Source organism: Pinus tabuliformis, chromosome 3_2 (assembly GCF_031772625.1).
Source record: "Pinus tabuliformis cultivar Carrire ecotype Pingquan chromosome 3_2, CPIR1, whole genome shotgun sequence".
In the NCBI taxonomy this organism is placed as follows: domain Eukaryota; kingdom Viridiplantae; phylum Streptophyta; class Pinopsida; order Pinales; family Pinaceae; genus Pinus; species Pinus tabuliformis.
The window spans coordinates 1,129,845,509-1,129,917,597 of record NC_142302.1 but is presented as its reverse complement, the minus strand read 5'-3'; the positions used below and the strand labels follow the sequence as shown (position 1 = coordinate 1,129,917,597).

Genomic DNA, 72,089 nt, shown 5'->3' with positions numbered 1-72,089 from the left:
AATACATGTATACAATCTAAAAATGAATCACTGGATATATATCTAAATGAGAAATTACAAATCAAGTTGTTCTATCTCTCGGCCTGACTTTTCACATAAGTGGCCTCTAGTTCAACTCTGCCCGTAGGCTTACAATCGAAACCTCAGCTATCTGCCTAGCTTACCTCTCCCCTATCTAACCTATATAACCTCTCATTTATGCAAAAAGATCACATTTTATACAAGAATGGGTTCATGAACCAATTCTGGTTCAGAACCAGAAATCTCTCGCCCCCTCCTAAAAAGTCTCTTCAATTCCACTCTTTTCTAAAGAAACGCTAAATCAAGCTTTCAATTTCCTCATTTTCTATTCAAACCAAATAAATCTAACTATTTGGCCTAATCTCCACACGGGGAGGATCAGTCAGCCACTATGCCCTTTTCCCATATTTGACAATAAATAAACACTCACACATTTAAATAAATAAATTAACTAATCTCTTGCCTTCCAACCCCTTGCTAGTCACAACATGTGATCATGCTATCACATTGCTGACCAGGCCTGAATGCTCCTGCATCAGACTCCTAAAGTTGGAAGTTTCCATGACCTCCCAGTCATGTGTTCCTTTTGCTGTCCATCCAGTATCCCAAACTTTACTTTGTAACTGGTCATCACTCTCATCATGCTGTTGATTCAATTCTTTTGTCACTGTCACTTCTGTTCCTCCAGATTTCCAAATCTTATGTTGCTGTTGTCCTTTTTCCTTTCTGATACAATTTCCTCTTGTTAATTTCTCTTCCTTGTTGTCCCTCTTCTTCACTGACTTCATCTTCCACAACTTCTCAACTTCTTCTTTACAATTTGTTCTCAACTGATCTCCACTGACATCTGCCTGCTGTACATTTCTCCTCTCCATAGAAATTATGAAGTTTTTGTCTAATTCTTCTTCACCTCTGCCATTTACAAACTGTTGTTTGTACTCTAAAGCTTCTCTTTCATTATCATCAAAGATAATCCTTTCCTCTATGTTATCAGATTCATCTAACAACCTTCCCAGAAAAATACAAATTTCTCCATATTCAATAAGCATGTCATTTGCATATGACTCCTCCTTCTTGTATAAAACAAAATTTCCATCACAATTGTCAGATTCAAAATAACTATGGGTTTCAATCTTCATAGGTGATTTTGCCATCAACTCTTTATATTGTTCCTCTGCATAAGTTATGAAATTGTCATCAATTCTCATTCCAATACTTTCCTCTGCATTACATAGTGTTCCTTGTTCTAACACAAGATTATCATTCAACAATTCAATAGCTAAGATTTCTTGGAACATATCGTTATGAAGTATCTTTTTAGCCTCTATACTTAAACTATTGCAACAAAATGATGTTCTTTCTTCTTCTCTTACATCAGAAACAAAATTTTGGTTTTCTAAAGCTTCTTCATGGTTTACAGATTCATAAAAATAATCCTCTTTAAAATCACAAAATTCCTGAACTTATGTATCGGTCAACATCATCTTATATTTCATCATATTTTCCATAATACTTTCATTTTGATTCTCCATTGAAGATATTTCATTCTGGTTACCATCACTAGCTTTCATTTGCTTATCTTCAGCTTCATTAATTATGAAAATTTCCCTGTCAATACCATCATTCTCAAGATCATTAAATACATGCTCAAAATATCTTTCTGCTTCAGCCATTTCTTCCAATAATCTCACTTCTTCATCAACATGCATAAGCACATTGTCCAATTGTTGTTTATCACCCGTTAAACCTGAAAACATACACAACATGTCAGTTTCAAAAATGCAAGGCTCTTCATTTGAAGCCTCAGTGATCAGCTCCTCATGCTTCCTTGAACTATTATGATAGTTCACTAAGTTATTGAGAAATTCTTCCTCAACATTTATGACTTCTTCCTCATTGAAGAAAACTTTTGGGACTGCAACTTCTTGACTATGCTTGGCAACTTCATCATAAGTTTGTAGAATACCTTCCTGTTCTACACAATCTCTTCCAACACTCAGTTTGTCCAAATAAGATAACAATGCCTCCTCCTCTTCTCTGATAAGACTTTGATCTTTCAAATATTCCCTTGACTTAACTTCTTCAGCTAAGTTCTCTATGTCAGCTTTCCTTCTCTTCATTCCACAAATCTGCGATGCATTTGTTTCCTTCCCTGTTTCCATTTCCCATTGATCTTCTATCCATGCTAAAATTCCTTCAAATATGATCCAATAAGTTTTCACTAAGAAAAACACCCACCCACCCACCCACCCATGCACGGCAGCCAGTGTTTCCGCAAACCCACCCACCCATGCACAGCAGCCAGTGATTCCGCAAATCCACCCACCCACCCACATGAACTTTTGGGTGGTACAATGCGGAGGTGGCAAAGAAAGGAACGTAACCACTTTATTCACATCATCCATCTATTCACCAAACGTCTTATCTTCACTACTTTGTTGGTTACTTTTTCTTATTTATTTATTAGGATGATTATTATTGTCCACTCAAATGAGAGAGCACTTCAATTTTGAATTGGTGTCTTTTTTATGGTAATTGAATAAATATAGTAATAAAAAAAATGTGAATAGGAGATGTTGTGAAAGTAATTTCATTGACGTTAAAATTATCTTAATACGATTTTATTATTAATCTAAATTTTGTATCAAATTTGATGTTAATAGTGTTATTGTTTATGATTGATATTTTTTTAGAATATTATACATTTGTTGGATTGTTTAACAAATTTTATTGTTTTATTTGGTTAAAATATTGGAGGATTCTTCTTCTTGTGTAGATGTAATGAGTAGAGCAATATCAACTAGGGTCAATAACACTACAAATGATTGTAGCCAATAGAGTGGTGAAGGGCTTTGTAGTAACTATGTTGAACATAAAAAAGATTATCTTGACATGTACATGGATGGTTGAAAGTCGTACATTCTAAGGATATGCACAATCACCTTGTATACTACCTCTATTTATCCATCAATTTAAGATGGAAGACAATTGATTTGGTCATCTTGGTGTCCGTTATTGATCACAAACTAGACCAAAAAGTAATCAAAACCTGTTATCCCTATTTGAAATAATGGTTTGTGGTAGCTCAAAATGAACCTAAACATGCTTGAAGAAGAGCTTAACAATTGATTCACTTATAATGTGATACTCTTCTTATAGGGTATCAAATGGCCATAGTAGAAAATCAATCAACAACCACAAATGCATAGTTGTTCACATGCTTGGTTAATGATAGGTCTAACATATCATCCATGGAGATTAACTCCTAGGGTTTATTTGAGGTAGTAGAGGAGTGTACAACCTTGACTTCTTAATGGCAGGTTTGGCAATGCACTATCTAATATACTTGTTAACATCTTCTCAGAGCTTTGGATTATATAAGTACTTTTGTAGCACTAACACTGCCCTCTCCAAATTGAAGTGCCCTATCACTTAATTATAAGGTGCCTCCCAAATCAATGTCTGGCACTCACATGAAGGAACACAAACATGACTTAGATGGCATATAATTGCATCATCAAGGTGAAATTTTGAAACATGTTTAACTAGAACCACCATACAATAGGTAGCAACGAAGTCATGGTCATTATCATACAATTAGGACCACATATAAGTCTCATGTATATAAGAGTTAAAAACCATGATTAGCACCACAATGGAAGGTTGATTGAGACAACTTACAATGTGGATTGTGTTGTCCTTCAATGAACTTAACATTCAAGTGGCATTACTGCAAATATGTGGACCACTTATGATGACAATCATTATATAAGTTTCCTTATGTCTACATGAATTACAATAACTTGTGATTAATGTGGATGCTCCTTTCCTTTCCCAAAATGTAATACTTCCATTGTCAACGCGCTTGTATAATGGAGTACACCTCCTTATAAAAATTGGAGTAATGAAAATCCTTGTCAAAGAGTGTCCCATTGTAATAGGCCATTGAATGTACATGTGAATTAACACTACATTGATAGAATAATCTAAAGAACTTGAGTCTCAACCTAAAGGGTTATTGCAATTCTCATAAAATAAGGACCAATGTCATACATATGCAAAATTTTAGATCCTTAAATAATTTTTGTTGTGACTCATCCCACATAAACTTGGCTTTGGCTCCACCCTAGGTCACGTAACCTAAAGGCCAATCAATATGAGATAATTTTAGTAAGAAACTACAATAGAAGTTAGCGAGGCCCGAAAAACTATGGAGCTTTATTAGTGTCTTAGAGGCCAGTAAATCATGAATGATTTGAATCTTGGTTAGATCTACATGCACACCATGGTCATTCCTAATGTATCCTAGATACAAAATTCTCTGCATGTGGAATGAGTACTTCTCAAAATTGGTATATAACTAGTGTTTTCGTAGGGTGAGCCAAAACTTGTTGAATGTGGTGCAAATGTGATGTAGGGTTACCCCTGCCATAAGCATATAAATGTTTTCACTCAATAGTCCCAGGTGTTTAACTCTCTAAGGAGTCAAATCTTTAACTATCAATGGTTAAGGCCCCTTTATCAGTTCCTTTATATCGGAACACAATCACCTTGCTTTAAACCCTCTATCGGATTATTCCACCTTCCGTAACCTTCATATAAGATTTTATTGAAGGCTTCCTTCTAAATCCTTCTATCGGGACTTAAAGCCCTCTTCAATCCTTTATAAGACCATAAGCCACATATATATTAACCTTTCCCCCCTTATAACATTGGTTAATATATATAAAACACACAAAACCACATATCGGCGCTAAATCCCTTAAAATCCATTTACAAAGGAAAGCCTTGCATTTCATACCTTTTCTTCCTTTCATTCAGTCTTGGCATGCTTCTCAAGGCTATACTTTTATCGCTTATCGTAATCAGCTCTTCTGTGGGCCTTTAACACATATATATACACCTCATCACTCCTCTGACTCTGATTTCCGCATTTACACAGAATTACAAAGAAATCCGCCCACAAACGCATAGGCCGAATCTCAAATGTTATTCACCTGCATATATAAAAATGTCGAGTCCGCACTTAAGTCGCTCCACCCCTATGAAGAACCGAATTCCGATTGCCCCGATTGCCGATCTCCGATTATTGGTGATCGCTATATCGGCGTTCCGTTACACTGTCCATTGGCCCTCCTATCCTACGATATGCGATCGATTCTCCACCGTCGATCCCCTTTTCGATCCAACGGCCCTCATTTCATTGGCGATGTCGCACTCAGAGATTACAAAGGGTTAGGGCCGATCCATCCATAAAGACTTCCGCCGATGCGATAAATCTCGACCGTTGATCTTTTAGATCTAACGGTTGTTGTGCATGGACACTATACTCCTCCACTCTGTCTTTTTACTCGGTTTTGTGCTATTTTCAGTGTTGGCTATGCTCACGGGTTCCCTTTAAAGGTTCTGGCCCCTTGGCTTTTTCAATGCGTACTTCCTCTTGAGCTTTCTCTTTGGTCCCTTTAATGGATTCAGAGATCCATCACGCTCTTCTGTCTCTGCTCCTTCTCTGTGGATTTCACAGAACTCGACCTGCGCACATATGTATATGGAATGCTGGTTCACACAATAATTATCCTTTAACATTCGAATAATACATGTATACAATCTAAAAATGAATCACTAGATATATATCTAAATGAGAAATTACAAATCAAGTTGTTCTATCTCTCGGCCTGATTTTTCACATAAGTGGCCTCTATTTCAACTCTGCCCGTAGGCTTACAATCGAAACCTCAGCTATCTGCCTAGCTTATCTCTCCCCTGTCTAACCTATCTAACCTCTCATTTATGCAAAAAGATCACATTTTATACAAGAATGGGTTCATGAACCAATTCTGGTTCAGAACCAGAAATCTCTCACCCCCTCCTAAAAAGTCTCTTCAACTCCACTCTTTTCTAAAGAAACGCTAAATCAAGCTTTCAATTTCCTCATTTTCTATTCAAACCAAATAAATCTAACTATTTGGCCTGATCTCCACACAGGGAGGATCAATCAGCCATTATGCCCTTTTCCCATATTTGACAATAAATAAACACTCTCACACATTTAAATAAATAAATTAACTAATCTCTTGCCTTCCAACCCCTTGCTAGTCACAACATGTGATCATGCTATCACATTGCTGACGAGGCCTAAATGCTCCTACAACAGACTCCTAAAGTTGGAAGTTTCCATGACCTCCCGGTCATGTGTTCCTTTTGTTGTCCATCCAGTATCCCAAACTTTAATTTGTAACTTATCATCTTTCTCATCATGTTTTTGATTCAATTCTTTTGTCACTGTCACTTCTGCTCCTCCAAATTTCCAAATCTTATGTTGATGTTGTCCTTTTTCCTTTTTAATACAATTTCCTTTTGTTAATTTCTCTTCCTTGTTGTCCCTCTTCTTCACTGACTTCATCTTCCACAAATTCTCAACTTCTTCTTTACAATTTGTTCTCAACTGATCTCCACTGACATCTGCCTGCTGTACATTTCTCCTCTCCATAGAAATTATGAAACATTTGTCTAATTCTTCTTCACCTCATCCATTTACAAACTGTTGTTTGTACTCTAAATCTTCTCTTTAATTATCATCAAAGATAATCCTTTCCTCTATGTTATCAGATTCATCTAACAACCTTCCCAGAAAAATACAAATTTCTCCATACTCAATAAGCATGTCATTGGCATATGACTCCTCCTTCCTGTATAAAACAAAATTTCCATCACAATTGTCAGATTCAAAATAACTATGGGTTTCAATCTTCATAGGTGATTCTGCCATCAACTCTTTATACTGTTCCTCTGCATAAGTTATGAAATTGTCATCAATTCTCATTCCAATACTTTCCTCTGCATTACACAGTGTTCCTTGTTCTAACACAAGATTATCATTCAACAATTCAATAGCTAAGATTTCTTGGAACATATCATTATGAAGTATCTTTTCAGCCTCTATACTTAAACTATTGCAACAAAATGATGTTGTTTCTTCTTCTCTTACATCAGAAACAAAATTTTGGTTTTCTAAAGCTTCTTCATGGTTTACAGATTCATAAAAATAATCCTCTTTAAAATCACAAAATTCCTGAACTTCTGTATCGGTCAACATCATCTTATATTCCTTCATATTTTCCATAATACTTTCATTTTGATTCTCCACTGAAGATATTTCATTCTGGTTATCATCACTAGCTTTCATTTGCTTATCTTCAGCTTCTTTAATTATGACAATTTCCCTGTCAATACCATCATTCTCAAGATTATTAAATACATGCTCAAAATATCTTTCTGCTTCAGCCATTTCTTCCAATAATCTCACTTCTTCATCAACATGCATAAGCACATTGTCTAATTGTTGTTTATCACCCGTTAAACCTGAAAACATACACAACACGTCAGTTTCAAAAATGAAAGGCTCTTCATTTGAAGCCTCAGTGATAAGCTCCTCATGCTTCCCTGAACTATTATGATAGTTCACTAAGTTATTGAGAAATTCTTCCTCAACATTTATGACTTCTTCCTCATTGAAGAAAACTTTTGGGACTGCAACTTCTTGACTATGCTTGGCAACTTCATCATAAGTTTGTAGAATACCTTCCTGTTCTACACAATCTCTTCCAACACTCAGGTTGTCCAAATAAGATAACAAAGCCTCCTCCTCTTCTCTGATAAGAATTTGATCTTCTAAATATTCCCTTGACTTAATTTCTTCAGCTAAGTTCTCTGTGTCAACTTTCCTTCTCTTCATTCCACAAATCTGCGATGCATTTGTTTCCTTCCCTGTTTCCATTTCCCATTGATCTTCTATCCATGCTAAAATTCCTTCAAATATGATCCAATAAGTTTTCACTAAGAGAAGACACAACCATTTAGTTATACCTTTTAATTTCTTCCACCAGTTGAAGTCTTGAAAGTCCTTATGCATCTCCTTTTTTGTTTGTCTTTCCTCTGCCTCTTTCACCTTTTTATACACAGGTTCAAATTCATTAGGCTGCATACCTGCAATTTTACATTCACAGAAATGATTAATCCCAAAAATATGAGATCCTCTTGTCTGTGAGGATGCCACCAACACATTCCTCTCATTCTGATCTGCATAGATCAGTTCTTCTTTACTGTCATCACTATCTCCTTCCCCAAGGAGAGATCCTTTCTCTAGTTCACAGATGTATTCTATTCCTTCATTCTCAACTATTTGAAGTATTAATTTCTCAGCAAACAATTCTATGACAGGCCATTTAACTCTTCTTCCCACATAAAATCCTTGTTTCCATTTTTCTCTAATCCCTTTCAATACCAGCTTCTCCAAATGACTGAGTTTTGCCTTCATCTCAGCCAACTCTATGTCCCTTTCTTCTTTACTCATTCCTTTGAGTCCAACTGCTTCAGCACTCCTTTCCCTCTATCTGTGACTTTCCTTTGTACCCCTGTCATGACTATCAATAGTCAATTCCTTTCCTACCTCTGGTGAACTTTCCTTGTTCACTAGTGAGCTGCAACTAACCTTTTCCATTTCACCTGTAACAAGTCTCCTTCATGCCTCACCAAACTTTCCTGAGTTTAGCCTTTTGGCATCTATTGGTTCTTTCCTCGAACCTTTCACTGACTAACAATTCTACCCAACACTCCTCTTGCTGGAATTGTTATCTCCTCTTGAATACTCCTTGCTTTAGGCTCTGCATCTCCAATTGCTCACTTCCTTCTTTCCTTCAGTAAATTCATTTACTGTTGGGTACTGTCACCTTTACTCATCTGAGAGTTCTTCTTGCTCTATCTTCTTTACATAGCTCCTATGCTATGATGTTGGTACACTTCATTCCACCTTTCAGCAATTCCACTGCTTCTATTGACCTGCACAATCTTATCTCAAGATACATCAAAGTATCTTTCAAACCTGCAATATTTCCTTCAAAGATGTCTTAAAACTAATTCCCATTCCATCAGTCAAAGGATTCATCTGTTCACTATTTCATTTAGACTTTCCATTCAAAAGACTCCATACAGCCAACAACTATTTCCCATTCTACTTTTCATAATAGACTCTTCAGCTTTCAAGATCAATTAAGATTAGATCTGAGTTTCAATTATATTTGCCAATTTATGACAGACACTATCAATTCCTTCTGATAACCTGTTTGTAAGAAAATCTTGTTTTGCCTCTACAATTTCCAAAACTCATTTCTTGTAGTGGTTCTTCTTTCAGTCCTATTAAACCCAATCTCTGTTTTTTTCTCAATCATCAATATCATTGCCTTAAACAATACTTCAAGCAATCCTCAATCATTCTCAGTTTTCACAAAACTCTTCAAATCATTTAAATGACTTCAATACCATAGCAAACCACTCTTCTATTCCGCTTTAGCTTCTAAATATTTCATCTCAATCAAATCAAACATGCAATCAACTTACCCAGAAATTTCATTTTCCTGAAAGGAAAACATCTTCACCTTTGAAATTTCAATCCCTTGTCGTTCTTCAGACATTCAAACAGATCTTTGCAAATTTATCAAATTTAAACATTCTTACCAGGCCTTCTTCAGAAGTTCACTACTTCCCCATTCTGATCTCAGTGTTCTTTGTAGTCTGATCCCCATCTGTATCAAATTCTCTTCAGTGCAAATATACATATGCTGAGGCTACAATTCAATTTCCAACCCATTCTTTACAGAGCGTTGAGCTAGCTCTGATACCAAAATGATGCAGGGTTACCCCTGCCATACCCACTGTATGCATATAAATGCTTTCACTCAATAGTCCCAAGTGTTTAACTCCCTAAGGAGTCAAATCTTTAACTGTCAATGGTTAAGGCCCCTTTATCAGTTCCTTTATATCGGAACACAATCACCCTGCTTTAAACCCTCTATCGGACTATTCCACCTTTTGTAACCTTCATATAAGACTTTATTGAAGGCTTCCTTGTAAATCCTTCTATCGAGACTTAAAGCCCTCTTCAATCCTTTATAAGACCATAAGCCGCATATATATTAACCTTTCCACCCTTATAACATTGGTTAATATATATAAAACACACAAAACCACATATCGACGCTAAATCCATTAAAATCCATTTACAAAGGAAATCCCCGCATTTCATACCTTTTCCACCTTTCGTTCAGTCTTAGCACAGTTCTCAAGGCTGTAATTTTATTTCTGATCACAATCAACTCTTCCGCGGGTCTTTAACACATATATATACCTCATCACTCCTATGACTCTAATCTCCGCATTTACACAGAATTACAAAGAAATCTACCCACAAACGCATAGGCCGGATCTCAAATGTTATTCACCCACATATGTAAAAATGTCGAGTCTGCACTTAAGTCGCTCCACCCCTCCAATAGAACTGAACTCCGATTGCCCGGATTGCGAATCTCCGATTATCAGCGATCGCTATATCGACGTTCCATTACATTGTCCATTGGCCCTCCTATCCTGTGATATGCGATCGATTCTCCATCGTCAATCTCCTTTACAATCCAACGGCCCTTGTTTCATTGGCGATGTCGCACTCGAAGATTACAAAGGGTTAGGGCCGATCCATCCATAAAGACTTCCTCCGATGCGATAAATCTCGACCGTTGATCTTTTAGATCTAACGGTTGTTGTGCATGGACACTATACTCCTCCGCTCTATCTTTTTACTCGGTTTTGCGCTGTTTTCAGTGTTGGCTATGCTCGCAGGTTCCCTTTAAAGGTTCTGGCCCCTTGGCTTTTTCAATGCGTACTTCCTCTTGAGCTTTCTCTTTGCTCCCTTTAATGGATTCAGAGATCCATCACGCTCTTCTGTCTCTGCTCCTTCTCTGTGGATTTCACAAAACTCGACCTGCGCACATATGTATACGGAATGCTGGTTCACACAATAATTATCCTTTAACATTCGAATAATACATGTATACAATCTAAAAATGAATCATTGGATATATATCTAAATGAGAAATTACAAATCAAGTTGTTCTATCTCTTGGCCTGATTTTTCACATAAGTGGCCTCTATTTCAACTCTACCCATAGGCTTACAATCAAAACCTCAGCTATCTGCCTAGCTTATCTCTCCACTGTCTAACCTATCTAACCTCTCATTTATGCAAAAATATCACATTTTATACAAGAATGGGTTCATGAACCAATTCTGGTTCAGAACCAGAAATCTCTCACCCTCTCCTAAAAAGTCTCTTCAACTCCACTCTTTTCTAAACAAACGCTAAATCAAGCTTTCAGTTTCCTCATTTTCTATTCAAACCAAATAAATCTAACTGTTTGGCCTGATCTCCACACAGGGAGGATCAATCAGCCACTATGCCCTTTTCCCATATTTGACAATAAATAAACACTCTCACACATTTAAATAAATAAATTAACTAATCTCTTGCCTTCCAACCCCTTGCTAGTCACAACATGTGATCATGCTATCACATTGCTGACTAGGCCTAAATGCTCCTGCATCAAAATGCTTAATCTAAGTTTTAATGAAGATTATGATATCTTACATAGATGACCACTAAGGTATTTGTCAATGGCCAAAATAAATTAAAGTTTCTATCTTCACTGTGATTTTATTTGAACTTTTTGTATTATGCATTATGGAATGAAGAGCCAAGACACACACTCCATATCTTGTGTAGATTTTTCTTCCGCAATCATCGCATCCATAATTGTTTGAATAGACGTTTTGAGCCTTCCACCATGGCTCATCATCAGAAGCCTCTACATAGAATACAAATCGCGGAAGCCTCAAAACAATAACTCCATATCTTGTTTTTGGGTTTCAAAGAAAGAGTAATCACTGAAGATTAGAAATGAGAACTTCATTAGTTTTCATAGTGATGTGCCCATAGTTGACTTTTGCATTTGGTAATTATTCAATGATAAAACCATACACCTCTACTTGAAAATATATTAATATTCACTTGAGGCCAATTGATTAGGATATGAGGAAATCAATTAGGAATGGTTATCAAATCACTAGTTAAAGGTGGTGCCATCAACAAATAGTAGTTGTGATTCATGTGCTTTTGTTATTTGTTTCTTTCATCTATCCTTCTCAATACTTAGCTCATTAGTTTGTAGGTCTTTCCAAAGTGCCAATATAGATATGTTGGCACTTGCCAACTCCAACAATAGAGAACTATTTGGAACAAGGACTTGTCTATTTTCACCTTCTTTTAGTGTGCTCTTCAATCTAGTGATTATGTCATTGTTTCTCGCATTGTTATGGTACATTGACACTAGAGGGGTTGATGCATTGACTGAACATGGTGTTCATTTTCTTCCTAATTGTGTTTCTCTTGATAGTCCAATGACTGTATGTGGTGCAGAAGCAAAATTTTCTTGGAAAATCAACTTCTCAATGACTATATTCTTTTCATGCACTTTCAATCTCGTGATCGTGTTGTTGCCTGACCTGCGAATCAACACTAGAGGGCTTGATGGATTGGTTAAACATGGTGTTTATTTTATGCTTAATGGTTTTTCTTTTGATAGTCCACATGTCCACCTACTACTTGTGGTGGAGAAGCCTATGTTGCCTTTGCCTCACTAGGCGCCCCAAACTAGTTGTGGCCATTTTTTTGTTGTTTTTGAATTAACTAAAATTTTAAAAGAAAAATTGTTGATGGTTTTCTATGGGAACCATAGCCAACTGGAATTGTTTTGTTGAGACATTTATCACATGATCATCCATATGTTAGTTCCTTTGGAATCCCTCTATTCATCCCCTATCAATCCAACCTTTCATCTCGAATTGCAAGAATTTTGAGCAGACAAACTTCTATATTTTCACTACATCACATGAGCATTGCTTTAAGGAAATTCTAGGCATCTAAATTTTCTTGCTAGCGAGGGTACTAGGATGATGTTGTCACCTTTACCATTGCCACCATGTTTCGTTATTGATTACCTAGTTGTTAATTTTGTTGGAATGGATTGTATTTAACCTCAACTTAAAAATTGACAATCATCCTCAATTTTTCTCGTTGATGTTTACAACTAATCATTTATTAATACTATATCTTTAATGTGATGTTATAATTTTAACAAAATCATTAAATTTATAAATTTGACCAAAAAACATACTTGAAAAATGACCAAAATGTATAATACTAAAACTACATTATCTTACCCACTTTGGTTGAAATCCTAGCTAGTGACATGATGAGCTATAATGCCTTCTAGCATTGTGAACTCTCAAGTGATGAATATTGTTGTAATGACTTAGAGCCTTGTGAACTCTTAAATGAGTGGTACCAACAACCTAGCAATCTAGCCCTTGGCATTGAGGGAGGTGACTTTCTTTTATATATATATATATATGAAAGTTTTCTTTTACCAAATGTTTACGTGTAGTTTCGTTGATATAAATAAGACTAAGATTTGAATCAAACAAAATAATGACTCTACATTATTAGAAGTCTTTAATAACATTTTAGTGTGGTAGCCCATTATAGTATTAAAAAATATATATATATTCTTAAACATACTGCTTATTTTTTCGAGTCTTTCAAAGTAGAGGGACCGCTTTGTCTTTTTTTGAGAATTTGAAACCTTCTAATGGAAGCCCAACATTAATTAGTTTTATTTTAAGAATATATTAATATTAATTTTAAGAATATATTAATATATATATTTTTTATTGGGAAAATCTTTAAGTAATATTAATTTTGTGAATAATACACTTTCAAAAAAAATTCTTTTAATACTTTCCAAAAATTCTCATCTTGTATTTATATATGGATATTTTCACAATATTAATTTTAATTTTGAAATTTAACCATATACTCTTTAGTTGTTAGTTTAACATGGAAGAAGACTATTTTATCAAATTCAAATAGATTTTAGAGTCAATGTATACCATACTATTTTTGTTAATAATTATTTCATTATTTAAATTTTTTCGAAAAAAACATTATTATAATCAATTAGTTGGTCAAAATTGTTACTTTAATTAGGATGAAAACAATTTTATAAAATTCAAATAGATATTAAAGTAAATGTATACAATTTTTGTTAATAGTTATTTGATTATTTAAATTTTTTGGAAAAAACTATTTATCATAATCAATTTGTTTGTCAAAGTTTTTTCACTTTAAATTTTATGGTTAAACTTAATTAATTATGAACTATTTATTAAAAAAAATCTTAATAAAACATGCATTTTTAACCCATATTTAAAGGCATTAATAAAAGTCCCAATTTAGATAGAGATTGTTAAATGCCTTCTTAACATGCATTTTTATTAAAACATAGTGTTCTAGCTGCAACCCATATTTAAAGGCATTGATAAAAGTCTCAATTTGGATGGAGATTGTTAAATTTTTTCTTAAATATAAGGACATTAAATCTTTTATGACCATTGATAAAGATTTTAGTAAGTTTGTTGCTTCATATCCAAATATCTAAATAATGGGAAGGTGATGCAGGAGCATCTAGCTAAGGGAGGTCATGGCTGGAGTGTTTGTCTTTGCAAACAGAAGGAGTTTCAGTTAGTTTTTTTAATTTTCATTTAAATTTCTAGTTAACAGTATTTCGGACCTTATGTTAGGTTTGAGGCTGTCTCAGCCCACTATTTGTTTTTGTTTACATCCTTTTTATTTTTGTTTTTGTTTAAAAATTTACTTTTAGAATACAGTCAAGAAAGAACAGTTATCAAGGAATAACTAAATGTAACTACTGTCAGTTTAATAACTGTACAGTGATCTTTACAAAAGAAAAGAGGAAAAAAACTACTATAATTATCATCATAGTACTGAATAGAAACACGCATGAAATCATTCTGAAAACAAGAAAGTCTGAATCCATAAATTGCAGCCTGAGTATTTTCTTCCTAACTTAACAAAGATCATTTATCCATTTTATAACGAAGATAGAGAATGAATAACTAACACAAGAGCAAAAAAAGTACGCGGACAAGTTCAGCAAAACAACAGAGTGAGCTTGCAGAAGAATCAAGTAAATCACTGTCAAAGGAATATACAAATTCCTACAGGTACCAATAGAACTCATAACATTTCCTTTTACTATTTAATTATCAAAAAGAAATCACTGTGTATATATATCGATATCAAATACCTACAGTCCAAGATACAACTGCCCAAAAATACGGCTAAGTTACAGAACAGAGGTCCTGTACAACAGTGCCAAACAAAACTTCGAGTTTCCCACGGGACCAACATGAGCACAGTCTCCTAAAAACATAAATACAATCACATATACAACAACAGCCTGGAGGCATAAATTACAGGCTACGAACCAGGGAGGCCGAAGCCACTACCCTCGAAAATAGACCAAGCAAGAAGCATAACCCTTCAAACAAATCGACAAAGGAACAACAAGGTGCGACCCTACCCGATACTTGCGTAGGTGTTAGGGCACGCGACTAGCCAATAGTGAGCCCAACTCCATTTCCTGTCACAGCCACCAAAACGAAGCCGTCAGCAACCAAGAGACAGAGTCGTGAAACAAGAAAACCGAAGACAGAGCCAAGGGTTAGGGAAGGCTCACTTACCAGAGCCGAGTTTTGCTAACGGAGGAAGGAAGTTGCGGGCCAAGGCCACAGTCGCAGAGCACCCACTGCTCGCCAGGAGCAAGAACAGTCAATGATAGTCGAAAACGAGGTAGAATGTTAAAACATGGAGGGAGAGAGCTTACCTCTGTTTAGATCCTAGAATAACACTGAGAGTCGAGCTGCCCCACAACCATGACCTGCAGAAAAGAACCAAATTTACAGTCAAACAATGAGGCGGACATCTGAAAACTAGTAACATAATCGAAACCAGAGAACAACAAGGACCCAAGACCATAACCAGAGCCGAATAAACAGAAACCCACGACTGAGACCAGGGGTCCCGAAACTTCAGAACAGGGTGCAGAACAGAGGACATTGCCGAGTGTGTAAGTGAAACTCTGAGTAGCAGCGACCTCAGACAGAGCAGAAACACTCACCTCGACGGCGCAACAGAAGATTGGAGCAACAGTGGAATGAGCCTAGCTAGGGTTTCTTGGGTACAATAAGAGGCAGGAGGAGCGAGCCCCAAGACTAGGACACTTGTCCTCAAATCAATCAAACCATAGTACCGCGCCTTAAAACTGCACATCGAAACAAATCATCCCCAAAATCCAAATAAATGATATGACATAGGTAATTAGGGTTAGGGTCCCATTAGAAGGCTTTTAAACATATTCTTTTTCATTACTTGTTATGTTTTGAATATATATATAATAAAAGTTTGTCGTAACTACAATTTATATTAATAATGACACTTAGAGATGGTTGTCTTCATTACTGGTTTGACAATTAAATTATGATAAATTTTCTCAGTTGTAAAATAAATTACAATCTATATTTAAAAATAAATTACAATCTATATTTAAAAGCATTAACTAAAATCTCAATTTACATGAACTTCTTAAATATAAATACATTAAATCTTTTCTAAATATTAATAAAGATTTTGGTAAATAGAATCTACAAAGGATACCCTCTCATTTATTAATAATGTGGTACTCTAAGTTTGAATGCAATTATGATTTAGGAGACAAAACTTCCCATATTAATCTTTATGTGAGATATTTATTTGGAAAATAAAATTGATGTTGAAATTATTATCATTTTAATTTAGAAATGATGTTGAAATTATTAGTATTTTAATTTACAAAATAAGAATGATGTTGAAATATTATTATTTTAATTTAGAAATTATGTTGAAAATATTACTATTTTAATTTAGAAAATAAGAATGATGTTGAAATAATTACTATTTTAATTTAGAAGATAAGATAGATTTATAATTTATATTTTATATTTTTATATCTAAAAATATTTTTATTTTTAATATTATTTAAATCTTTATAATATATATTATATATATGTATGTATGTTTATGGAATTTTTATTTGATATACACATACAAACGGAAAGATTTAGGCATTGAAAACTGAATGGGGAAAGAAATTAGCTCAACACAATCTTTTCCTCGTCTCAACCCATTGCTTTTGAGGCATTATGGAAAAATATGTTTTATGCTTCATAAAGACTTAGTTACAACTACCGTTGGACAAATCCAACAACTAGACAAATCATGGCCAAGCTGGCATATGCAACGATCATAGTAGACATCATTCCTCCTGAGGTGAAATGATGGAGTCAAAAAATCTAGAATTGGGACATTCCTCCAAAACTTAAATGTTTCACTTGGTTGGCGCTAGAAAATAAAATCCTAACATGGGACAATTTGTCTTGTCATGGGTTCAAGGGTCTAAATGTATGTGTTCTCTACAAGTGGGGCCCCAAAACAATGAAGCACCTTTTCTTTCAATGTGAATTTGCATTCGCTCTGTGGCAGGAAGTCCTTTCGAATCTAAGCATTCGAGTTTTAGGTCCGCTTAGTTATCTAGAAAAATGCATCTTTTGGTGGGATCAAAACATGGGGAATCACAAATCCCTTCCAATTTATGTGGCTTGGGGAATCTGGAAAATCCGAAACAAACTGATCTTTGAAGATCTCCTTATAAGCATCCACTGAATTATGCCTCAAATTCTAGGTTTTTTCTATGATTATCTGAGACAAAGGAAATCTAGGAAACATCACATTATTTCTCCTCCTATGGCTTACTCTGTGGACAACTCTGGCTTCTTTGATGGAACTCAACAAAATGGAATCTACAACGAAGGTGTTGTTATAAATCTTTCAGGAAATGTTGTAGTGCATATTTGTCTGAACATGGGGATGGGTTCCAACGCAAAATTAGAGATTGTTGCCAGTTCGGCCGCTCTTCTTGTTGTTGCATCCATTAAGGTGGTTTCTTTGCAGGTTCATGGAGACTCTCAATGTGTAGTTGGGTGGCTAAAAGGAAACAATCATCTCAAGGCTATAGACCTTCATTGATGGAAGGAGAAAATTAAATCCTTGAAAGAAAACTTCCAACATCTCCCTTTCCAGCATGTTCCTACAGAGATGAATTGTTGGGTAGATGCATTGTCCAAAAGAGGTCTCCTAGAAGAGGAAGGTTCAATCATCGTGGAAAAATACTAAGGCAATCAACTTCTGTGGAGAGGGCACCTACATTTCCCTTCTGATCACCAGCTCTTGCCTCTCCAGTTTTCTTAGATATAATCATGCTCATATGCTCATAATACAATGATCTGGTTCCTTTTATGATCTAAATTTTGTCAATCCAAAATCATAGTTTTTATGTGTTGATGTTTTTGCTATGCACACAAGTTTTATCAGTTCATGGTATGCTCTGATTCTAAAGCTCTCGAAGCTTCTTGTGAAACTTCAATTTAATTTTTTTGGGTTCATTCTCTATCCTTTTCTAGGCTAGGTGACTATGTTTATGTTCCATATTTCAAAGCCCAAATAGGTCTTGCAAATTTCTGCTATGATTGTAAACAATAACTTTACTTCTTTTCTCTAATAGAAAGGATGATCTCTCTCTTTTCCTGAAAAAAGGACTACTGTTGTTAGTGTTTGAAAAAAATAACAAAAATAAATAAATAAACTAAGGACATTAAAATTTATTTAATTTCTATCTCAATAGTTGTGTAAGCCATAAAATTTTGAGTAAAAGTTGAAGAGTGCCAACAATTAAGTTTGATTAGAACTATATGAATGAAATCTTCAATTCCTTTGAAACTCATAACAATGTTTTTTCCCGTAAGAAAAAAGTCGTAATTTTATTCATGTTGATAAAATTACATTTTGTAGATGCTTGTAGCATATGCATATGGTTGTTCCTGTAATAACAGGCAGCATAACAGAAATAAGAACACAAAGTAGTAAAAGACTATTCCCATAATGACTGGAATACAACAGAAATTAAAAATATTGTGTCTATAGGCCTATATTTTCCTTCCTTTTTTCTTCTCCACTTTTCGCCAGACTCCAGTGTTGGCAGTGGGGATGATTATGGCAAGTTGATTTTCCTCTGTGTGCCCAAGTTGTTCTTTGTCCGAGTCTGATCCTTCGGTGCTATGTGCTCGTTTGGCACTGCTTATTTCTAGCTGTAATTCTTGCTGCCGTATCATGCTATTTGGCTCTAGTTTGGGCCCTTCAGTGTTCTCTTCCTGCATTTTTTCCTGTCTCCTGTATATGTCTGTGGGTTCTGTGTTTAGTGCCTCCTCCTCCAGTGGTTCGGTATGCTGCCAACCTTTTGGCTTTTTCTGTTGTTTCTTGTTCCCTTTAGGCTCCTTACAAGTCAGTGGACATGCATATTGAAGGTGTCCTGTCTGCAAGCAGCTGCGACATCTGAAAGCCGTGTTCTCGTAATCTAGTTGTTGCGTCCACAGTGAATTATTAAAATTCAATGTGATGTGATCTGGGAGTCCTTGACTTAGATCCACCTCTACACATATTCTGGCATATGTGAAAATTCCCCGGTTGGCTCTGTCCTCGTCTATTTTGAGATGTTTTCCTAAGGAATTCCCAATGGCTGTTAAAGCTTTTCGATGCCAGAAATGCAGTGGTAGGTTGTGTAGCCTTACCCAAACTAGCATTGTCGATACTACCATGGTATTGGCATCGAAATATGGGAACCAGGGTGTGAGAAAGAGACCAGGATTGCCCCAAAACCATGGCCCCTGATTAATGATGTTGTCTCGTTCCAGCTCTGTGCTAAATCTGACTATGAAGAATCCCTTAGGGCATAGATATATTTCACAATTGGATGTCCATGATGTATAAATCCATTGATGCAGTGCATCAGCTTTGGGCCAATAACCGTTAAATCTGCATATAACAGCATTGTGAATTAAGTCTGAGTATAGATCTGTTACCTCCGGCAATGATACTGTAAGCATAGGTGCTTCTGGCTTCTGTTCCACAATATAGGGTCCTGGAAGCTCTGGTGTGGATGCTGGTCTGTGTTGCATTGGTTCCTTTCCTTTGACTGCATCGCGGAAGGAGCCTGTATTTTTTGAGCTGGTTCCCTTGCATCCACCTCGGAGTCTCAGATTGAGGATGATGGTTGAATCTTTGACAACTCCATAATGCTGGAGAGTGTGTTGGTCCTGCATACAGTATCCTGAGAATAAGAGACTTTGGTATGCTGCCGGAGTTCCCAGTTTGATCTGGATCTGCTTTTTTAACTCCAGGACATCCATCCCCTCCTTGATTTGCACACAACAGTGTTTGCCTTCTACCGATCTGATAAATATTTGCTTCAGATCTGACGGATCGGCCTTAATCAAGCCTTGATTCCCATGATTGTTCTCCAGATCTGGCGATCTTCCACCTCCTATCATCCATTTTTTAGATTCAAACGCATTAGATTCTGAGCGTGCCTTGTTTGATTCAAGACCGGAGGTTCGTGGTCTTTTCTCCCCAGGGCTCTCTGATGTCAGATCTGAGCCGCCCCTCCTTCTTCCGCCTGGAAATGGGGGGGCAGTATTCTGTATGGCTCCTGCTCGCGCGGCCATCTCCGGCCAATCCGCTCCGTTCTTACCCTTAAACGCATTTAGAAGCTGCGGATCAAGGTAGGGTTGCGTTTTCGATTGCGGATCTGATCGTTGGCGATCTATATCATCCTGGCCGTAACCTGTTACAATAAGGGCAAAAGGTTTATCTTGAAAATAACCCTTAATCAGATAGTGAGAAAACGTCCATGACCTGTGAGCAGACCAATCATCATCCGGGGCTCGATTTGTTGCAGGGGGATTGTGGTCTCGTCCTCTGCAATACCAGATCCATAGCGACGCATACAGTTCGGTTGGTCCGGCGTTCGACCTCCAGGGGTTCTCTGTTGTCTCTGCCTCTTCGCAGCGCAATGTGACGGCGACACCTAAGAAAACCCTAGCCATCCTCGCTTCAGAGCTCCTTTCCTCGCTAAATCTGTGGTCGCTCTATTTGTCTCATAACAATGTTACCATAAGAAAGTTTTCATTATTTATGGGGACAAATATAAATTATTATGGATCACAAGTTGATGCAGAATTTTCATTTTGCATCCTCTACTTAAAGAAGTTTCTTGACTTAAATGTCATTTCACAGAGATCTCTCTTTGCCATATTTACAGGGAAAGGAACCATGATGCTGATCGCCTATCTAAAGAGGATGTTGAGCAAGATATGGGGTCATGGATAGCTATGGAGGAAAAAAATGGGGTGCTTCGACCACTCGAACAACCCATTTTTGTTTAAGATTTTGATTTTCAGATAACTGCTCTTGTTATTGTACATATTATGCAACTGATTCTTTTTGTTATTGCTACAATTTTTGAAAAAACTTCATCAAGGTACCAGGGTTGTTTTCCTTTAAAAAGGAGGTCCTGGCTCTCTGTTTAAAATCAATGTTTTTTCTTCATACAAGAATCTGTATAGTGTTTACTGTGGATTCTCAGAGGTTCTTGGTTGCCTCGTTGTTTTCTCAGACTCACAGTTTCTATTTTACTACACATCTCTATTTCGGACTGTTATCCTTTAAAGGATCCTGGGAGGTGTGCAACGATAGGACTAGTCTATTTGCTTGGTTTGATGGTGGGACTGTTGAGCAAATACTCTGTATACAAGTATTTTCAAACAGTTGAGACTGCTTTTTCCCTGTTAAAGGGCGAAAAAGGAGTCTTTCAGAAATACTCAGCATATGCTATGTAACTTTCTATATATAATAGATGGTTTGATTTTTTCCTGTGGAAAAAAATAAAAATAAAAATAAATAAATAAATAAATTTGATCAAGAATAAGTGGAGAATGAAATAAATATATAAATATAAATAAAATCACACAAATTTATTGTAAAAATCATAATAATATAGTGAAAACTAAATTCGACTAATGAATGAAGTGAAAAACACTACAATATACCAACCAATACAAAATCACCAAAGTGGTGGTAGCTTATATCTAAATAGAGATGTGTTGATTATGCTCGTTTGCAACAAAAACATTACAAGAGGCTAAAATTCCTTTTAACATAAAATATAAAAGTATAAGAGGAAAAAACCCTAAATATCCAAAGCCTTAACCGTAGAAGATGAGGTGGCGAAAGAAATGTAGACCCTAAGGATCCTAGTTGATATGTCAACTTCCAAGGGCTACAAATTTCACATACAAACGCCATTTGGAGTGTTTCTTGGACTATTACAAACCTTATCCCATGCCCCATGTATTTGACAAGCCTTGTAGTGAGCCATGTCAACTATAAAAAATGCACAGGAAGTGTTCAAAAAAATGCACCAGAAGTACAAGGCTTGTAAGACTATCGTAGAACTACCAAGATGTAGAACCATTCCAAGTTAATGGAAGAGGTTGGGGACCATCAATATGAAGTTGGATTAGTCATTTCCCCTTAGGAAGCAATGGTCACCATTGTATCAAGCTCCTCAATCACATGGGGAAATGTCTACTAAATCTTCCTCCCATTGAGCCACATGCCCTGATGAAGTCATTGCCTTACTTTGACAAACTAATAGAGTTATATGTTTTTCTAGTGGTTGCCCTTCATCTTGGTGTCTATGATCTGGTTGACTATATCCCACTCAATGTAGTTGGGGTTTATTTCCATAAAGGCCAAGTCCATGGGCATGTTTGAGGTGTCCAATAGAGGTGAAAATATGGTTAAAGGAACTCCACATTAAATGATCAGGTGCTCATGTCCTAAGTGTCGTAAAAATGCTCAAAATTTAAAGTGCTCAGAACTGGTTCAAAGTTGAACAACTGGAAAGTGCTCGTCCTCCCGATTCCGGCACCGCAAACGGTTCGAAAAACGGTCGCCGTATGAGGAAGATATGACAAAAAGAATAATTGGCTCAATAACATTAGAAATTTGAATTTTTAAAAAAAAAAAATTTTAAAAAGGAATATTCCGCAGAATATTCCTTGGAATATTCTATGGAATATTTCCTTTTCAACAGCCAATCAGAAGCTGCTACGTGGCAGGCCCGGAGGCCACCACGTGGCCCCCAGATGACGTCAACAGTATATGGGTTGCATGTTAAAATTTTGGTGGTCGAATTGTGAATCGATCCCACGACCTCTTGGAAACAAACTGCCAGACTTTCCGTTAGCCCACAAGACCATACGCTGTTCAAAGGGCGGAACATACAGGTTATAAAGTTTAAAATTGCATAGACGGGAAAGCAAAGGGGGCCAGCCCCGCCATACCATAGGACCAGCGCCCAGAACCAGGAGCTTAAGCACTAACCGCCAGCCCAAACGGTCAGCACGGAATCCGAGGCTAACATTTAAGATGACTGCAGTTAAGTTGGCGGCGGAATTGGCGGAGCGCCAAATTTGGCGGTCCCGCCATATTTGGCGGGCCTAACTGGCCGTAACTAAAGTTAACTGGGGTTTTGTTAGGCCAAACTGGCAGTTGGGAGTAAATGGCCATAACTTTGGCTAGGAAAGTCGGTTTTGGACGAATTTTTTTTTTATTTTGGGTAATTTCGACCTTCTGAAGCCATTGGTGCAGGTCTTACAGCCATCAGAGGTCATTTGCATATGTTTTGGAGCCGTGAAAGTTCTAGGAGCCACTAGGGGCCAGTATTGGGAAGACTGTACAGGGTTGCAGGTATCCATTGGAGGTGATCCAATAGTCAATCCTGAAGGATTCAAGTGTTCTGAATCCATTTCTACCATCTATTTCTCCTGTAGATGCTTCTATTCAGCTGTATTTTCAATTTGAGCATTTAATAAAAACAAGGACAAGCCCGGTTGGGAGCTTTGGACCCAGCAGACGTAGCCCTGGAGGGGGTGAACTGCTTTATCAACTTCTTTTGCATATGTGGTTGATTTATTTTGCAGAACAAATTCATTTTAATGTGTTAAATAGTAAAAGGAAATAACTCTGCTATGCTTAAATGGGTCATGAACAACTGAAAATTTCATGTGTTTTCTTTCTGCAAGACATGGAAATCTTTTAAACATGTTTAATTCTGAATTGAATACCTTGCAAACAAATTTCAAGTAGTTTCAAATTCAGATCAAGTTGGTATCAGAGCTCAGGGTTTTTGTGCAAAGATCTTCTAATTGTCTTGCAAGTATTGATGCTTACCAGGTTGAAACTTAAAAGAGGGGAAGGACAGTTGACTAGAGAACGAGAGAATCCTCAGTCAAGGAGGGCCAGAGAGCCATCACCTCCACCTTCAATTTCACCCTCAAGAGTCTCAACAGAAGCTTCAAGGATGTCTGAACATGAAGGAGAAATTCCTATAGAGACGGATCCAAGAGAAGAAGAAAGAGTCTTCAGAAAGGCTTTCTTGGACCTCACTGAAATGGTGAGGATATTGTACCAAGAAAGAAATGAGAAATTGGCTGGGGAAGGGTCCAAACATCCACATGAAGGAGAGGGCTCTTCAGGAGGTAAGAAGAATGATGATCATTCCAAGAAAGGACATGGAGGAAATGGTGATCCACCACCCCCATCTTCACCTTCTTCCTCTTCATCCTCATCTTCTTCTTCTGTTCATAAGCATAGATCCTCTGGAAAAAGTCCTTTTTTGAAGCTTGATGTAAAATTCGAATTACCTATGTTTAATGGTGAAGTGAATGCAGAAAAGCTTGACAACTGGATTAGGCAGTTGGAAGTTTACTTGAGGATCCAAAATATGCATGATGATGCCACAAAGATTCATTTGGCTTCTTTGAGAATGGATGGAGCAGCCTTGGTCTGGTGGGAGGCCAAGACTAAAGAGGAGATCAAGAAATTTGGTAAGGTTACCTTAACATGGCCTGAATTTCTGTTAGCCATTAAAAAGCAGTTTTATCCTCTTGCTCACATGCAGAAAGCCATTATGAATTGGAAAAATTTCAGACAACTTAAGGGTCAGAGTGTCCAAGACTACACCCAAGAATTCAGGAGAAGAGCTCTCTTGTTAGGGGTAGATTTATAGACCCAAGAAACCTTGCTGAAATACATTGGTGACTTGCATAGCAACCTTAGACACACCATCTTGATGTTTAACCCTACTAGCCTGGACGAGGTTTGTGTCCAAGCTACCCATTTAGAGGCAAGGGGAAAAAACACATTTGAAGAGGGTAGAAACAAGCCCCCCAAGGGGAAAAGCAAAGAGAAAACCTCCAAGGGAAAAGGAAAAAAGAATGCATCTGTCAAGCAGGAGAGTGAGAAAGTGATCTGTAAACACTGTTCTAAACTAGGCCATGAGGAGAAAAACTGTTGGAAATTACATCCTGAAAAAAGACCTCAATCTAACAAATCCAAAGGGAAACAGAAAACTGCTGCTGCTACATCTACACCACAAGATTTAGGGGAAGATTCAGGTGATGAAACCAAAATTGCAGCCATGGGTTTGAAAAACTTGAAGGGAAAAGAAATTGAAACTCAAGCCAGCACTAGTGCCTCAAACTGCCATGTACAAGCTCCTAATGAGGAAGAAAGAATTGAACTGTTTCATGTGAGGGTGATTTCAAAACATACTAAGATTGACACACTTTTTGATAGTGGGTCACAAGCAAACCTTATATCAGAGGACTTGGTCAAGCAGCTTAAACTTGAGACCGTTCCACATCCGAAGCCATATCCACTTGGATGGATTTGCAAGGATGCAAATTTACAAGTTTCAAGAAAGTGCACATTGCGCTTTGCAATTACTGCACATTTTATTGACACAGTTGAACTTGATGTGGTACCTTTTGATATAGCAGGAATTGTTTTGGGAAGTCCTTACTTGTTTGACAGGAAAGCTATCTTTCATCGCCATGAAAACAAATATCATCTTTTCAAAGATGGCAAGGATTTCATTGTTAGAGCTCATCGCAAGAAGACAAATATAGCGATGGTGAATGCAGGACAGGTAAAAAGGCTGGTCAATTCAAGTAAGAATTTTGTTCTTCTTATGATTAAGCCCAAGGTTGATGTGAATCATGAGTCATTTGACAATTGTGATCCAAAACTTAAATCAGATCTGTATGATGTAGTTGATGCATATCATGAGATGTTTCAGGAGCCAACTGGTTTGCCTCCTAAGAGGGAGATTCAGCATGAAATCCATTTGCATCCAGATTGTCCTCTTCCAAACATAGGCATGTACCGCATGTCTATTATGGAGAATGCTGAAATAAAGAAGCAAATCAAGGACTTGTTGGACAAAGGTTTCATAAGGCCAAGTACTTCGCCATGTGGGTCACCGATTGTATTGATTCCAAAGAAAGATGGCACTTGGCGTATGTGTGTTGATTTCAGGGCCTTGAACAAGATAACGGTAAAGAATCGTTACCCACTCCCAAGGATAGATGATTTGCTAGATCAGCTGAAAGATGCTCGATATTTCACTAAGCTAGACTTGTGCAGTGGATATCATCAAGTAAGAATTGAAGAAAGTGACATTTGGAAGACAGCCTTTAAAACCAAACAAGGACTCTTTGAGTGGCTTGTGATGTCGTTTGGTTTGTGCAATGCACCTGAAACTTTCATGCGGGTAATGGATGATGTCTTGCGTCCTTTTCTTGATGATTTCGTTATTGTCTACTTAGATGACATCTTAATTTTCAGCAAGTCTAGAGAAGATCATGTCATGCATGTTAAGAAAGTACTTGATGTTTTGAAGAAGAATCAGTTATTTCTTAAAATGTCAAAGTGTGAATTTGGAAAGACTTCTTTGGTTTATTTGGGACACATAGTAGGAGGAGGTGCTCTGAGAATTGATCCTGCTAAGATTGAGGCTATTGTGAAGTGGCCTACTCCCAAATCCATAACAGAGGTAAGAAGTTTTTTGGGTGCAGCTCAATATTGGAGGAAGTTTATCTCTAACTTCTCTTCTATAGCAGCTCCTATGCATGCAGTGACAAGTGTGAAGCATGCTTTCCAATGGAGAGGTAAGCAGCAAAAAGCTTTCGAATCTTTGAAAGAGAATATTAGTTCAGCTCCAGTCCTTGCATTACCGGATTTGAGACAGCCATTTGAGATACAAACTGATGCTAGTGATTATGCTATGGGTGCAGTTCTTCTACAGCATGGTAAGCCTATTGCTTTTCATTCTAAAACTTTTAATGGTGCTGTTGTAAATTATCCTACATATGATAAGGAGTTTTATGCGTTGGTACAAAGCGTCAAAAAGTGGAAACACTACTTGATGGGCAAAGAAACTGTTATACATACCGACCATCAACCCTTACAGTACTTGCAATCACAAAGCAAGTTACAACAGTCACGACACTTCAGATGGATGGGCTTCTTGCAACAGTTCCATTTGGTAATAAGGTATAAGAAAGGTACTTTGAATAAGGTTGCTGATACGCTTTCAAGGCCTATTATTGGTGCTGTTACTTTACTTAAGAATGCTTCCATTGTACATGATAGTTACATAGAACAATATGCATCTGATGATGACTTTAAAGATGTGTATACTAACTTGAGTAAAGGGAATCATGTAGAGGAAAATGATTATCACATGCATAACAATTTGCTGTTTCATTTGGGCAAGTTGTGTATACCACAGGGGGAGAGGATAAATGTCATAAGAGAAGCTCATTCTTCTCTTATTGCTGGCCATTTTGGTGTGAGCAAAATAGTTGCACATCTACAGAGGTATTGCTATTGGCCTCGCATGGTAGATTCTGTTTCAAGGTTCATAAGAGGTTGTTCATTATGTGCTACAAGCAAGCCTAGAAATAGGAAGCTTGGTTTGTATACTCCTTTGCCGGTACCTTCTAGACCATGGGAGAGCATCTCTATGGATTTTGTAGGAGGTTTGCCAAAATCTAGAAAGCAGCATGATTATTTATATGTAGTAGTTGATCGTTTCAGCAAAATGTGTATACTTATGCCTTGTAAGAAAACTATAACTGCTGAACAAACTACTGAATTATTTTTTCATCATGTATGGATTCACTTTGGTTTGCCTACTTCCATTATTAGTGACAGGGATTCCAGATTTGTGGGGAATTTTTGGTCCAACCTATGGGAGATGATGGACACAAAGTTGAAGAAAAGTATTGCTTTCCATCCACAAACAGATGGACAAACCGAAGTTGTGAACAGAACCATTGTACACCTCTTGAGAGGTTATTGCAGCAAGCATCCCAAGCTTTGGGATGAACATTTGCACTACATACAACATGCTTACAACCGTGCCAAGCACTCTTCCACAAACACCTCACCGTTTGAAGCTTGTTTTGGTTACTTGCCAAAATCACCTCTTGATTTCATTCTTGAGAAAGATGTTGCCATTGAAGGACATAGTGATATTGACAAAGCTCGGTCATTCATTGAAAGAATTCAGCAAATACATCAGCAAATTCAAGAACAACTTGAGAAGAGTCAAGGCAAGTACAAGGAAAGACACGACAAGCATAGAGTCGATCACAAGTTTCAAGAAGGGGATGAGGTATGGTTGTACATTAGTAAGGAAAGGATGCAAGGAGAAGGTAAAAAGCTGAAGCCTATTCGTTATGGTCCATTCAAAATCCTCAAGAAGGTTGGAAATAATGCTTTTCAATTAGATTTGCCTTCCTACATGCAAATGTATTCTGTTGTCAATGTGGAGAACTTACGTTTGTATGAACCTCCTTTGATTGCTGATCATGAAAGTGCTGTTCAGCTGCCATCTATAGAATATTTCTCGCCAGAATTCTTAGATGAGCTGAAAGACGATACAATCCTTGACAGAAGGACACGCACTTCAAGGAGGGGCAGTGTAGATTATGTCCGGGTTGGTTTCAAAGGCAGCAAACCGAACAAGGCAAAGTGGATGGAGGTGGACAGAGTGAGGGATCTGTACCCTCACCTCTTTAACAGGTAGTTGAAGGCTTTTGGGGTCCAAAATCTTCCCAATGGGGAGGCGTGATCAGGTGCTCATGTCCTAAGTGTCGTAAAAATGCTCAAAATTTAAAGTGCTCAAAACTAGTTCAAAGCTGAATGACTAGAAAGTGCTCGTCCTCCTGATTCCGGCGCCGCAAACGGTTCGAAAAACGGTCGCCGTATGAGGAAGATATGGCAAAAAGAATAATTGGCTCAATAACATTAGAAATTTGAATTTAAAAAAAAAAAAAAAAAAGGAATATTCCACAGAATATTCCTTGGAATATTCCAGGGAATATTTCCTTTTCAACAGCCAATCAGAAGCTGCCACGTGGCAGGCCCGGAGGCCGCCACGTGGCCCCCAGATGACGTCAACAGTATATGGGTTGCATGTTAAAATTTTGGTGGTCGGATTGTGAATCGATCCCGCGACCTCTTGGAAACAAACCGCCGGACTTACCGTTAGCCCACAGGACCATACGCTGTTCAAAGGGCGGAACATACAGGTTATAAAGTTTAAAATTGCATAGGCGGGAAAGCAAAGGGGGCCAGCCCCGCCATACCATAGGACCAGCGCCCAGAACCAGGAGCTTAAGCACTAACTGCCAGCCCAAACGGTCAGCACGGAATCCGAGGCTAACATTTAAGATGACTGCAGTTAAGTTGGCGGCGGAATTGGCGGAGCGCCAAATTTGGCGGGCCTAACTGGCCGTAACTAAAGTTAACTGGGGTTTTGTTAGGCCAAACTGGCAGTTGGGAGTAAATGGCCATAACTTTGGCTAGGAAAGTCAGTTTTGGACGAATTTTTTTTTTGATTTTGGGTAATTTCGACCTTCTGAAGCCATTGGTGCAGGTCTTACAGCCATCGGAGGTCATTTGCATACATTTTTGGAGCCGTGAAAGTTCTAGGAGCCACTAGGGGCCAGTATTGGGAAGACTGTACAGGGTTGCAGGTATCCATTGGAGGTGATCCAATAGTCAATCCTGAAGGATTCAAGTGTTATGAATCCATTTCTACCATCTATTTCTCCTGTAGATGCTTCTATTCAGCTGTATTTTTAATTTGAGCATTTAATAAAAACAAGGACAAGCCCGGTTGGGAGCTTTGGACCCAGCAGACGTAGCCCTGGAGGGGGTGAACTACTTTATCAACTTCTTTTTAATATGTGGTTGATTTATTTTGCAGAACAAATTCATTTTAATGTGTTAAACAGTAAAAGGAAATAACTCTGCTATGCTTAAATGGGTCATGAACAGCTGAAAATTTCATGTGTTTTCTTTCTGCAAGACATGGAAATCTTTTAAACATGTTTAATTCTGAATTGAATACTTTGCAAACAAATTTCAAGTAGTTTCAAATTCAGATCATTAAATATATAGAGTAAACCAAGGAAATGTGGAATACTTACTTCAAAACTTCTCTTAAAAAACTTAGATGATGGTGTAAGGTCCATATTAGAGTGGTCCAAACTTCTTATGAGGTGTTCTCTCTGCAAGTGCAATGATACCTTATCACTAGTTAGAAACTTGTGCCTAACCTAACATTGATTGTGTTGTCACTTATGCTTGCTTGTTGTTGGATGTACTAGATTTGTTAAAAAAATTACTCTATCTACCTTGTTTGAAGCATTGGAGCACTCTTCCTATGTACATGCAATAAGGAAAAAGATTTCAATTGTGGTCAAGGGATCAGACTGCAAGAATGTTGGGGCCAATAAAGTGAATACGGGCTCTATAGTAGCTATGTTAGACATAAGGAAGGCTCTCATCCCATGTACATGGATGCTTGGAGGTTGTACATTCTAAGGATATGCACAATCATACCAAAACCTTTAGATTGATAGTGCTTGGGAACTAATACATCATAATCAAATTTCTTCTCCATAACCAAGTCTCACAAGATCACTAGTTGACATCCATCTTGGAATGAATTAGATATGAGAAATAGAGTTTGGCCTCACTCTCTTGCTTCAAAATCTTTCAACATTAGAACTATGAAGCGAATCAACTAGCAAATTTAGAAACAAAAAAGAAAATGGTGGCTTTTAATCAACTCTAAGGTTTAGGATCAACCCATCCTGTAAATCTCCCATGAACCACATTGATGGCAACAACATGAGGAAAATAATGGATCAAGATGTGGATGCTCATCATGCTTTTGATTTGGGACAGTTGATAAGGGCCCTCACACCACCCTCATATGTCTCCCATTACTTCCACCCTAGGTTATGATCCCCCATCTATATCCTAGGATGATCCATTTGGGAACTATCCCATGGCTCACATCTACTCGTTATTCGGTCTATTCTCTCAACGTAGTTGAAATTATTTGGTGTAGACCTACTGTAGCTTAGAAATTCCCTCCTCTATGTTCACATCCTTTTTATCATTTTCCCACAACCTTTCCCTTGACTTTCATCCTTTTTGGCTCTTCCATATCCTTGTTTTACTCCATTTTTATGCTTATGTGTGAGATTAAGCTCAATATTTTCCAATGCATTTATGTTAGTATTTTAAGTGAGTTTATGATTAAATATTAGAAAAATAATATGTTTTCACTTATATTTGAAAGTTGGGTGAGTTTGGTAGAGGTTATAGGTATATTTGGTGATTCCTTCAATGCAAATTTTGACCACTAAGGTCCAAACTCGAATTTTCTCTTCAACCTTTGAAGATTTGATGAGGATTTCAGAGGATCACTCAAGTATCTTGGATGGAGAAGAATCATGTAAAATTTGTTATCAATTTTTTTGGATATATTCATGAGAAAATATTTAGAGATAATTATAGATATTTACTTGTTAATTATTAACAAATGGTGTTGAGAATCACGATTCTCGTTAGACCAAAACCCACAGGTGTTAGTTAGCGATCACATTGCTAGAGATAAGGATCGATGAGAGGCGGTTAGTCCATGTCGCGAAACACACGGGGAGCATTGGTTTATCCAATGTCCAACAATATCTCCCCCCAACGCGAGCCAGGTGTGTATCGAACTCGTTACCTATGCTCTAATACCACTTGTTGGGAATCACAACTGTCATTAGACCAAAACCCACAGGTGTTAATCAATGATCACATCACCAAAGATAAGGGCGCTGGTTTATCCAATGTCCAACAAATGGCTTTAACTACATGAAAGATATATGGCTCTGAATTTATTATTGCTTATCTTAGTTTCAAACCAAGTTTTAGCATAAATAAGAGTATCTTCTCCATAATAAGGGGAGGAATCTTGGAGCACATGTCCAACTTATGATGGAATAGAATAAAACTTTTTAATATATCCTTTCACATAGATTGTCATTATCTAGTTTTAGATGTAGAATGTTTTGATTTAGTTTATGAAGCTATAGAATAGTTTGCTACTTTGTTCTTGGAAGAATTGGACTCACTCCAAATAGATCAAAATCACATTTTATTTATTTTATGTAGTCTAATTTCTTGTACATTATTTCTTGGTAAATACTTCTCTTTATTTCCATTAACCTCTGTCATATATGTGTATATCAGTCTTTGTTTTTATATTGCAACAAGCATTTTTTCCAATTAGAACATGTTTTGCTTTTGAAATCAAGTTTAATATTGTTTGATTGAGTAAAATATTGATGAGTCTAACATAGTATTGTTGCAAGTCATTGAGCCACCTAAGGGCGTGAGACAAAGACACTACCATCGAAGCTTTCTACAAGTAGAGACCCTAATGCATGCATGATCAACAAATTAAACTTGAATCAATTATATTTTTCTTACTTTAGAATAATTTTCATTTCAAGCATGTGTGGTTAGAATTTCTTCTTTAGTCAATAACCAACATAAGTGAAAGGAGCATTATTGTGTGGGAATTTCTTAAAGCATAGATTCCCACACCTTGATTCTTCACCAGTGTAAGTTTTGTAGTCTAGACCAAAAAAGATTAGCCCCTTTCTTGTTGTGTGCTTAGAATTTATTCTTCCATCAACAATCTACATAAGTAAAGGAGCATTGTTGTGTGGTCGTTTCTCAAAACAAAGATTCCCATGTTGATCTGAACTTAAACAAAAACGCAACAAATTACAAATATAATCATAAATATAGAGATGCAGCAAAAAAACACTTTATTTCATTAATAGAAAAATATTGAACTATGCATACAAACAGAATGGAAATAAGATAGCTCGGGTGATGTTAGCTTATCTCTAAGAAGAGATGTGGCGAATACATGCCAACTAAATTGTGTTACAGTGAGGCTCAAGGGCCTATTTAATTTTGAAAAACATGAAAAAACCCTAAACAACCAAAACCCTAACCCCAAGAGATGTAATGCCAAGATTTTGTAGGCCCCATTGGGGTTAGTTGGGCAGCAAACTTCCCGGGGTCGTAACTTGGTCATATTATCTTCGTTTGGCACGTACGATACCTTGTTGGAAAGGTCTCTCTGAGTACTATAGGTTTTACCATAGGCCCTTTCCTAGGGCCTCAAGCTTGCATCGGACCTCAAGAAAACACCGTTAAGGGGGTCAAAACTGCTCCGAGAGTTCAGGACCTGAAAAACTGCTAAAAATAGAAAATGTTGAAATAAATAAGGAAACAGATGAAACTGACTAGAGGGTCTAGGTGGAATATGCAGGTGGCCACCAATATCCACCTGGATCACATGCTGTGATTTTTTGTTGGTGTAAAATTGTGTAGCCTAGATAGAGGAAGATTAGTTGCTTTCTGTCTTAAAATGGCTTTTGATTGATGAAGCGTAGAGTATTTTATTTCATAAACTAGGATACACATTAAGTGTTTTAGATAGATTTTACTACGAGCAATCTAATTTTGCATATACAATGTTTGCATTTCTTATGTTTGGGAACTTTAGATTGATAATAAAATGTTACTGAATCTATGCAAATAAATTGCTTGACACTCAAATCTCAACAATTATCTTCCCTCATGAATTGGACTCTTTCAACATTGATAGTGCCATGTTTTCTCAACACTGTGTTGACATTCACAAGCTATCCAGACATGCTTCTACCACAAGTTCTTTTGGTCCTCAATTCTTCTTCTACTCCATCTATTGTTGCATTCTAGAAGTATCTTGCTCAAATTTGTGTTTTTTGCAAAGGATTAAGCAAAGTGTTTCACTGATAGTACATGTTTTTACCATCCTTTGGCTCTCAGGGAAATATAGAATATTGGGGTGTAGCAACACCATAGCTTCTTTTCACCCTCCAAAATGAGGCACAAGTAACATCCACGAATGCAAGCCTATATTGGTTCTCATATGTTCAAGGGATCTACATTAGCATGCAAACATCGACTATACAAAATTACGTAGAATAAGACATATGTTGGAAAGTTGTGAAACCAAGATTAAGGAATTGGAGAATCAATTGATGGCTCAAGATGAACTCCAATCCAAGGATAATCAAATTCGATCTCAACATTCTGAACTCATGATGAATGAAGTTTCCATGAGTTCCCTAGTCTTCCAAACTAGTAGAATTTCCATCATGGAGAACATAATTCAAGCAATTATACCTCAACTAGTTCTCCTTTCCTCTAGGACTCCTGCTTTTCCTACTCCTTAGATATTTTCACTTAAGTCTTTTCAATGCAAATATGAATCGTCCACGAGAGAACAAGGATCAACACCAAGAGTCTTCTCCATCACCACATCATCACATTGAGAAAGATATATTTGTTAACACAAGGAAAGACAAAACATCAGATGAGTAACTCCCCTCTTACTTGTTGACTTTTGAATATTGTTAAAATTTCCCAATTTAAAACTATTTTATAAGATCTATATATTTAATTGTCTAGAAATTTAATATACCGATTTTTTTTTTTATATGGTCAATTATATCTCTTTAATGTACAAATCTATTTTATTATATTTTACAATATTCAATCAGTATAATTTTTTCATTAATATAAATTTCCCCATTTTAATTTAAAAAAAGGGAAGATAAACTAAGTTCCTAATTGGATGGAACAGATGGAATAGTTGTGTCAAGAAAGTCTATCTCAAGAATTTGTTTCAATATGAAAGAGGAGTCATAGTAAATCATTAATATAGGATGTGCATCATATTGGTGGGTTGGATATGTATTACATTGAATTTAGGGTTATGTCGTGGATTCGTTTATTTATTTATTTCACAGAAACCTAACAATCATAATGACTCTTCTTATTATCTATTTATTTCTAATCTATTTATTTTATTAGAAGTTATATACTAAGGTAATTTAAAATACAAGTATAGGAAAAAGAACTCATTTGTATTTAATTTGAAAATATATTTATGTTATTGTATTTATTTGGAAATATGTGGTTTAATAAGTCATTAAATTTGTCTGAAAAATAATGGCTTTTTTTCCAATGGAAAAATCGTAATCTTTCATTATGTGGAAAAATTACATGTAGTAGATGCCCAAGGCATATGCGAGTGTTGTTGGCCCATGGCCATTTCAAAACCAACTGTGTCAAAAAATATAGATGGCCAAGCCATTTCCTGTAGGATTGTTCAGAGAACCCTGTACATATTCAATCTGTTGTCTGTATATCATCAAAAAATATATACGTAGTTTTTGGATAAAACTAAGATAAAGCAGCGAAAAAAATATATATTTAGGGCCTTTCCACCCTATGGTAACCCTGATCTGTATATGGCCTGTGGTGGTATTGATAGAATTATGCTCCCATCTATTTAGAGATCATCCACAAGCCTTGGGGAAGTAGCGAGCCCTCCTTGGAAAGCCTGTTAGCATATTCATTATATTCCCTGTATATATGATGACAAGAGGCTGTGTTAAACACTGCTTTGAAATTGTTGACTTCATCCAAAATATTTTGAAGTGAAATAGCATGACAATGATTTTTATTGTTGAACCAATTGATAATAATTTTTGAATCCCCATAGATCTGAATGGTAGAGCAATCATGAGCTAGTGCAAATTGGAGCAGATGTCTGAGGGTGATAAGCTCGACAAAATTGTTTGTTCCCTCCCCTAGTCCTAATTGGACCTTATAGAAGTGTTGATCAGAGATGTATAATATGAAACCCCCTCCGCATCCATGAGGTTGGGCTGCTCCATCGAAGAAAGCCCATGGCCTAGTTTTGTCAATCCGACTGGGGGCTGAGGTTCTGCGAATGTGGGAGTTTTCCTCTTCAGGGATGTCATGATAGGCTGCCACAGCCTTGGTAATGACAAGAGGCCATCAGATAGTTGCGTCCTTGAAAATTATATGATTCCGGGTGAGCCATATAGTCCAACAGAGGATGAGAGGAAGGCATTGTTTCTTTGAGCCCTGGTGTGCTGCGATCCAATTGTTCCATGCTTGGAGAATAGTGGGACCTTGCCATGCGTTCTATATAGAGAGATGTTGTGTTGTAGTTTGCCAAAATTGGGCGACTGTCAGATAGAGCAAAAACAGGTGCTCGTTGGTTTCAGAGTCTTGCTTGCATAAAACGCACCAGATCGGGCCATGTATGGATCTGTGCAAAAGGGCTTCACCTGTGGGGGTTTTGTTGCTTAAGACACTCCACATGAAAAGGCGCACCCGCGGAGGAGTTTTCATTTTCCAGATCTGTTGCCACCATTCTTTTGTATGTGCAGGTTTGCGATCTGAGAGGAGGTGGGTGTAGCCCAACTTTGGGGTATATTTCCCATGCTCAGCTAGTATCCATACTAGTTCATCTGGATCGTTATTTATACTCACATGAGCTTCAGACAATGTCGTTAGATAAGTTTCCCAGGACTGTTGCCATTGAATAGGAATGCCCATTTCAGGGGCTGACCTCCATTTCTGTCTGAAGACAGTGCTGCGCTCACGATCAGCAATATGTGCAATCACCGTGATATCTCTATGATGAAGATATTGAATCAGTTCAGGTGGCAACTGATACCTGTTCCCCTCCCCTATCCATGGTTCAATACCAATGCGTACAGAGTTACCATTGTTTATGCACCATGCCAAACCCGATCTGATGAAAGGCATAGTTTGTAGGATTGATTTCCATACTATAGAGATGCCCAAACGAGGCCAGTCTGGTAGATGAACCCAGTCCAATATTTGCTGCAGCCAAATGTATTTGTGGTATGACATAGTTGTCCATAGATTTTGTGAAGTGAGGAGGGACTAGCTCATCTTGGCTGCAAGAGCTTGTGCGAAAACAGACAGGTATTTTAACCCCCACCCTCCCCATTTTTTTGGCATAGCAATTTTCTTCCAGCTCACCCAAGCAAAAGTTTTTCCTTCCTTTTGTCCATTCCATAGATATCTGCAGCATATCTGTTGGATGCGACCGAGTATTCCCCGAGGAATCCAGGCAAGAGACATCCAATATACAGGTGTGGCTTCCAGTACAGATTTTATAAGGACAAGGTGCCCTGCTCTTGATAGGAATCTGTGATTCCAAATTTTTAGTCTCTTCTCAATTTTAATCACTAACCAGATCCAGTCAGCAATCCGGTAGCTGTGGGGTTTGATCCTAAAACCCAAGTATTTTAGGCCATCCGAGAGATTATGCAATTGATAATGGAAGAAATGGAGAGTTGATCTATCCTGTGGATGGGAGGTGTGAGATAGAGTAATAGTATATTTGGACTGATTTGCAACCATACGGGTGGCTTTTTCAAAGAGTATAAGTATGTCATGGAAAGAGGTAGAATCCCTGATGCTGCCATCCATGAAGATCATAACATCATCAATGAAAAGGAGATGTGTAAGATGGAAAATTTCATTCATTTTCAGTCCTTTGAGTCTACCTTCCCTTTTTGCAGTGCCAATGAGCCTACTGAGACCCTCCATCACTATAAGGAACATAAGGGGAGAAAGAGGGCATCCTTGCCGAAGTCCACATTCAGCATGGAAGAAGTGGGATGCAGAACCATTTATGAGTACACTGAAGGATGTCGAGTTTATGCAGCATATAATCCATTCTGTGAAAGCAAGTGGGAATCCTAGATGGATCAGGATCATCTTAATGAAGAGCCAACTGACACGATCAAAAGCCTTAGCGAGGTCAATCTTGAGGATAATGCTTTTTAGATTTCTTGTTTTGATAGAGTGAATGGCTTCCTGGGCAGTGCCTATGGCCTCATGGATCTGTCTATTTTGAAGAAAGGCGAATTGCTCTGGAGAAATGTGATGGGAGAGTATAGGGCGGAGCCGATTTGCTATGATCTTTGTGATGATTTTGTATAGGGTGTTGCAAAGGGAGATTGGTCGGAAGTCATTGAAGGATGTAGGGGAGTCAGATTTTGGTATAAGAGCAATGAAGGTAGCATTGATAGCCTCATACATCTTTTCGGAGATCCTGCACTCTTCAACTACATTGAGGAGGTCATTCCCAATGAGGTCAAAAAAGGCTAAGTAGAATTCAATGGACCATCCATATGGGCCAGGGCTTTTATCTTTTTTGAACCATTTTAATGTCCCCTCAAGTTCATCTCTGGTAATGGGTGTAGTTAGCTCAGTTGCTGCATCCAGATCTACAAAGCTTGGGAAGTGCCCTGCTACTTGAATGATATCAGCAAGGTTTGAGGCTAGGGGCTCCTTATAAAGATGTTTGAAATGTGAGATACCCAACTGAGATAAATGATTGAAAGTTTTTGCAATACCTCCATCATGCATGGGCATTTTCCAAATGGTGTTAGAGGCTTTTCTCCCCTTGGAAAAATTCTAAAAGTATCTTGTGTTCTCATCCCCTACTTTGAGCCAGAGCACTCTACTCTTGAGTCTCCAGGTTTCCTCTCTTTCCTTCAGAATTCTAGCCCTTTGATTTTCTAATTCAATCAATTTTGACTTGGCTTCTGTGTTTAAGAAACCCCTTTTTTGTCATCCATAAGATGAGCCAAGTATAATTCAACATAGGCAAGGGTATGGTCATCCCTTTGGGTTTTTTCCTTTGCCCATTTAATAGTGAGTTTCTTGAGGTGCAGAAGGTTGTGACAGAATCCTTCAGCCCGAGTGAGTCCTTGAGTGGGAGGGTTTTGCAGCCAGAAGTTTGAAACCAATTTTGAGTAGGAGGGGTCCTGAAGCCAAGATGAATTGAATTTGAATGGGGCTTTGGGCTTAATAGGAGGGCCAGATATTTCTAGGTAGATGGGTGAGTGGTCAGAGATACCTCCAGTTCCGACCCACTGCCTATAATGAGATAATCTCTGTATCATCGGGGTTTTGAGGATGAAACGGTCCAGTCTTCTAGCTAGTGCTGCCTCACCAACTCTTCTGTTCCTCCATGTTGGCAGGGGTCTATTCATGGGAATATCTTAGAGGTGAGCTTGATCAAGTAGGTTTTCCATGGTATTAGAGAGTGGGTCAATCTGTGCAGATGAACCCCAGGACTCACTAAAACCAATAGAAAAATGTAGATCTCCGCCCATGATGAGATTGTCAGATGAGGTAATAGGGAGGTTTAGGAGCTGATTCCAGAAAGCTTCCTGCCCCTGGCAAGGCCCATAAACATTCATGACATGGAGATCCATTCCCAGCTCAGCAGAAGAAATATCGATACCAATGAAACCCTTTCCTCCCCAGGCCAAAGTTAGATTTATGGTCCAGGGATTTTATCCCATAGCCAATCCACTAGAACACCCAATAACATCTAGTGCAAGGAATTCCCATCCCGGACTTAGATTCCTCAGAATACGTATGATGTGTTGAGCTTCACCGAGGGTTTCTTGAATAAGAATAATGTCTACAGGCTCAGAGTCAAATAGCCTACGAAGGGCTATATTTCTGGGTGAGCTAGCCATACCCCTGCAATTAAATGATACACACTTCTTGGGGGAACCATGTCATGGGTATTCTTCACTCTAAGAACTGGATCTAATGAAGATTGTCTTCCCGAAACCACCTCAACACCAGCCCGAAGCATAGCATGCGAGAGATAAGATTTATGCCCACAAAGGGGTTTAATAGTCATCGAGGGGAGGGATAGGCCAAGACCAGAGTGAATTGAATGTGAACCCACAGTGGGAGGGCGGGATTGTAGGTTATAAGGGTGAGGGGGAGCCAGGGGAGAAAGAGATGGGGAGGAGGATGCCTCCGGATTTAGGGAAGGGGAGGTAGTGGAATAAACCAGGTGGTGGGAGAGAAGGGGGCAAGGAATAGATGAGGGAGAGGTGGATCGATCCTGTATAGATGCATTATGCTGATGATGTGCAGAAAATGCATAAGTAGAAGATAGAGCAAGGAGAGAGGGGAGAGAAATACCCGAAGTACGAGCCGCTTCAGCTGCTGCCCTGGCTCGAGTCAGAGGTGGAGATGGGGGTCACAAGGAGTAGCCTGTAGATTGCTAGACTGGCTGAGATGGGGTCGCCTTCCGAGATGGAGTGGGTGCTGCTGATGGTGCCTTCCTGGGGATGTCTGGGGTAGCCCTTCCATTGCCTTCCTCCTTTTCCATAGTTTCTTTTGAGGGTTTTTGGACCAGTGGGCATTCCTTATATAGATGCCCGACCTTGTGGCAGCGTCGGCATCTAAATGGCACCCCCTCGTAATCGAGGATTTGAACCCTAGTGAAGTTACGCCATTGTAGAGTAATTTTTTCCTCCAGGCCCTCCCGAGTATCCAGATGCACTAGAATGCGAGCTAGGGTTCGATTTTTGGACTGAATTATGGATTTGTCGTAATCCAGGAAGGTGCCGAGGGTATTCCCAATTCGCACGAACACTTCTTCTGACCAGTACTGGAGGGGTAAACCTGGTAGTCGTACCCATAAAGGTCCAGCTCCTATCTGTTCTCTTTCCAGATCGAAGAGAGGGCTCCATCTTTTGAGCAGCACTGGAGCCATTTCGATATGCCAATATCGTGCGAGTGCCATGTTTGTGTATTCTTCAAGGGAAAAATGAAGCGCAAACCATCCACGAGGGAGTATCTGTACATCCGAGAGCTGTATGAATATATGTCCCCAGATCTCTTTAACCCACAGCCCCAATCGCTCCGCCGTGTAGGTTCATCCATGAACCTTGCCCACCAGGACTTTCCCTGCTTTGTTGACCACTTCACCCATGGTAAGTCCTTCCCCGAATTTTATGGTGTAGTCCTTGCCAAATGCCTTGACGCACCTTGTTTTCCTCTTCCCTGTTCTTGGCACAGTAGGATGGTCCTACAATGGATCCGAGGGGCTTTTTGCTTCTGGATGTGGCTCCACCGACCTTGCTCGAATTACTGGGGTGTCAAAACAACCAGAAGGAGGTGCTGAGACTTGCGGCGCCTCGCAATAGCTGGGAGTACCGTGGGTATTCCATGTCTCTACTGCCGCATCAGTAATGTTACTCGAACGAGATGGGGGATTTTTGGAGAAACAATGATATGCAGGGGTGAGGGGTCGAAAAGAGGAGACGAGCAGGTGGCCAGTAGGTTTATGGTTCCAGGAGACAGCGACACACAGTCCAGGGTAGGTGAGTCAATGTAGAGGGTCCAAATGTGAATGGTGGAGGCCGTAAGCTTGGGGAGGGAGACAACCGGCGTCGGGTTCGAGTTGGACACCACAGAGGAAACAGGTGCTGATTTAGGGTTAGGGTTATAGAAAATAGCCTGCTCTGGGTAAGGGTCTGGTGAATAATCCACGACGTCCAGCTCCATTCCTTCCATGCTGAGCCTAGGAATGGTAGGCCATTACTGTCGACAGTTGGGAGTAGGTGCAGAAGAGGACAGTGGGTTGCGGAGGTAGCCTCAGAGGTTACGGTGTCTGCGGCTAACTGTAATCAGTGTTACGGCTAGGGTAAGAGCAGTGAGAGCTGCAATGCGCCATTGTCTGAAAAATAATGGCTATTTTCCAACATTATTTTAATAAAATTTGGCAAAAATTTGAGAAAATCTAGGTTACGATTGTCAAACCTCAAGATTTTGGGTGTTGGGTATTTTAAGACTTTGAATCCATTTCCACAATTAAAAAACAATATTCAAGCACTCCCTTCATTGGGAATCAATCATGTGGACTAACTGCCACCCTCAGACCTCTCAAAAGGTAATGAGAATAGTTTGGAAGTTTACTAAATCGTGCAGGTTTTGGTGTAATGGAAAATCTAACATGGTATCAAAGCCTTGACCTAGGTTCGATTCCCCGATGTGCGTTTGAAGGGGGTGTTGGATTTTCACACTCACGTCATTTGGAATCCATCATGTAGACTAACCACCACTTTGGGATCCACCCTGAGACCTCTCAGAATGTAATGATAATGGTTTGGAATTTTACTAAAGTCTGCAGGTTTTGGTGTAATGGAAAACCTAATATCAAGCACGTGCACTGCCAGATTTTTGAAAAAAAATGGTCAGGTTCCAACAATTTTTAACTATCTAGACAAATTTAACACCTGCAAAAACAACATATAAAAATATATTTATAACATAAGGAAAAAAATTATATGTATTTACTTGATAGTATATTTATAAATCAACCTAATTATAATTGATTTATGAATTTTATTTTATTTTTATTTTATAAGTTTTATTATATATGGTGTCATAATTTAGTGGTTTGGTATATTAATGTTTTTTATTATATTAATATTGGTATAGATATAAATTAAATAATTGGTAAATGTTGATAAATATTTAATTGTAATAAAAATCAAAATATTTATTTTATGATATATTTTACATTGTCAAAATTTAAAAATCTTTAAAATTTAATTTAATTTTAATTTTAATTATTATTATTAGTCTTGAGGGGCAACTCAATTGGTGATCAAAGTAATATGAAATTGTGTAAACTAAGAAATCGAAGGTTCAATCCCCCTATTGTAGCTTGGTCTACAGAAAGGAGGGCAAGTTGTAGGCCCCAAAGGTTTAGTGATAGTTGCCAAAATCGACCCGTATCACATGAGTACAAGACTGGCCAGTTATTGATTCCTTTGGTTACGAAAAAAATGTTATTACTATTATGATTAATAAACAAAATTAAGATATAAGTTAAACATATATACATTTAAAAAAGCATGGAACAAGGTTCTTAACCATGGAGATTCACCCTCTCTTTATCGTGGAAATTCTAGGCTTTGTTACAATCCATGGCTTATCAATACCACAAACCCAAAAAATCATAACTCATTTCATATGACATTTGTTCATATACTATTTTTTTAGTTAATCAATTTAATTAGAAAAAAAAAATGGCATAAATACTTTAGAAATAAATCTTAATCTTTGATTTGTCAATGCTATTAAAAATATTCTAAAATATTTAGTGGAAATTAATTTCTATTATTAACTTAATAATTAACTATAATTAAATTAAAATTCTTAAAATTCTATTTCAAAATAAATATACTTATATATAATCACACAAATAAAAAAATTCATTTTATATAATGATAAAATTGAGAAATCTATTCTATTATTTACAAAAATACAATAAACCAAGCTCAAGTATTAATTTTAATAACAAAGTAGATTTCTATATGAACAACCGACGAATGTCATTTCGCTTGGTGTAGATATTAACATTTCTATCCCATCATTGCAAATTGTTATGCAATAAATCCTCTCCAGAAATAAAATTGAATATTAATGGAAGAAATTAGTTGTTAAATATGAATTTTTTTTAAGGTGTAAACCTAACATTGATATTTCACCATTGTGACTGGTAACACGCTAAACTAACTAAACCCCTCTGGAGTAAGTAACATAATCAACTAATAAAACCATATTAATAACATCAATGCTATTTTGAAAATAAGGCCCAATAAAAATAGAAAATAGACCATCAAATTTGCAAGGAAAATAAATAACATCACGACTGATGTGTCGTTGCACGGAGACACTGGATTCCTTAATTGTTTTTGCTAAGTCTATTTGAGTACATGACATGGTCTTATTTTTAAGATTAGATTTGATATATGCAATGAGGTGCTATATATTATGGTCAAAGAAAATGTTAAAATTTTCCATTTATATTTAATTAAAGAAGTGACCAGAGCCACATTAATTGGGGCCAACACAAGGGCTAAAGAATAGTGGAATGACTTCTTATCAATAAGAACGGCAGGTAGCAGTAGTCCCTGCCAGTTTTGAAGTATTAAAGGACTCCATGCTCACAACAATTGCTTTAATAGAATTGCTTAAAAAAAAATCAACACCTTATCAAAAAGGTAAGTACTGTAATTACAGTAGCTATCATGTAAAGTAATGGTAATCTAAAATCAATGCTTAGTTATATAGATGTTTTAACATTGACCAACATTTTAATATTGGTAAATACACATACTTAACATTTGAATTATACAGGTATGAAAGTGTAAATCCAAGGCTTTAGCATCAACACCTTATCAAAAAGGTAAGTACTGTAATTACTATAGTAATGGTAATAATCTATAAGCCATGCTTAGTTATATAGATGTTTTAACATTTGACCAACATCTATTAGTGTGAGCATGTGCTAAATAAAGCTAAGCTTTAGGTTAGTGTTTTTGGTTTTCATTCGAAGGAAGAAAGAAGAAGAAGAGTTTGAACATCTAGTCATGCCAGTTTTATCCTTTCCTCCTGTATATAATGGGACTAGACCTTTATCCTCCTTCTCCATTGCATTCAAAACCGCTCATCCCAGCTAGCAATGCCGAACAAAAGCGGATTACGTCAATCTCCAACTTCTTGCAAAAGTGTAAGTAGGTTGTGTTGTTTCATTACTTAATCACGCATCCGGGAGAACCATGGGAAAGAAGAAACAGGGTGGTTGCCCGAGAAAATTGTTATCGATCACTCCCTTCGGGCCTGCTGGTAGGTGATTAGCGGGGTTCCAGTTAAAAGGAAGGGTTTCAGGTCATGTTTTAGGCCTGACAATGAAAGAAAGAGATTCCAAAATTTTAATTGAACATGAATGGTTGTTAATAGAAATCCGATATAGCTTTTTTAATCCATCCTGTGATAAATGATCTGGTTTCCACATAAAATAAACTGGAAAGGCACCAAACTAGTTCATCTCCACCACATGATATGAATTTTAAAATACTATTTCATATAGTCTAAAATGCAGAATCAGTAATCACGCAAAGAAGCATCATATTAACCAAGTACCCAATTTCTTATGCATTCGACTAACAAGCTAAGTTGTGACCTATACAAGTCTCCTTTATGGTTCAATCCATTCTGTTGAGCCAGTCCATCAGGTTATGAAATTGAAGTCAGTCCCATGAAAGTGAAAGAATTTTCCCATGAAAGATGAAAGAAGTCTCATGGAGATTGAAGATGGATTGGCAGTTTAGACAAGCAAGTAGGAGGAGCCCAAATCCCCTTCTTGGGAGGATTAGCAGTTTAGAGAGGGATTGGCACGTTTCAGGTCCAGTTCATCTAGGGAAGAGCCTAAAGCGAGAGCGGTGAACCGATTGAATATTCGATCTACCTATATTATATAAGAGTCAATTTCTTCGTGCATTTGGAACGTTTTAAGTGGCTTAGTTGAAATGGAAAATTAGGCCCGCATGGTCCGTCCTCCTAGTTCAATACATTCCATTGATATCATCGTGTGTATATGTCCTCTGCTGTGTTCATTATGTGCTCACAGGCTAGAATTCATTTCCTTCCTATGGTTAGGTCCGTGCTTTAATACCTCTGGTTCAGTGTCGCCTGCCTTTAGGAATCTTAGGAGGGGAGGTACGACATCTATGAACCCTTCCTTTACTTATGAGCATCCAATACTTTACTTACTTATTGCCTTGCCTTATGAACTCTTCTGGATAACAGTAGATATTACCTTCTGATATCGTTGAACCTTGCCCATATGATGCAGGAATTAGAACCTATTGCTGAAGCCAGGAATCATGGATACTCTTGAGCAGGACGGGCTCCTGTGGGGGCAGATTTTGATCAGGGTCTATGGAGACCATTTGAATGGCTTGATAAGCAACCTCAGCTACAAAAAAAGGTATAACTAACCCTACATATCCATTCCCTAACGCAAATGCTGATGGGTCAGCCCAAGGGGAATTAGTGTAATGGACAAGCCTGGAAAGGGAACTGATTGCCCAGAGAACCAAAACCACCCAAAAGGAAAGGCGTGCGAGTCCCACATTGTAAGTTGATTCTGAACCGTTAGTTCCACCTATATAGGCAGGGAACTGATTTCTCAGAGAACCGAAACCACCCAAAAGGAAAGGCGTACGAGTCCCACATTGTAAGTTTATTCTGAACTGTTAGTTCCACCTATAAGGACAGGGAACTGATTTCCCAGAGAACCGAAACCACCCAAAAGGAAAGGCATGTGAGTCCCACATTGTAAGTTGATTTTGAACTGTTAGTTCCACCTATATAGACAGGGAACTGATTTCCCAGAGAATCGAAACCACCCAAAAGGAAAGGTGTGCGAGTCCCACATTGTAAGTTGATTCTGAACCATTAGTTCCACCTATATATACATCTATAAGAGCATCACCAACAACAACAAAATAAGCAACCTAGAAGAGAGGGGCTAGGTAGGTGCCATTCAGGTCAGGTAGTGCCATTCAGTCATAGATGTCAGGGCACCTCAGAGCATTCCGAGTTGTTTCTTGGGCACACATTTCCGATAATTGCAGGAAGAACCTCTTGCAAATCAATCAAATCACTCTGCCTGGGAAAGAGAAAGAGAGATGTATATATCTGAGGGGTAGAGGTGTAGTATGAATATTATTCTCCTTCCTTGTGCGACCTCTTGTAAATCAATCAAACCACTTTGCATATATAAATAAAATAATGTAATAGGTTGCTATAAATATACAGTTGAACACTGTAAATATAAACAATCTGCAAATATACTCCAATCATAACCCTCCATCCTCCTGTCTAGTCCTAATACACTCTGATACTGTAAATGAAGGTGCGGGTGATTGTAAGAGGGTTATATTTAAAACAAAACATGAAAGCACTCCAAACAACTTATTCCGCTATAATTTTAATGAATCACAAGCACAGTGGAAGACGGAAATGCTAGGAAAGTAGGCCGACCAGCCAAAACTTAGAATCCAATAACAAAATAGAAAACTGCACATAACCACTAACATACAACATACACAAACAGAGGTAGACCCTCCAACAAGGAAAGATTAATCAACAAGCATAAACAATCCAAGTAATATCTAAGATACAAGCCATTGAGTGAAACCTTCAAATCCCATCTAGATTCTATGCTCTCGATGCAGGTAGAGATTATCCCAATCCAACCATCCTATCCCATCATAAGTCCATCTTCATCTCATCTTTCTGCTTTGACTGGATGACCTGTAAAACATATATTTTCCATTCATATATGACATAACAGTAAATAATAACACACAATTTAGGTCAGTGGGTTGGACAACTCAATTTAATCAACCAATTTCAAAGTGAAGATTCCTAAGAAGTCATGTGTCCAAGTCAGTAAAGGCCCTCTTTATCAAGAGCACATGTTGTACTCTGGCCACTGCAACCTCTACCCTTGGTGCCATTCAAGGAACCCTAGATGCGATTGTGACAAGCATCGATTTCCAAGACCATTTTTCATTAAAAAAAATAGTAATCACACAATTTCCTCTAGATATTTTAGCTTGCTGGGCTTTCAAGTAGCAAATTATTCTATGAAATGATATGAAATTACTAAGAAAGAGATTATACCCTGCCATGTAAGTTAAACATACATACATATTCTCTTTGTCTGCAACATTCATAATTCGCCTTTTTATAACATTACCAAATCATGCTCTGAGCCTCCTCATCTACAAATACTATTAATGGAAGCCCTGAGTGTTCTCTACAAAATTCGCCTTTTTATAGCATTACCAAATCATGCTCTGAGCTCCTCATCTACAAATACTATTAATGGAAGCTTTGAGCATTCTCTGCAAAAATCACATAGCAGAACTTCATCATAAGCAATAACAAAGAAAGAAATTACTGAATACATAGACAAACAAATATTAAGAGAAGTTGTAGATAATTTAAGAAGCTCACAGACTAATAATAACTTCGTGCATAAGGGCCTGAGATAGATATAAGATAGGAAAAGGGTGACGGAGAAAAAATTATACACGTGGAAAGCTAACCCAATATAAAGAAAAATGTGGTGGCCAAATCACCATATCATGTTCACAAACCTGTAATACAAAAACTTTGTTACAGTGTCAATGTAGAGGTAATTACAAAGCAAAAAAAATGCAACAGATGATATTCCTTACCTACAGTTTTGAAATCTGAATGCCGAGTAATTAGTCACCTCCCATTTTCCCATGTCAGGATGAGCATACACATTATTCATATGAGACTTCCATTAGAGTATGGATGGGATTTGGCTTGTCCTTTGACAGTGGCTGTAGAGCCAGAAAAACCAAGGGTAAAGCCTTTGAAAGTGGCCATTAGCTCAGAACAGAGGCATAAAAAACCAACAGATTACCGTGAGATATTTTTAACCATGTCCTATTCAATAAAATGCAAAATATGATAATTACACGTGGATAAGAAGTTAATAATCTTTTGATCACTTTTAAACAAATTTTAGGTTTCTTTTTAAACAAATTGAAATTTTTAAAATTTTAAATAAGACTAGAATAGTTCGACACATGATATCATACCACACACCTGTAGAAATACGGGAAGAAATATGGGCACCGCATGGGGCCATCCTGTGACCACCTGTCCACACTAGCAGAACATGGACATGCATGTTTCCAAGGCCACTGACATCTTGTCCATTCGTGTGTCCATTATACCTGTAATTCACTGCCATTTTGTGTTCGTCGCTGTCATTTTCTCTAGAAAAGTTGTTCCATTCCATTAGAAGCAGATTACTCTAGAAACAATCGAGTAGTTGCATGGCGACATGTCTGTCGGCATTTCCTACGATTTTCAAGAAACTTTATTTAATGACAATAGCAAGCCTGAGGTGGGATGTGTAGCATGGCTCACCATTTATAGTCAGAGCTGATGTTGATCCTAGTTTGTGTGTTATTTTGCATGGTTTTGATGCTCATATCCCCGACGAGATATTTTATGCTCTAGTCAGTAAAGATAGTTCCCCAACTACACTCATTTTTAGAGCACCGGATCAGTAGCCAGCAGGAGGAGCACAAGAAGTGGTGTAGATATGGGGAGCACATGCCCCTCATATCCTATTGTTGTGGAAGCAATGGTTGATTTGTTTATTCGGTTGACAGTAGCTTCCGAGGAGAAAGCAGTTTATTATGCAGAGGTAGATCAAAGCCATACTCTACAACAACGAGGTAGATCAAAGCCATACTCTACAACAACAATAGTAAATCCAACAACTCTAGGCCCAAAAAATCCAACAACTCAAGCCCCAGACCCAACATCCAGTAGAACCATTAATTCATCCACCACCAATAGCATAACCAGAGCTACTTATTTCGGTCCTAGCTCCTCGTTCCAGTCCCAGCTCCCCTTCGATCAGTCCCATCTTTCCCACAGCAGTGGTTGATGTATATGAAGCAGGAGTAAGAGATGCAATTGGGGTTGTTGCTTCATCATATTGATACCCACCACCGGCAAGGGGGACAGAGACAAAGTCATTAGTAGCACACCCAGTCATATATTATGGTGTTTGAGAAGACTACCAAACCCCCGAGAAGTTGATAAAGATAGATGAAAGTTTAAACTACCACCACCTGTTGATCTACCACTAGCTTCTATCCACCAACACCGGCACGAGTAGCATCCATCATAGGTGGCTTAGCTAGTCTTCACAATCCGGACCACACTACAAAAGTGGTAGACAGATCTGTAGGCACCAATAGACCTATCGATCTATGTTTCAGGCGATGACATCTGAATAGAGATACAGTTCTCAACAAAGAAGGTGGGTTTTTCTTTCCTGTTCAAATAAAGCAAGTGGTATCTCAAGCTTAAATTAAACAGAGAACCTTTTTTTGGTTCTTCTAGTAAAAAATTCAAGCAAGCTCTTTCAATCCTTTCTGCTTGATTTTCAAATGAATAATTTCCTATGTACAAGAATGAACCAACAATTTATATATGGAAAAGTGAATATAAATAAAAACTCATAGCATGTGAAATATGATGCACAATACCAACGCTGCATCCATTACATTGAGGTTGAGCTTATCCATCCATTGCTTTGCTTTGAGGTTGAGCTTATGTTTGTTGCATCCATTTCTTTGAGGTTGAGCTTATGCATCCATTTCTTTGAGGTTGATATTATGTTTGCTGGGTGCCGGATGTTGGCAGATAGCACTAGAGCTGCTGCATGCAGATAGCCCACCAGAGCTGCCACATGCAGATAGCCATGTGGCAAAAAATTCTCTCTGAAGTTCGTGGCAGTGAATTATATTTTGTTTGGATATAAAAATCTTTTGCACCAGAAAACTTTGGATATCAGAAAAGTTTGTAAATACCTGACTTTGGATAAAATAGTGTTGCCCCAACCTTGCTATATTGGGGCACGTGAAGTTTCCAATAACGGGTAGAATGTTTTATCACTCAAAAAACTTTCATTAAAATTGAAATGAATTAACTAGCAAACATAAATCTTCAGTTAAATTTACATAGGCACTAAAAAAATTGGGTAAAAAAATAAACTAATTGCTGATCAAAGATCGATCGATGGCTATAGCAGGGACTAATAACGTGATTAAGAGATCCGTAGGAGTTATTTTGAAAATAAGGAAGTTTATATACATATGTATATGGATGTTTGGATGTTGTATATTTTAAGGATATGCACAATTATCATGTTGACTATTTCTTTTTGTCTATTAATTTGGGATGGAAGGAAATTGATTTGGTTAGTTTGGTGTTTATTATTGATTACAAGTTGGACCAAAAAGTGTTTCGAAACTTATTGTTCTTATATAAAATAATGTTCTATTGTAACCAAAAATGAATTGAAATAATCTTGAAGGATAGCTTAACAATCACTTCTATTATGATAGTCTCTCTGTAGGGTGCCCAAAATATCATTTTAGGGAGTCAATGAAAAACCACAAATACACAATTTTAAACTTGTCTCATTAATGATGGGTCTAACATATAATCCATGGAGACTGAATTTTGGTTTTTGTCTGTGAAAATTTCACTATTAAATTTCTTTTGCAGCAATTGGAATTGATTCTTCTAACTGATAAATTAATTATGCAGTTTATTGCTATGACAACAACGAATTAATCACACTGCAATATTGACAAATAAAAATACTCCGGAAGATAAATTGGAAAATAAGAAAATACTGACACACAAAAATATAACTCCATTATTTTTGGACAAAAGTCCCTCGAAAAACCCAATGTGGGAAAACCAGTGTAGAAGCTAAGGGTTTTTATTATTAAGCAATAATGAGAAGATTGTGAGTACAATAAATGTCACCAAACTGGCAAATCTATCCAAGAGAAATACTTGCAAAAATTTACTGAGGGATTTTACCCTGACTCTGAGCAATCCCGACACTATCTGACATTTGAAAATTTAGTCGTCCAAGTGGTATGTGCAAGCTCTGCGACACTCTAGCATTGCCTTCCACACACACTGCCTACCAAACTCATTGCCTGAAATAACTGCTAATCTAGTCGTCTTTCCTGCTGTTAATTGGGAAAATGCTTCTTCGGCCCTTTGTAAAATCACATCGGCATCTGGAACTGAAAATGTATTCCTCTTCAGCTAACTCTAACTACCCACTTGAGGCTCTACGTTGCCTCTGTGCAAGCTCCTGGAGAAAATTTCATCCTCCTCTTTCTGACTCTCAGGAATTGGAAAACTTCCTTCGAACTCACTGTCTCTGCCCCTCTCTATCTCTACGTCCCCTCTCTGGCTCGAACTCTTCCGACAAAATGTTCCTGCTCTCTAGAAAATCGAACTTCCTAAGGAAATTGATCTCAAGTATGTTCCTCCATCTACCCATCGACTTCTTCTTATAATCTCACTATGGGACTCCAACGACCAAGATTAAAAATTAATCAATGGCTGAGATTATTTCCTAGTCGATCTATGTGAGTTTCTAGAGAAATATCACCTTCCTTAATTAATTATTGTTAATTAATCATTTTCCCTAAGTTAGACTTAGGAAAAATTTAATTACTAATTAATTAACTTAATTAAGGCATCTTTAGATGGATTTTCCAGAAACCTTTTCAGGGTTATGGATTCCTAGTGTTTCTTAGCCTCTCTGACAACTATCAAGACTAGAACACCATCTAATGCTACAAAAACTAACACTCCCTCTTAGTGAGGAAGGTGTTCTAGTGCTGAACTGCTACAACACTCTATCTCTGCATCATCCTCTATACATGCTGCTAATGTCTGGCCACTCTGACTGCCTGCCACTTCCCACCACACACTGTGTAACTTTGATGTTGCATTTGTGCTACTGCTGACACTGATATACTATTTCCAACTTTGCATATGCACTGCAACTCCCTCTCAACTGTTGTTGTTGCTACTTCAACTACTGCAACTAAGAAGCATCCAAAATATTGAAGCAACTCTGTCTCCTAAGCACCTGAATATTACTAGCCTTTGCATTATCCACTAAGGAATATGCATTATTGTTGAATTTGTTATTGAGCCTCATGTTCTATTGTCAACACTGCTTTGTGCTCCTTAACACCTGACTACAACAAGTCTGCAATTGTTCTCTTAAATATGATTGCATCAATTGACATTGATCCATCCTACTACTGAATATTGTGGGCTCCTGTAGCGTGGTAATGATCCATAAGGAAGACACCTCAATGGACCATGCCCAAATCTGTACAACTCTGGGACTATAGCTCTATATCTCCCCACTTCACTCCTGGAGGTATAGTTGCAAACAGGGAAAAGTCTTCCTCCAACATGGAGGAGTTTTTTCTATCTCTGCGGATGATGTCTCCTGGTCTTCCTTCTCATGCTTGTCCTTATTCCTTTGAATACATTGAGTACTATAGTGGCCAAACTTGCGACACCTGAAGAAATTTACCTTAGATAGATCCTTTTCTTCTTCTCCCCCTGTCCCTGGTTGGGACCCTTTGATGCAAGGGCCGCATTATTTTCCTCCTCCTCACCTTTCGAACCCTTATTGCTGCTTCTACTAATTGAGTTCTTCATAAGTGCTTGCCTCATCTCCTCCTACTGCAAGTATGACCACATCTTGTTCCACCTAGGTAGAGTATCTTGTCCTAAAATTCCATATTTTCACTTTCTACATTCCGGAGCAAGGGCAGTGAAACGAAGTCAAGATGAGGTTTTGTGTATGCATTTGAAAGTCAGCTATTGATGATAGTGGATTCAACTGGATATATTATATCTGCACAAGTAGAAGCTTCTTTGGAAGGTTAATTTGTGATTGTTGTGAGTTACTTGTTTCACTATGTTTTTTTACATATTCATTGAATTTATCTAATGTTGAAGATGTAACTACTCAAAATCTATCTAATTCATTGTCAGACTCTTGCCATCTCAAGGAGTATGAAGCAATGTTGATTCGAGCCCTGGTGAAATCAGTTGAAGAGCTTGAAACTGACAAGGTATCTGAAAGTGCATATGTTCCTCCCACTATGCATGTCTCTCTTAATTCTGCAGAACCTAATGCACTAGAAGATGAGGGAAATGCCTTGCAACCTTCATCATCCATGCTTCAAATCAGTGAGAGTGATGAATCATATCATGCACCATTTGCTCGCTTAACTTCGTATGATGAGCCATCTTACAATAAGTCTATTACATACGATGCTCCTTTAGCCCGTGATGTAAGTTCTGGACTTTAACGGATCTTCATCCCAAGGGCAGCAATTTCTGAGAATGATAGTCTGAATGCAGGCACTTCAGGTTTTCTAAACTCAAGTCCACTGTTACAGAGTATGCCAAAGCTTCCAAATTCAATCTCACCAGCAGTTGAAAGTGGAAAGTTAGATACCTTTCAATCTCGTCAAAAGGAGAGCAATGCAGAAAAGCCTAAGGTGAGTGCTAAAGGATTTAAAAGACTTCTCATTTTTTATGAGCATGTTAAGCATTTTTTTCTTCATGGCTTGAAAGTTATGATGGTTCATTATACACCATTGGGATAACCTTCCACGATGCCTTGAATCTCTGAGGTGCATAATTTCCATTAGAGGGAAACAATGCTTGATAGTTGCATCTGCATTTCTTTTAGTGACGAGCATTGATCTTTTCCTGGTAGTTTACCATAGAATGTTCAATGTCCTCACTGAACATGCAATATTATTATGAATGGAGTCTAGAACGTAGTGTTATATTGATGTTGATAGGTTTCTCGTCACATCAGAATTTGCAGGTTGATCAATTAAGTAACAAAAAGAATGAATAAATTGAATCTGAATTTTTGCATTTCCACCGTCAACTAGGCCAAAGGGATTTTTTCCTCCACACTTTTAAAGAATCTATTGTATGAACAAATATTAAACCATGGAAATTGTGTGCCATGGCCAATCCGATCCAATCAAAAGGCAAGCAAAGTCTATAGTGCAAACCCATATCTCTATGTCATGTTTGAAAGTCATATGTTCCATGTTCCATGTTTTGCACCAGTAAGACTAGTATGAGATACTCTAAAAATAAATGTTTTTGTTATTTAACATGTGGCTACTGATTTTTTTTTTCTTGGGTAAGAATCTCCTCCTCCACCAAACGTTGGGTCTCTTTCAAATGGTCAGTGAACTTTTCGACAATGTTTTTTGTGATCCTCTTTTGAGATGTGGTACTCTTAAGCCATGCAATGCCCACAAATACTCTAACATTACATGCTTATGATGCAGATACTATATTCTCAAGTTCTCTCCTTACCTGGAGCTATACACATTCAAAAAATAAGTCACATTTCCTTGCAAACTGAAGATGCTATGCAAATTGGTAAAATAAAGAAAATGAAACAACAAATCCACTTTCTATTCAAAATATCCATGTACAATAAATTGTAATGGGTATAATCAAAGAGATGAGGAAGCACCTGAAAATGGTCTCCAAAAGGCACATCATGAAGGATAAGAACTTCATTAATAATTCAACCATTTCCATTATCAAGCTTTAACTTTTGGTGGATACTTGTGATCTCAACACCAAACCTAGAAACACTTCCATTGAACTTCTACTAGATTTGTCTCTAGTATACCTTTTATTTGTAAATTTTCCATGTCATGGTTCCATAGTTTAGAAAACCAGATTTCTCCATTATCTCTATCTAAGCGACCCCCATCATATAACTCCATGAGTGACTCTACGTGTTATTAGGAATTGCAAAAAGAAATTTAGCAGGGATGTCTTTTTTAGCAACAAGTAATGACTAAATTAGTAAGAGCCACTTCCCACATGTTGTTGAGTTTCATTATTTATTATATTAGTTATGTTGCATGCTCTTACGAAAAATCACCGACACTACAGTTTGTCCAAAACAATGTAAGGATCGGAACAATAACTTGACAAGAATGGAAAACATGGAAATACCTTAGAATTGAGATACTTACATTGAAAGGTAATGTTTGTGAATGGACCTTGGTTGTGCTGGCTTCTTGAATCCTTGGCAACTAAAAAGTATACAAAATCATTGTTTTGAAGATCCCTTGAATATGTTGGTTCTTCATCCTCTACTATTTGCATCTTTTGTGCAAGACAAACTGCCCTATTCCTCCATAGTGCCATGATTGTCATGTTTGACATATAAATTATAGTTTTTCACAAATGGGCAAGAAAGATATTCAAATTTTGTTCAAATGTGAAACTATCTTATCTCAAATCCATGCAAATTCACTCTTTCTTTTCAATTTTCTTCATTGCAATTCATGTAGATCAATCCTCTTTTGGTGATCTGATATTACTTCTGCCATTTTTACAAGTGACAAATAACAATGTATGGTTGCTTTGATGAGAAAAGAACTCAACGTGTACCTGCATGGAACATTGTAGGAAACAAAGGATTGAAAATGGAACTTGAGTCTTCCTTTTTCATCTATGTACTTTTCACCATGGCTAGCATCTAGGCTTCTTCCTCTACCAAGGAACATGGCCAGAGATGGACTACCCATTGATGTTAAGGAAGGAGGTGACTCCACTATTTCCTCTATATCTTCCAACAAGAAGGAGAATTTGGTTTTATGTCCAAAGATATTTGCATAGAAACCTAACATCCTTGCAGATAAGAATAAGTTACCCTGCAAAACATAAATTCACTTGAGATCTCTATGCTCTAGTATGTTACTTGCAGTAAATCATGCAAACGTATCTAAGGCATATATACTTGAAGAGGCATTTTGCATTTCAAGTAGCATGAAAAATCATTAACCAAAAATTCCTCGCTTGGAAGTCAAAATAGCTTCTGGAATGTTGAATTTGTCTAAGGTGAGTGTCGAGAAATCTGCATACAATTATTTCTCATTCTCATGATGTCCAGACAAATAGAGAAATCCAGTGAGCTATACTATGCCAAGGAAAAGACAGATATCTACTTGAGATTTTAATGTCACATGATGAATACATTTTTTCCAACTTCATTTTCCATCTTTGTTATGTACTGAGTAACCACATCAGGACCCTCTGTATTTGTCAAAAATATCGTAAGGTATAACTTTGATTAGCAAGATTTTGTCGGTCTTCCCTGAAGTGGAATCCACAAATCAGTCAATTACTGTGAAGTAAATTTCAGAAAATTGATCTTGGCATACCCTAGAGATGTAGCCTCCGCAAAAGGCCCTTTAAAGTCGAAGACTTCTACATCCATCATAGATGGAGGCTCTTGTGTAGCATCATATTCAAATACTTCTGCATAATTATTGGGAGAATGAAATTCGGCATGGAAATCATGAATAGAAACATGGAGAAGCACATAACCTCAATCACAAAAATATCTGGACAGTTTTATGCACAAAAACAAAACTTTATATATCTAAACTGTAGCAAGAGCATCCAAATATGAAATACATATGATTTAAAAGAAAAAATATGCATTCCCATTTGTGACATAAAATGTCATAGGTGCAGAGACATTCCATAATGCATTGAAAAACCTCAACCCTACATCCTGGGGAGATGTGTCCCTTATGGTGTTCTAAACACATAATCTGCCTCTTTAGCTAGTGGATATAACAAAGCAAAACACAGTGATATGCATCACTATCCATACAAGAAGATGATGTAAACCATTTGTTTATCCTCAACACAAATCTAACCTAGGATTCTTGTATACAAAAAACTGCCTCTCCCTAGCTCTTTGTAAATCTTGATCTCAAAGTAGTCTCTTAAATCCTCCAAGCTAATATACTGTTGTTTCACCATCTTGGTGAAGTCATTGGGAATGTGGATCCAAACGTATGGCTGGAAACTCTCATCATAGTAGATAGTATCAATGCCATCACTTCATAAATGAGCATATGACGTGTATATCTTTCTGCACTCCAAGGTCTTTCCCTTATTTGCAAACCATGGGTCTCTCTGTCAGATTACTCACCATCATCTTTAGCCCCCTCGCTTATATGCACACATAGAAATGTCATTGCACTAACATATACCTCACCTTGTATGCACTTTTGGATGATGTGTACTCACCCAAACACTGAAAAATCCTAGTACGCTAGAGCCCAAATAGAGAAGACAACTACCTAGTTGAACAGACTAGATAAAATGATTTAAGATCAGAAGAATATATTGATGGAAATGAATGGCTATTACTTTTTGAATATAGTCTTGTCATAGAGCTGCTCAATCTAGAGAAATAGAGGAGTTGATAGGAGATGTCTATCTGAGAGAGCTTTGTGGAAGAAAGGGCCATTGCCCATATTTATCAAGAGATTTCCATGAATCTGGTTGGTTGCTTGGCTTGTAGCTCAAACTTGATAGCAAATTCTCAGCCCCACTTGCCCTTCTCCATGACAGCTCGGTAACCACCCAAGTATAGGAGACATGCTTGTCTTCTCCCATGAAGACCAGGAAGGGCCAAAATGTGCTTAGAGATATCATTGTAGCTATTCTTCCCTGGTGGTTCTTTTTCTGGTACAAGGTCAGTTTCTACATAAACCAATGAAGTATCCAATAGATTGAGGTCCCACAAGCTAAACACATCAACCCATACAAAACCAGCTGAAAATGTTTTGAGTAGATCTGTACCCTCTTGCGCTGAAGAAAGAAATTGACGAAACATTCAACACCGGTAAAATATCACCTGCTACTAGGAAGAGAAGTGACCATGTTGTTTCCTATAAGAATAGGAAAAATTTTGGTAGCTCAAAACCTAATGGTGCAACATCAAACTCAGCTGCATTTTCTTTAGACAACTCAGATACTAAGAAATGCCATTTACCCGCAACAAGGAAAGGTGTTACTGTGATAAGTCAATCAAAGGAAAAGTCATCCAAAGGTTCCTTAGATTCAGATACTAACCTTCCAAAGGTAGTAAAGACTACTGGTGTTCATGCTGTTCAAAGAGGGAAAGGAAATAACTTGACTATTGGTGTTGGAAATGCCAAGTCAAAGGGAAATACATTAGTTGATGCTTCAAAGAAACATAATGATGAAGTTGTATTACTGGAATATGGTAAACCAAATAGTCTTAAAGCTCTTAGACCAAAATTTTTAGTTGGAAATAAAGAACCAGAAACTACTATTTCAGATAATGATTGGCAATGTATGATTGCAGGAAGAGGAGGAAAGAAAACAGCTTGAAGAATTAAAGATACAAAGACAAAAAAGAATTGTAGCAAGACGAAGTTCAAGTCCAACTTCATCTTCATCAACTTCTTGATCAATGAAGCAAAATCAAGCTAAGCCAGGACAAGAAAGCAAATTACTATCTCCAACGATCAAAATCTAGCTAAGCCTGGACAGGCAAGCAAATTATTATCTCCAACTCGTCAAAAGGGCGTATGTCTAGAAACTTGAGCCCTGGTGGTTCTTTTTCTGGTACAAGGTCAATGTCTACATCAACCAATGAAGTAACCAATAGATTGAGGTCCCACAAGCTAAACACATCAACCCATACAAAACCAACTGAAAATGTTTTGAGTAGATCTGTACCCTCTTTGTCTGAGCTGAAGAAAGAAATTGATGAAACATTCAACATCGATAAAAGATCATCTTCTACTAGGAAGAGCAGTGACCATGTTGTTTCCTCTAAGAATAGGAAAGAAGTTTGTAGCTCAAAACCTAATGGTGAAACATTAAACTCAGTTGCATTTTCTTCAAACAAATCAGATACTAAGAAACATCATTTACATGCAACAAGGAAAGGTGTTACTATGATAAGTCAATCAAAGGACAAGTCATCCAAAGGTTCCTTAGATTCAGATACTAGCCTTCCAAAGGTAGCAAAGAATACTGGTGTTCATGTTGTTCAGAGAGGGAAAGGAAATAACCTGACTACTAGTGTTGGAAATGCCAAGTCAAAGGGAAATACATTAGTTGATGCTTCAAAGAAACATAATGATAAAGTTATATTACTGGAATTTGGTAAACCAAATAGTCTTAAAGCTCTTAGACTAGAAGTTTCAGTTGGAAATAAAGAGCCAAAAACATTGACAATAAACTATTTAGATAGACATATTTTTTTTAACAAAATTTTACAATTTTAATTTAATTATTAATAATTATTAATTGAATGGTAAATATTTAATCTCCATAGAATATTTAATCTTCAATGATTCTTTATAAGTCACAATTCTTCTCAAATTTATGCCTTACGACGTTTCCTTTGCAACATTTGGTGTAATTGCTAGTTAAAGATAAATGAAAAAATTCCATAACTCAAATGGATCATGTACACAACGTACTCATGCACTTCATGCACTTCAATTTGGAAAATATTTGTAGAATGCATTTATTTAATTATTTAATTTATGTGAACTAATATATGGAAAACCCACCCACATGACATGTATAGAACTTTTGGGTTGTGCACCTATGGAAATTTGAGGACCAATGAGTTGAATTTGGAGGTGGCAAAGGAACACGAGACAAAGTACTTTGTTTATAGCCAAATATCCTTCCCATACCGAGCTATGATAGGCGAAGGAATAGTGGAAAGTCCTCCATCAACGTAGGGGAGAGGCTTCTATTGTTGTGTAGGGACCAGCACTAGTTATAGTACTGGTCTTACACATCCATTAAAAAAACATCATAAACCATCAAAAAGATGCACATAAATAGTTTATATTAAATTATATATGTTATTAAATTATGTCCAAAATGGGCCCATATATTGATTGGACCAACAACTATCAAACACCAAGCCTTAACATCACAAGTTGACAAGACATATCGTCCCAAATACCTCCAGCTCTAAATTACCAATTAAGTCAAAATGCACTACAAAACATTCCATTGAATTCTATCCAAGAGTACACCTATCCCATCAAACAATCACCCATTGATTTCCATTGGAGCAACACATCCCATTGCTAGGTAATACTTGCATAAGAACAGGTATGCGTGTTAGCCATATCTACATGTGTGTTTAACCTTTCATCCTATTGAAGACAATAAATGAAACCATTTAATTTAGGAATTAGTTCAGAGGATGCAATAAATGACACTAGCCCTTTCAATTCAGGTATTAAACACACCAGCCCTTTCAATTCAGGAATTAAACACAAGAAAGCACAAGGATCAACCATGAAAGTTTATCAACCATTGGATCATGTACAAATCAATCAAGAACACACATTTGAATTTGGGAGATGGCAATCCATGTCAATCTTCCCTACCAATTAAATTCTAGATAAATAAACTATAAAACATCAACCCTTACTAATTTTCATTTGAAACATTCATTCTACTCATCAATTGCTGGAGACATACAATCAGAGTGTGTGCACAATGTTACATTCATTCTATTCATCAGCTATTGGAGACATACAAACAGAATGTGTGCACAATGTTACATTCATTCTATTCATCAATTGTTGGAGACATACAAGTTTGTTTTTGTTGAATAATGTTATGATATTAATTATTTTATCATTATTTTTGTTGAGAAACAAGGGTAAATTAAAGCCATTATAGCCAATATCACTTGTTAAACATATCACAAGATCCGATTAGAGAAGCACTTTTAAATGAATAACGATACCAATGTCTCTTTATCACTTGTATATGCTTATTAGAAATTCTCTTTTAATTATTAGATTATCAAATTAAGATGATCCAACTACAAGATTGCAAGAGCAGAACTACAAGGAATTAGACAAATTTTCTAACAGTGAGATTAGTTAGTCAAATGCAATAAAAGATATGCAATGCAATTTGCAAGAGAGAGATACTTATACAATGCAACTATGCAAAATGAGATGCAACAGAGAATCATTTATTTCATTTTTGCCTCAAGATGTGCTTTAAGGCTCGAGATATTGTATTTGAACCCACCTCACTCTCCTTATGTCAAGTGAGCTATTCCTTCCTCGATGATATGGGCCCGTTGTAACTACCATTCGTTCAAGCTCATTACTCAATACAATGAGTCTGTTCGAACCCCAATCCATTCAAAGTCTAATAACCTTGTGTCAGTCTATCTATTACTTATGAACTTGCTTTAAGGCTGGATTACATATCTATAAAAGATAGCATCCAGAGACTCTAGACAACCACTTAAATCATTCTCAAGATGCAAATAACCATACCCAAGTTTAGTAACCAATTTCAATGACACTATAGCCTTAAATCTAACCCCTGCAATTTAATATCAGACTACTATAACAATGATATCAGCCCATTTTCAATAAGATTGGTTGAGAAAGATTCAAGGATAGAACACTCAGTAACCTTTGTGATTACAGATCTATAAAAGATAGCATCCAGAGACTCTAGAGGACCATTGAGCAGTAAGACACCGATGAGAGATGCAATGAGGTAGTTAGTATCCAAGAAGGCTATCCTATCCTTGACTAGGCTAGGGAGAAAATCCAACAACAATGCCAATATGTTAACTCAAGAAAGTACTAGTCCTTCAATGTACCACTATCAATGAAACATGGATTGTTGTAGCTTACTGGAAAGTATATATCAGTCAATTAAATGATGATATCAACCCTTAAATCATTCTCAAGATGCAAATAACCATACCTTCCAGTTTAGTAACCAATTTCAATGCAAATGTATGTTAATTTTTTAGATTGTTCTATGATGTATCAACTGCTTTATCCCAATTTACTTCTTCATGAACAATGCATCATATTATTAGCAATGTAACCAATCATAAATTGTAACTGAAGATAGAACAATATATGCAATGAAAAAGAAGACAACAAAACAACCATAAGGGACATCAGATTAGTCCAAGCCCAGGTAAAAACCTCATAAGGGGAAAACCATTTCAAATCTTCTTCTTTAATAAATCGTCATAAAAAAATTTCAGTAGAGAGTACAATGAGCCCAATACAAATATTTGCAGCATAGATTTACAGAAAAGATCTACAGAACAACATATAGAAACCCTTGATCCATTAGATCACTAAAGCCAACTAAATCCAATTGTCAAACCCTATATTTGAACCCTGGAGGCTCTCAACAAAGGCAGGCTGCGTGCGTCTGAAACTTCCTAGATGCTCCCTTAACCACTATTGATGGCGTTTGGATCAGACCCAGATGCTCCCAAGAAGACTGTGTGCATGTATCCAGGGTCAAACTCACCTAGATTTTCTCCAAACCCCTAAACGCTCTCTTCTAGTTACTGTGTGTGCATTCAGGACTACCTGGATGCATTGGGGACCACTCTGTGTTAGCGTCCGGGGACTAATGTAGCCTGATTTGCCTCTGAAACCCTGGATGCTCCCTTAAGATTTTGTGGCAATGTCTAAGGCTTTCTGGATGCTCTTAGGGCCACTATGTTCCAATGTTCGGGGATGAAAAAACCCATTTACGTGCCTGCATCCGAGAAACAAAAAAACCTAGATCAGTGTGATCTTCATGCCTGTGATTTCAGACCCTTGTGTGAACTCCTTTCGTCATACCTATGTGAACGAAGACAAAAGATAAGAATAGAAGATGACTTGATCAATGTGTGGAAATGAGCTTGAGGTTTCTTCTATTTATAGGTTTTCATGAGGGTCCACTTGGGGTTGAGGCCGACCTAACCAATTTCAATTTTGCTTAGGGTCGACCCATTCCATTATACATGTATGAATAAAATAATTCAAAAATAAACTTTTGCTTGACCAAATAAGGTGTTCTTTAGGTCAATTTTGGTCCTCTTGAAAAGAGGAATTTAATACAATCATCATCTTGGTCATCTAAGTTGACCATGGTGGAATTTTACCCTAGTTACAAAAATTAATTCTCCCTCTCAACTAGGAAGAATTCCACCTGCCAGTATCCGTCAGTGGATCTTCACATCATCCTATCATGTTGTCGTCATGCTTTGGATGTCTCTACTAAACTCTATCTACTGAAACTTTCTCAGATCTAAAAGAAGAAGAATCGAGGAGCAATAAATTCCACCCATACTAAGGAATAGGATAACTCATCATACAGGGGAGCACATCTTTGACCCTGGAATCTCATCAGGGAACTCATATTCAGCCTAGAATCTCCAAAGGGGAGAAAGTATCAACCCAATCCTATTTCCTATCGATCTTCCCATCAATGACTCTCCATATTCATGTGGTAGATCACCTGCATTATAATAGAATTGGGTTGTACACCTCAAGTACACTCTCAACTCGTTGGCCAAATGAGGAGTTGTACTCCAGACAAGCCCTACTTGTGGGTATGATGCCAACTGGGGTATACTCTGCAAAGACCAAACAAGGGAGCAACATCCTCTGACCCTATGCAGATAGGGGAGCAGCCTTTCCAACCCTATGGGTAAAAAATAGGGGAGTACCCTATTTTCTAGAGATCCCTCAACCCAGGAGCCCTTTATCTGAATTCCTCACCTTGGGAGCTCAAACAGGGTAGGAAGCATTTTCTCGGTGTCCTCGACCAACATTTCCCCTTATCTAGAGGAGCCACATCCATCAGTCCAAGTTTCTCTTTGAAGACCAAGAACTTTCCTTTCGGTAATTCCTTGGTGAGAATTTCTACAATCTTCTCATATGTCGATATGTGATGAAGTCTAACAACTCCTCTCTGTACCATGTCTCAAATAAAGTGATCTCAAATCTCAATGTGCTTGGACTTTTCATGAAACACAGGATTCTCTTCCAAATGGATCCCACTCTTGATTTTGCAATATATCATTGTAGTTTATAGGACTTGCTTAAATATCTCTCCAAAGAGCTTCCTCAACCAAACTTCTTCGCAACTAGCCATGCTAGTGGCAATGTATTTTGCTTTGGAAGTGCTTAGTGCTACAAACTTTTGTTTCCTTCTCATCCAGGATATCATGGTAGATCCAAGGCTAAAGAAACATCCAAATGTACTTTTTTTGTTGATAACATTACCTACCCACTCAGCATTAGTGTATCCATGAAGTTGAACATCTCCGACAAAATATCTGAGGCCAAGTGTGATAGACCCATGCAAATATCTCAATATGTGTTTGGTAGCAATCCAATGTGCATGGAGGGGATTGGTCATGAATTGACTCAATATTTTTACTACATATAATATGTTTGGATTGGTTTTCACAAGGAACACCAAAGCCCGAATAAGTTGTCTATACTCGGATGGATTTGCCAAATCGGATCCTGTAGCTTCTCCACATAACTTCTTGAAGTTCATTTCCATCGGTGTAGCCATAGATTTGCATTCAATCATTCCAAATATTTCCAGCATCTTTACAATGTATTTTCCTTGTGAAAGGAAAATCTCACCAGACCTTTTCCACACCTCAAGGCCTAGAAAGTGGTGCATGAGCCCAAGGTCCTTCATCTCGAATTCATAGGCTAGCTACCTCTTACACTCGATCATCAGAGGCTCATTACCTGTCAAGAATAGATCATCAACATATAAAACAAAAATCAATGGCATACCTTGGAATACCTTGAAGTAGAGGTTGGGATCGACATTACTTCTTGTGAATCCCAACTTCATTAAGAAATTGTCAATGCGTGCATACCAATCTCAGGTAGATTGCTTCAAACCATACAATGCCTTATTTAACCTTCAAACATGCGTTCTTCAATCTTCCAATTCAAATCCATGTGGTTGTTCAACATATACTTCTGCCTATAACATGTCATGAAGGAAAGCGGTCTTTACATCCATCTGATGAATAGTCCATCCTTGACTAGTAGCAAGAGAAACTATCGAATGGATGGTTTTGTATCGAGCCACAGGAGAAAATATGGCATCATAATCTTCACCTTCTTTCTGAGAGAATCCTCGAGCTACAAACCTTTCTTTTTATTTCTCAATGCTACCATCAATTCCATGTTTGATCTTGAATAGCCACTTTGAAGTCACTACAGATTTCCCATTCGGTCTTGGCACAACATCCCATACATCATTTTTCACAATCGATTCATATTCCTTGGCCATAGTATCCTTCCAAACTTTTTCTTTTATTGTTTCTTCAAATGAGGAATGTTCGGCTTGAATCATAGTTCTCATGGATACAACATATTCTTGATAACTTCATGGTTACTTGCTTTCTCTAAATGATCTACGAATGGGAACATTTATTTCAACATTATGTAGAGCATTATGGAGCCAAAGTAGTCTCTTCTTAGTAGGAGGATCACTTGGAGGAGGATCTAATGGATCCATAGGCTCCATGGGATCATCAACCATATCGGACTTGGGCACGAAAAGACCATCTAGAATATCCCAGTCATCATTCTATTCCTTGGGAGGAGGAGGTGGAGGAAGATATTTTTCTTTTCCAAGAGTTGCATCTTCATCGAATGTTACATCCCTACTAATTTCAACCTTCCTCTGACTAGGAATATATATTCTATATGCTTTAGAATTTTCACAATAACCCAAAAACGTACCTTTTCTTCATGTAGCTTCCAATTTGTTCCTTTTGTCCTTCGGCACATGAAAATATATGGGCATCCAAATATACGAAGATGGCTAATATCGGGCTTGACACCTATGAATATTTCTTCGGGGGTATTTTTTTCTAATGCTTGATGAGGCACCCTATTTTAAACATATACAGTAGCAGATGTGGCTTCTGCCCAAAGGAACCTTGGCACCTTTTGATCACGGAGCATCAAATGTACAACTTCTAATATAGACATGTTCTTTCTTTCAACTAAACCGTTATATTTAGGAGTATATGGAACAATTGTTGCCTTCTTGATCCCTTCTTTCTTGCAAAATGTTATGAATTCATTTGACATGTATTCCCCTCCATTGTCAGACTTGAAGACTTTGATTCTCTTTCCTGTTTGATTTTCGATTGAGACTTTGAATTCATTGAACATTTCAAAGGCTTCATCCTTGTTCTTAAGGTGGTATATCCATGTCTTTCTTGAGAAGGCATCAATGAAGGTGATGTAGTAGAGATGACCACCAATAGTATGCACATACATCAGACCACATATATCAGAATGAATGAGATGGAGGGTGTCATTTGTATTATTCTCATTAGAGGGGAATGGTCCCCTCATTTTATTTCCACTCACATAACCTGGAAAAAATCCATCATGATGATCTTCAACATCATGGATACCTGAGACCAATTTCTTAAACTTCAAAAGTGCATCAAGTGTAGATGAGCCAGTCTGCGGTGCCACAACTTTCTCAGATAATTGGTATTATGAACCAATGCTAGAAGTGGCCTTCTAGTGACTCTATAGATTCCTTCAAATATCGATCCTAATCTGAATGCATCTCTCATAGGTGAATCAACAGGCCAAGTCAAAAAATTTCCTTTGATGGGGAAAACCCTCATCCCTTTATTTTCCAATGCGGATATGGATACCAAATTCTTCATTAATCTCGATACATACATAACATCATGCAGTAGAACTGATTCCCCAGAATTTAGCTGAAATTTGACAGACCCAAAACCTTTCACGGGATGAGTGGAGTTGTCTCCAAGAATGATCTTCAGCTTAGTATCCCTATCTACTAGATTAGAGAGGACTTCCTTGTATCCATAGAAATGATGAGTGGCCCCACTATCAACCAACCAACTATCCCACGAATCCGGTGGAGAAGAACTAGTAAGGGTAGAAATAAGAATGTATTCAAATTTATTTACAACATTACTTTCATACCTGGGAGCTCTTGACTTCTTTTGAGGAGGATGATATTCTTCACAGTCGCTTGAGGAATCTATTCTCCTTACTTCATATACTCTATCACAGTTATTCATTTGATTGTTTTTTCTTCTTTTATTATTGTTGTTGCTTCTAGTATTGTAACATGGCCTTTTTCTCTTCTCGGGATAGTCTCGTGCATAATGAACTTTCTTATGGAAATTTTAGCATTCAATATGAGATAACAATCTGTCATTCCTTCCTCTTGTATTTTGAGAAGGAGGCTTCCTTGATGGACCTCCTTTGCCTTCTTCCTTTTGTCATGAGTGATATATGTGGTGGGATCTCCCTATTCATTCCTTTGAACTCTTCCTCTTGCTATCATCCTTGATTCTTCTTGAGTAATATTCCCAACAATTTCATCAAACGACGGAAGGAAATTGTTGTTGTTGATTGTAGTAATGAATATTTCCCAAGTAGGAGAAAGACCTTTAAGAGTCACAACTACTAGTTCCCTGTGAGGCACATTTTCTCCAACTCTCTGTAATTGATCTCTAAGACAATATATCCTCATAATGTAGGATTGAACAACTTCTCCTTTGTTCATCTTGGCTTCCTTGAGTTAATCTTTCAAGGTAATGATCTCATTCAAGTTGTTGATTTCATACATGCCAACTATCTTGTGATACATGTCTTTAGACTTTCTTAAATTTCCAACAATTCAAGTAAATGATATTGTAAACCGTCAGCTATAATTTGCTTTTCTTTGTACTCACCTTTCTTGTACTTTTTATTGAGGGAAGCGGAAGCATTTTCTGGAGTCTCTTGCATCCTTGTATTTATTCCAGCACATCATTGTTATCAGTTATGATCTCCAACCTGAATTTCCATGTAGCAAAGTTTGATGCATCACCCGAATTTTCATGCTCCTTTAATGTAGAGGAAGACATCTTGACCTTGAATAGGAAATCTTCTTTCTGATAATGAGGCCTTCAATACTTGTCTTATTTTGGGCTTGTCCTTCACCTCATCTCTGATACCATGTTATTTTTTCAGATTCTTCTGTGTTGCATCAATTAATTTATGTTGATTTTGGGTAGCACGAATGTTCCCTAGCCTTGAAATTTGGTGGAGAGGCTAAGGCACATGAGATCTCCAACACCCAGAAATTTTTGGAGAAATTCCACTCGGATAAGGAGTTATTAAAATAATTAATATTTTTAATGAGGTTCCTAAGTCTAAACTTAGGAAAATAAAAATATTAATGGGTATTAATAAAGATAAGGGTGAGAAGATTCTTTTTTTTTTAACATGATCGTCTACTCTTATATTATAAAAAAACTGCATTGAGCAGGAGCTGTTACATAAGAAGTGGGAAGAAGGAGAGAAGAAGTCCAAAGTAGGGTCGCAGCCCTTGACTTCTGAGAGTTTAACTTAAAGAAAATATATTGAAATAGATAGCGACTGTACTGTCGGACAAAAAGGCCAGCTAGAAGGCAAACTTTGCTTGACATATGATTATCTACCAGAACTGATTAACCGAGTCTTCCACCTGGAGCTCCCTTTTGCTTGCCTTGGTAGATGCCTCTGCTTGCATACTCTCTGCGAGATTCTTTATGTGGGTGATGGCCTCCTCCAGGTGCTGACATTTCTCCTTGAGGATTTCAGTCTCCATCTTTTGTTTTTCTAGCTTTTTCCTCTTGGACCTGCTGTCTGAGTGCTGTGGAGATAGCGGACTTTTCATGGTTGCACTGATTGTTGCCTCGCTTGGAGCTGAGAAGAAGAGCACGGGAGAGAGACAGTAGAGACCTGAAAGCGCGCTGATTGCTTCTGTTGTTAATGACAAACAGGCTCCTTTCTGAGCGCGCAACTGCCCAAGCCTGAATCTGGAGAAGCCGGGGAGTTCTGAGACAATCTGGAGAGAGGGAGTGGTTATAAAGGAAAAGGGGATGCCAGCCCTGATGGAAAGGCGAATTTTTTTTTTTTATTTAGGAGGACTGAGCGCATATCCTGCTCCAGATTCTTGAGGCAGTCGAAGAGGAGGAGGAGGAAACGTTTACCAGAAATCATGGGGAGGAGAGCACTGAGAGTGCAGGGATGATTTGTACTGATCGCAGTGGAGCGGAGGAGAGACAGATTAGTGGAGGCGTAGTGAGGCTCGAGGAAAGAGTGACTAATGAGATGACTGCTGCAATGACAAGTTCTGAGGGTTTGGATCGGGTGGGCTGTCTGACAGCTTGATCTCCTATGGGATTGCCTTTTCATAGGTCCTTTCGTTCTCACGAACTTGTCCTTGTTTCCTGTTGACAGCCTTGGATGCTAAGGAGTCTGCTTCTGCATTATTTTCTCTGAGTACATGTAGGAAGGTTGAGTCTCCCATGTGCCTGAGATTTTCATGAATCCTGGTCTTGGTGTTGTTGAGGCTTTCCTTGGTGAACTCCTTGCCTGTAATCATAGTAGCGATGATGATGGCCGAATCCCCCAGAATTGTTACATTCCTGATTCCCAATCTGGAACAAAATGAGGTGCCTAATAGGAGGCTATAGGCTTCTGCAGCATTATTGGAGGCATTCCCCAATCCCCATTCGTAGCTGAGAATGGTTTTCCCATTTTGGTCTTTGATTATGCCCCCTGCTCCGGCTTTTCCAGGATTGTTCTTCGAAGCACCATCAAAGAAAAGGAGAGGGTGCTTCTGATTGAGGATCCATTGTTTAACCTCGTCCTTGGATCCTCTGAGTTTCCAATTAGGCCGATTCTTATAATCTTTGGCTTGAGGGGGGTGATTTTGGGAGTGGTTGAGGTTGAATTTATTATACCAATTTCTCTCTTCTTGGCCCCAGCTCGTCTGATCTGGAAGAGCTATGAAGTTTGTACTGAGAGTTTATGAGATGCTGGCGATTGTCTTTGCAAGGATGTTGGCCATGTGAGGTTGTTTGTTGTTAAAAACATGGTTGTTTCTAGCTATCCATAGATGCCAGCAGAGGGTGGCCGGGATGCATTTCCACACTCTGAGTAGATTGAGCTTGCCTTTCCTGGAGTAGGGGTAGCTTCTCTTCCAATTTTTCTGAAGGTTGAGGACCTGATCAAAGCTTTCACGGGCTTCCATGGGGCTTATCACCTGGTTCCAGCAACTCTGAGCGAAGGGGCAAAGAAGAAAGGTGTGCTAGATGGACTCCTCCTCTGCTCGGCAGAAGCAGCAAATCGAAGGGCCTTGAATCCCTCTTTTCCTTAGGTTCTCAGCGGTAAGGATTTTCCCTTTAAGTAGCGTCCAATTGAAGTATTTCACTTTTGGAAGGCATTCTAACTTCCAAGCAGCTGTGTGGAGATTCCAGCTTGCTGAGGGGGATATGTTTTGCAAGGTTTTGTATCCTTCTTTCACTGTGAAGTTCCCTCCACAGGAGTCCCAGATGTATCTATCTTCAGTCCCCTTATTGGTTGGAGCGGAACCAGAAAGAGATTGCTTGAGATTGTGCCATAATTCTCTGAGGTCAGGGGAGTTTGCAGATCCTTCCATTCGAGCCAACTGTTTTGGTTCCAAGCAGATATGTCAAACAGAGAGGTTAGCTTTCGGTCATCCATCCATTCATGCAGGGGCCGAAAGCCTTGGAGGAGGTTTCTTGGTTTTGAGCCCATAATTCTGTCGGTCCAGATCTTGGTGTCCTTTCCATTACCTAGGAGTTTGGAAGCATTTTCTCTAAAGTGAGGCAGAACTTTTTTGATGAGTCTCCACATCGGGGTGCAGGGCCTGTCCACAATTGCTTCAGTGAGGATGTTAGAATTCGAGCCTCTGAGGTATTTTATTTTTATGGTCTCCACCCACCACGATCCATTACCTGAGAGAATCTTCCAGATCAATTTGAGCCCCAGAGCCTGATTGGAAAGACTTGGAATTTTAATGGAGAGACCTCCTTTCTCATAAGGAAGAGTTACCTGATCCCATTTGACGAGGCTGAATTTCTTGGACTCCTGTTTTCCTCCCTGCCAAAGAAAACTTCGCATGATGAGTTCCATATGCTTATGAATGCTGGTCGGAGCCATGATTACTGCATACTGGTATATTGGGAGGGCTGAGAGAACGGCCTTGATAAGAATGGTTCTGCCTGCTAGATTGAGCCAAGAGACTCCCCAAATCTGGAGGAGACCTCTCATCTTTTCTATATGTTTTATCCATACCTCAGTTTTGACAGGTTCTTTGGCCAGAGGCAAACCCAAGTAGGGGAAAGAGCTCCAATTCCTTTGCAATGGGATGTCCAGGATCAAGGCTATCCTTTGTTGAATATGAAAAGGGACATTCCATGTGTATATTTTGCATTTCCTGTTGTTCAATTTACCCCCAGAGACTGTGAGGAAGGCATCCAAAACTCTTTTAAATCTCCTTGCCATTAGACTGGAGGCTCCCCCAATTAAGAGAGTATCATCCGCGAAGAGCGAGTGATTTATCTCCTTTATCCCTCTTTCTATGCAGATTCCCGTGATCTCCTTAGTGCTGCGAAGATGTTCTAGATGAATGCTCAGGGTCTCGGCCATGATTATGTATAGGAAAGGGGAAAGAGGGCAGCCTTGTCTCAGACCCCTGGTGCTTCTGAAGTAATTGCTAGGTCGACCATTGATCAAAGGGGCGGTCCAAGAGTTAGAAATGCATCCATTGATGATGCTGATGAAGTTGGTTGAGAACCCAAATTTTTTTAGTGCTGCAGTTAGGAAAGAGTGATCCACCCGGTCGAAAGCATTAGCCATATCTAGTTTGATTATCATTCCTCTCTCTCCTCTATTAAGGCTGCTGTGAGTGGCTTCCTGGATTAATATGACATTATCTGTTATTTGCCTGCCTGGGACAAAGCCTCCCTGGTTTCAGAGATTAAAAGAGGGAGAAATTTCTTAAGTCTGTTGGCGATTATTTTTGTTATAATCTTGTATGAGACATTGCAAAGGGAGATAGGGCGAAACCTGTCAAATGAGGTGGGATTTGATTCCTTAGGGATCAGAGCCATGTGGGAAGATTTTGTGTTTTCTCCCAGCTTGTGATTTCTGAAAGCATACTTTATCATTCTCACAAAGTCCTTTTTAATTATTTCCCAGTGCTGGCGGTAGAAAGCAACCGTAAACCCGTCCGGGCCCGGAGCCTTATCTTGCTGCATGCTGAAGGTCGCCACTCGTATTTCCTCTTCTGTGGGATCTTGCTCCAGCTCTCTATTATGGTTCTCTGTCAGTTTGCTCTCTATTGTGCTGAGGAAGTCTGCGCTGTCTATTTGTTGAGGAGCTGCTGTGAGGAGGGCCTTGAAGTGATTATGGGCTGCATTTTTAATTTCTTCTTGATCCTTCAGCACTTTCCCATCAGCCTCAATTTTATCGATTTGGTTGCCTGCTCTCCTGAGCTTAATATTGTTGTGGAAGAAGGTGGTATTTTTGTCCCCGGCTTTCAGCCAGAGACAGCGGGA

General features: G+C 37.9%; 1 protein-coding gene across 1 annotated transcript; it reads right to left on the bottom strand.

Annotated features, from left to right (window-relative positions):
• Positions 1–39,974: 39,974 nt before the first annotated feature.
• On the bottom strand, positions 39,975–40,469 carry LOC149184658 (uncharacterized). The gene has a single exon (XM_089415406.1). It carries the CDS (start codon positions 40,467–40,469, stop codon positions 39,975–39,977), a length of 495 nt encoding a protein of 164 aa, XP_089271532.1.
• Between the last annotated feature and the right edge of the window lie 31,620 nt (positions 40,470–72,089).

Coding starts and splice junctions, on each gene's coding strand:
- LOC149184658 (XM_089415406.1), bottom strand. CDS start 40,469: ATGGCTCCAGTGCTGCTCAAAAGATGGAGCCCTCTCTTCGATCTGGAA.